The sequence below is a fragment of the Megalops cyprinoides genome, chromosome 22, assembly GCF_013368585.1.
Source record: "Megalops cyprinoides isolate fMegCyp1 chromosome 22, fMegCyp1.pri, whole genome shotgun sequence".
In the NCBI taxonomy this organism is placed as follows: Eukaryota; Metazoa; Chordata; class Actinopteri; order Elopiformes; family Megalopidae; genus Megalops; species Megalops cyprinoides.
In genome coordinates this window covers 13,800,497-13,855,845 of record NC_050604.1, presented here as the reverse complement: position 1 = coordinate 13,855,845, position 55,349 = coordinate 13,800,497, and the positions used below count along the sequence as shown (strand labels likewise).

General features: G+C 43.2%; 1 protein-coding gene across 1 annotated transcript; it reads left to right on the top strand.

Moving 5' to 3' along the window:
• The first annotated feature begins 7,259 nt into the window (after window positions 1-7,259).
• Window positions 7,260-44,658, top strand: pax5 (paired box 5). The gene is made up of 10 exons (XM_036516733.1): window positions 7,260-7,329; window positions 13,346-13,511; window positions 16,453-16,650; window positions 19,397-19,461; window positions 20,690-20,815; window positions 28,451-28,626; window positions 33,571-33,697; window positions 37,213-37,314; window positions 42,492-42,578; window positions 44,579-44,658. The coding sequence occupies exons 1-10, from the start codon at window positions 7,287-7,289 to the stop codon at window positions 44,656-44,658; spliced, it is 1,170 nt and encodes a 389-aa protein (XP_036372626.1). The 5' UTR covers window positions 7,260-7,286.
• The last annotated feature ends 10,691 nt before the right edge of the window (window positions 44,659-55,349 follow it).

Here is a 55,349-nt window from a genome sequence, read left to right as displayed (position 1 = left end):
AGAAGAAAATCAATGGTCGTCATTACTCATGCTACGTGCTGGACAGGACAATCAATAGACAGTATCATATTCTTGGAGGGCAACGTAAGCAATTGCTTTGTAATGCTGTTCTTGCCGTAGTTGTACTATGTATTCTGTCCTACCGTGTTCGACTCCTTGGTTATTTAGATGATACATATACGTATTTGTACCTAAGCTACTGAATTGGATGGGTAAAGTTTCTTCCTGATGTTTCGATTTGGCACTATATGTTCTTAGAGCTGCGCATAGGCTGCTAGAAAATATTTAGAAAAATACGCTCACGGCCATGCGCATTCACGCATTCTCTCTCTCTCTCTCTCTCTCTCTCTCTCTCTCTCTCTCACTCTCTGATACACACCCTACATCCGTTGTGCGACTTTGATTTGAGTTCGATTCATGTCATCCATACTCACTGTGTGTGCTCGAAGAAAGCTTGTAGTCACATTCTTCTTAAATACGCATTCTCTTCGCAGTTGTGCCAAACGCTGTAGACACAAAGTTAAATGAATCTGTTGGCTACGATTTCAGGAAGACCTGATAGTCTCCTTACAGTTACATTTACAAATTTTACCATCTGCAAATTCACCTCGGGCATTAATTTCACCCCCTGAGCTGTCACACTAACATGCTGCGTCTTTAAGGGTGTGTTTTTAGTTACTTTTCATTAGCCATCCATCAAATTAGTGTAATTATGTTGTTGTAGACTAAAAAATGGACTTCACTGCATTTCATTTACTTTGATCTTTATTTCATCTGTCAGGGATACTGTATTATGCGACACCGTTTAGCAATAACCAAAAAATAGTCCGTTTGTTTATTTATAATGTTATGAGCTGTCGCCTTACAATCTATATACTAGTTCCACTGATTTAACATAATGTAGCAATATAATTTATTAGATGTGTTTTTTATGTTAGTATACCACGAATGTGTGGTTTCTGGCAAAAGTTGTACTGTAACCAGACCTGGAGAGTGAATACACTACAGGCCCGCGTTAACCTCTCCGTTCTCGGTGATGTTCTTCTCCGAGTTCAGGGTTTCAAGGTTGGTGTCTTGCCTTCACGCTTTAATGCAGTAGGTTATTCTGCAGGTTTTCCAGATGAGCGGGAATCCTTCCTCTGAAACAGCGGGGCTCATAATTAGAGGATATTAGAACGCGCCATTGAGCTACACAGTGGGTAACAACACAGCTGATTTTTTATTTAGCCCGTAAGGTTGACATTGACGTCGTGCGTTTTTAGCAGAAAGATCCTAAATAACAATTGCATTTATTCATTTGTTTACAGCAAAACGTTTAATTTGTTTGGAAATACTGTAACAATTTACTTGTTTTTCTTAAAAATTATCACGAGATATAGTATACTTTTGTGCAGGTTGATTGAACAGAGTTCATGAATATGGCAATTTCTTGTTGTAATTTTTCAGTATGACCTAAACGCTTCCATTTAAGTGGTTTATTTAGAAATATTTCCATCATGAAGTACATCATAACATTAATATTTAAGCATAAGATGCACATAATCCATGTTTAAGTGTGCAAATTTTGCTTCAGATCTTATTTTGGGACCAACTGATTCATTAACAAGCTGGCGTAAGGCCTGCTAGTAAGTGATTGTATGGTATAGTAATGGAAATATCGCCCATTGCACCTTTTAATAACTCAGGTTATTAAAACAACAACACTCTTACTCAGAACCTTTTGGGTCAGCTATGCTGTGAAACGATAATGTCTTATCACCGCAAATATATTTCAGTATGAAATGTTTTGTCTTTAACAAAAGTCGGAACGTTTTCTTGTGTAATTTACACTTTTACAGGTCATGCAGACAAACTGGGACTCTCATAAATGATGGATGTCTTGTGTGCAAAGCGCGCACCTCTTTAAGCATGTAGGCTACAATTCAGTTTATTATAATATTTGAAAGCGCATCCTCGGCGGTCAGGGTCCATCCTTTGCCTAGTCCCCGCATGGCCTAGACGCGTCAGTGATCGACAGGACCCTTATGCTGGCTGCCTGGTCGCGTTCAGGCCGCCACCCTCCGCTTTCTGTGACCCGTGAAATAATTTATAGAACTGTTTACTTCCAGCCCCCTTTCTGACTGTCAAACTCTATTGTGCAACACACGTGGGCCTCTGTACTCTCCAGCGACAGCGGTGTGAGTCCCCGTCACTGAAGACCCCCAGACGCGAGGGTCAAAGCCCCCATCTCAAGAGAGATGAAACTAGCCTATATAGTCGCGAGTGACTTGTGTAAATAACAAAACAGGAAACAAATGACTTGCCCCCTCAATGGACATTGCAGTCTCCCTTTGTACACGTTGTCTCTTACTTGAGCACAGATATTGGTTAATTTTCGCTTTCGTCTAGCTTTTATTAAATAAAAAAAAATGCTTGCTTCATTGTATAGCCTAGTTTACGTGATAAGGAAGGGACATTATTTAGAGAAAATAAAATGGGCTTTGTATTTAAGTTAAATTTGAGAACCAGGCTTCTGTTTTCAAAGTTTAAACCAGTTCACTTCAAAGTCAGCATATCTCCATTTTAAAAATGTTACTGTATAAAAAAATATGAACTGAAACGATATGAGTTTCTCATTATGTTTACAGTCAGTGAGCGTGTAATACAAACTTACCACGTGCGCCATTAATTCTTAACTGCATTCAGAGCTTGCAAGATGCATGCAAATGGCCGTAGGAGGTTAAAATAGTTTAATTCTATTAAGTTGATTTCCATTAAGACGTTGCGGTGAGGTTTATTTTTTTAATTATTATTATTTTAGAATAACGTCTCTGCAGTGTCTTAAAGGCAATCAAAAACACAATGCTGTGGCAGATGTTGGTTTTGGGGAATTAACTCGGACTTCGGAAGTTTTTTTCTTCCAATTTTCTTGAAAAAAAAATTGAAAACCCTCTCCATGCTGTGGATATGTGACTGGAATGCGTTTCGTTGTTCAAGACACAATTTGCCGTTTGTACCGACATCGTGTAGACCAATATTTCTTTTGCATGTAAGGAAATCATATTTTTTCTAATTTTTAGGCTACAACATGGGCGTATCATTTCAAAGAAATGTTAGAAAATGTTCAGTAATTCCCAACGAAAGTAACAAGGTCTTGAATTCATTATTGAAATTCAGGGCCAAGCCTGTGTGTGTATAGACTGATTCGCCCCCAATGTACGGGGTAGTTTATGATTGTTATTATTTTAATACGTTTATTATTATTTGTTACCTGTTTTAAAAATCTACATTTCAACTCAAACTCAGAACCTGCTTTGTGTATATATCTATTGTTATTTCTACTTCCTAATATTTCTATTCATAAATCCTTAACGTTTATGGGCTATTTACCAATGTGTTTAATAATTCCAATAACATATTTATACCAAACGGTCATGTTATGGTTGTCATTGTGTCTGTGTGCATATGGACCGGAGGTGGAAGTGAAAGAAACCGTTATTGCGGCTCCAGAGGTAAGGTGTTCATTTGTCACTAAATAGTTACTACATTACTTCTTAAAAAATAATAAATAAGTTACAAAGAAAACTGAGAGTAGGTTTGACATTTAAAGGTGAAAATAATACTATGGTTTCTATGTGTCACGGAGCTTGTAGCTTCGATTGCACTGAAAATGAAACAAAATATGAGATTAGATACTACTACTTGTACATCACTTGACCTGCAAACAGGTGCACTCGCGCTTCCGCCATCCCTCTTAGAACAGCGACCAAAAATAGCATGCATTTACTACGCCTAATTTAAATAACATTGACCTCGTTGCATTTTTGAAGCTGGAAGCATACGCCGATTTTTGATGGAGCGACGCATTCTTGTATCGCAGACTTGTTGTGGTGGCATACGAAATTACAGATGTGTTGCGCCACAACGACCCAAATCTTGGAGATTGAGGATTTCAAATCTCCGTTCTTTTTTTCTTGTTCTTATTTTAATTGGGGTTTTTATTAACTGATGGATGGGCGTTCTGATGGCGGGATCCTGTCGTGCTCGCCCCCTCGTGGTACGTGCTGCAGTTCCGTCCTTGGAGTTCAAGAAGCCCCTCGCTCAACTCATAAATCCCCATGTTCCGTGAAGATGAGAGTAAACTAGTATCCATTTCGGCCCACATAGCTTTTTTTCTTAATTATACAGTTACACTTGGCTATATCAAAAGGTCCTTAATGTGGTAGAATTACCTTAGGTTATAACAAAATCGAAGAGTAGCCTACGACTGCGAAGTGTGAAGACAGCTAGAGGGTCAATACTGGAAACACACAATGGCTCCCCAATTTTTGGCCCGATGTTTTGAGATAGAACAAACGGCCCTTGTTTTGCCAGTAGAAATAGACGGATTGTCTGGTTTAAGTGCCAGGAAATCAGTCCACTTCAATAAACAGTAATAATAATAAAATAATCCACGGAGACATGTAAGTACTATTGTATTCTTAATCATGTTACTACTGATATATATATATATATATATATATATATATATATATATATATATATATATTACTGATATATATATTATATATATATATATATATATATATATATATACTACTGATATATATATATATATATATATATATATATATATATATATAGTAAGAGAAATGCAATAGATAATATGAAGAAAAAAAAAAGCTGAAGAATGAAGCATCTCTTGTTACACTGGTGAATGAAAAATGTAGCGAAGCTGTTAAGTCTGAATGTTAACTTGAATGTTAAAAGCTGATCAATCACATACGCAGACGAAACATTGAATTTATGCGTGATCGTCGAATTAAACCACATTGTATTTTAACATCATCTAAGCTATCTGTTCAAGTGAATCACGGTGTGATTTTTCCGTGTCATGGAATCCAAGAGTGGTGCGTTTTACGTTTTTTATACATTATTCACAAATGCCAATAACCACTAAACTCATGATACTAGATAGGAATAAATAAGCAAGCAAGTTACTTTGCCATAGTTGAGGGCAGTGCGTATTGGATTGTGCAGTGAGTGGAAAAATTCCGCTATTTCTTCAATACGTGTTTCTAAAACAGAACTGCGACTATTAATATAGAATAGATTTTTTAAAAAAGCACTGAAATAAATATTTCTTAACATCCAGCCTTTTGACATGGAGTCCAGCTGCAAACCTTGTAGACATAGTTATACGAAAAACAAGCGAGAGTAAAACATACTTTTTTGTAATAAGAAGGCAAAAATTGTGTAGGTATGACAAATATTATGTTGCCTTCAAAGATGAAAGTATAGTACAAAATTACTATTTGCAGTATTAAAATCTCCATTGCTATATGGTCTCTTTATTCCGTTAACAATGTAATAATTACAGAAGTGTTTAAAATTGCTGTCCTGGAGTTCATTGCAACAGCCTTCCACAACCAATTGATTTAATTGAAAACATAATTTGTACTGATGCATTCCATCACTGAAAGTATTCAATCGCTTGCTTTTACAAACGTCATCGGTAATGTTATATGTCCTGTCCAAAGGTAGTTTATTTAGGCCTGTTTTACTTTTTAGATGTTTAGGAATCTAACTTTAACGGAGGACCCCTTCTGCCATTAACGGAAATTTAATTAAAGGTCGATTTTTCTTAAATTTTGACCGAATTATATTAATATACTATCTGTGAACAGTTTAATGTTTCTACTTAATGGGTGGGAAGTAAACGGAACGACAGTCGACCCAGTTTTAAGACCCTTAGAAAATAAGATACTGCAATTTACTCCGAACCCGCTGGAAGACGAGACTTTTCATTGGTCAATGGAAAATTTTGAACTGAACGTAACGAGCCCACGGGATGCGCGCTAACCAATCGCACTTGGCCCGGATTGAGCGCATCTGAATTTGCTTCGCGTTGGTCGGGGCTGAAAAGGGGGCCATTGGTGATTGGCAGAGTGTGTTTGAGTGGCAGAATATCCGAGGCGCGCTGGTAGGCTCCGGGGCTGAGCCAGTGGCGCTGTCCACACGAGCGCAGGTTCTGAAACCCGCTGTGCGCACTATGGTAGTAGCTTTGCCCGGGGGCGCAGCTCTGTTGTACCACGCCGCGGGAATATTTCACACGAGGAACAATAAACCCTGCATTTTTCCAGACTCTACATGGCGACAGAGGAACATTCTTGTAGAAACGAAAGCCACGTAGGTTTATCCCGCGGATTATATTCACGTTAGAAAGCAGCAAACAAATGAAACTTTTACCTGCCCTATTCCTCCACGCTGGATCCTAATTTGCAAGTTCCTCTGTAGTCTCTGAATTCTTCGGCGCTTGCCTTGTGTTTATTTATTATTTTTTTCGAGATTTTAATTTGAGCATTTTTTTTTTTTGCTCTTGATCTGAAGTTTGTACACTGGAAACGGTGCATTTTATCCAACAGGCTATGTTCACATTATGCTTTCGCAGATCGTGGCACAAATCGGTGGAGTTTGTGAATGATGATTCAAACAGGGAAGTCCAAGAGGGAGACATTTTCCAGTAAAACAGAAAATAATATTATTTAACAGTGAGTAGTCTTAAGTCTCAACAACTGGAATGGTGATGAAAACCTAACTATAAACGGACATAGGAGTGTGGATTCTATGAGTATCAGCCACAGAACGCGAGTAAGGGTGCACGGCTTGCGGTGCGTTGACACGGCCGGTTTGTTTCCTCGGCTGTTCGGTCCCAGTTCGGAAGTCCTTTCCCAGAGATCTGCTGGGAGGTGGCGAGGATATCAACGGGGAGCTCCAATTTCAGACCATTTCCCAGCTGGACTTAATCGTATAGGAATTTATTAGCCAGTCAGTCAGCTCTTTTTGAAACGATTTCAGTGTTTTTCCTCGGCCCTATGATCGACCGCAGAGTATCACCCAGCCACAGGGAAATGACGCGTGGGAACTAATGCACAAATAAAATTAAAAAAGGCATCGTAATTTTCCAGTAGTTTATTTTATTCCCTCTCTATTCTGCCTTTTGTTAATTTATCCCAATATACATTTACATGGGCTACATATTTTTACCTTTTGCAGATATAATTGCTTTATAGCTGAGACTTTTTGTAAACACTTATTTTCTTTCGAAATAACATTTTCCTTGCTTGGAGCCTGGCGGATAGGCTACTCACGGAAAACACCCCCGCCTCAACGCTGCAGCTCAACTTATTTTGGCATTTCATTTATTGGGTGGTCAATCTCAAAGCACTGGAAGCGCTTTCGAAGGCTGTTTGAAAACCCTTCTACCACAGGGTTTGGACTGTGGTTGGTCCGCCAAGACTTCTTCGATGGAAATACACTGTAAACACGACCCGTTCGCAGCGATGCACAGTAAGTGAATGGCTCCTTCTTTGGTTGTGTAGAATTCAGAGAGATGACCCGTGACCTTTAAAAGTTCACAAAAAATTGTTCCTAGTGTAGACTTCAAAAATCATAAAGTTGTCACACGAGTTAGGCTATAGCGCACGGTCAAAGATAAACTGGGCATCTCTGACTGCTCACATGTTTGTGTGTGTGTGTGCGGTATTGGTGGAGTGTGTGTGTTTGTGTGTGTATGGGGGGGGGGGGGGGGGGGGTTGACAAGCATGAACAAAAACGAACTTGAACTATATAATGAGCAAGTGCAATAAACATGAGATGTGACTCCAAATGTTATTACGCAACAATACAGTCCTACACTTGGATAATAAATGTGTGTAGTAATTTTATGTAAATACATAGGTGGTGTAGAACTTGTTTCTGTTAGATTTAGGGGAAACTACAAAAATCCCTTTATTTCTTTTTCGTTTTTCACATCCCGTGTCGGCTGCATAGCCGTTCTCTGCTTTAACGCCTTCGCGTTCACTAGTAAATTGGTGAAATATACAGTATTACGGAAATGAATATAATGAGGCCTACTTTTACAATTAAACTTGTTCATAACACCAGCAGCAGCGGTGTCGATTAAAAACAATGCGCATAACTGCCAAAATGCTCTCAACATATAAATTGTGGATTTTTTTTTTTGTGGAACATATGAACAATTGTGGATTTTAGCATTGTTGCCGTTTATCATTGTGCTATTGTATGTCACTGTTTCTATGATTATTAGCTTCAGCAACATAACATAACAATCAGACACCGCGGCTATTGGCGGTCCATTTTTTAGAATCACTTTTTCGTGTGTAAAATAATTTCCCCAGCTTCACCATGCTGGAGAGACTCCGGGAAGATTTGTCATTTCACAGCCGGTTACATGAAATGACACCTCCCCTCACGGCAAGTTAAACGCTGGATTAAGCATACAGATAAAACGCTTGAACGAATCACATTTCCCTTCCCTGTCCAGTTTTTCCTCCAACCGAAGCAATGATTTGAAAATCATAACATGGCTTAAAATGGCAAGCCAACAAACCGACGGTGCAATGGCATAAGAGCGAGGCGGGATTCAGGAAATGATCAGATAAAAATGTCTAAATTAAAAGGGAGGGTTATCATTAATCTAACAGAGATAAATCAAATTAATTACGGTTGCGTAGAAACTGAGGTGTGTGTGCATGTGTAAAGGAGAGAGAACGCGAACCCTTCCGCTTGCCTGTTTGCGCGAGGGTTTCCCTATCAGATAAACAAGTAAACGAAAATGAGAAGTTAGTTTGGTTGGTGAATGAAGCAATGTCAAATATTGTCATGCACAATGCTGAACTTTCAGGCTCGTTGTTCATTCGTATGTTTTCTGGAGGCCTCGTGGTAGATGAAGTGCAAGATGACTGTGGTGTAATTTACAACCAGTTAAGAAGTCGCTGCACCGGGGCTCCTGCGGTTGAGTTTTCTCTCTAATAGCGGCTCCGATCGCAATAAAGCTTTACAGAGCAATCAAATATGGTTATTCCAGCCCAGATTGTTCATATCAACAACCCCGTAAACCTCCATATCATATAGTGTTACTTTTCGAGTAGCTTCAGTCTCGAAGTGTGGAAGTGAAAACGTCTCAGTGGTCTGCTGTTATTTCCATTCACATGTTTGTCTTTGATACAGCATTAGAATTTAGTTTGTGGATGGTCTTTAGCGTTGTATAAAACGAAGCTAAATCCGCATAGATTTGTTACTGTGCCCTCGTGTTTATTTGATTGGTGACATGCAATGCCAGCTTCCGGGAATTACTTAATGTGAAATAAATACAGCACTAAAAAGAGTTTGTCGCTGTTAAAGGGTGTGAAATCACTCACCGTAAGATTTTTTTTGAAGTGGATCTGGGACCAGTAAATCAGGTTATACTTTAGCAAAGGACTAACAATAAATACTTTTTGGCTTCATTGTATTATTATTATTATTATTATTATTATTATTATTATTATTATTATTATTATTTTAATCGTTGTTGTTAATCGTTGCTGTTAAGTCGTATGTGGTTTGTGAGTTGCCGTACATGATTAATTTATTATTAAACGCAAACAGGAAGAAATGAGGTAAATGAAACGAAAATGTTTTCTTCTTCTTCTTCCTCTTATTATTATTATTATTATTATTATTATCGTCACTGTCAGTATCAGCATCAGTATTAACAAGTGTATTAGGTATCTCCATAATACAGTAAAATGACGACAACAACTTTTATGTATATTTATCTATCTTGACTTATGGACTATAACTTTAGGCATGTGGTATAATCAGATTTTTTGGAAAGTTCCGACTGGAGTAGTTTTATTTATTTAGAAAATCTTCTCCACGAGATTCTTCTGTATAAATACTATACAATTGTAATTCAATAAATAAATGCATACTATACAATTGTAAACGATGGTAGCCCATTAAAGTAATGTTGTCGCCCCGTCATGAAAGTAAAAATAGGTTATGGTGACCATTAAACTAAACTGACAGATAAAAAAAATCAGGAAGCAGTTTGAATTTGCCCACGAACTTAGCTTGTGTATCATATCCAATTTACGGGGATAGAAATAACAGCGTAATGTTTCAGTCCCATTGTAAAGCCTAATCTTAACCAGGCCAGCCGCGGTTTGAGAGCGGTGTATTCTTCTTTGGCTCTTTTTTATTTGTCCCCTGTTCCTAAGTTATTAATAAGAAGCTAACCCGTGACCCGTTAACTGCAATAGTGGTCCCTGACAACGGAGATAAAAGATTGAAATGGAAGAGAGTACTCTAATAGAGCTTATTTTCTGGATGGGCGAACATAAATGTATTTTTCTTCAGCGCTGTATTTATTCCGGAAAGATCCACTAAATCAATCAGAGGGATAAGGAACAGCCCGGTACGTACGCTATCTGCAATATAAAAAGGCGAAATATAGTAAAGATCAAAACCCCCTCCCGTCCAGAAATCCGTCCCCCTCCTTAAAGCCGGCTCTACCGGCGATCCTTATTCTGTGGAGTAATGAATTGTGATGATACTGGGCCGCATTGTGCGCTGACTGTTGGGCTGTAATATTTTGTCACAGCTTTTAGTTTGTGTGTCAATGCCCTAAGATGAGTGCCTTATCATACCGTCTTACTCTGAGAGTAATATTTCTGTAGGAGGATATTGAATAGGTTTATACAGTATTGATATTGTGGTATATATAAATATATGTGTTCTGGGACATTTCAAATCAGTTCCAGATTTCCTGCATAATGGTTTATCACTATAACACAATTAAACAACTGCTGCGTAATTTTGTCTTTCGTTAATTGCAGTAGTGACGGCACTCCTGTGTTCTAAACAGACCAATACAAAATCACATTTGTATGAAGGTGTATTTCAAAGTCAATATTCGAGTGAATGAGACCACATACGAAACCTCTGGCACTCCTTCCTCAATAGAAAATACTCCACATCCAGATTGTGCTGCACTGTGACCACGGCTCCTTTCCTCTAGAGATGAGTTGTTGGTGATTATCAACACCACGTTTCCTCTACCTGTTCCTACAAATGGCAGCTTCCAGTGGGAAACCAAATAAAGTGTCAGGAAGATCAGTTATTTATTCCCTCAAGAGAACAGTTACTTCCCTAAAAAAGGTAACAGATACACACTTTTTTCCAAAGGCTGCTTCTATCAAGCTTCTTCGTGTTACTGTGTGACATGGAAGAGTTGCCATATAAAGCTGAAGAGACAGGTTTTCAAGTTAAGGTGCATTTTGGCTTTTCAGAAAAGTGTATTGTCACTCCCAGTGTTTGTACAGGTAGGATCCATCAGTTCTGTCATAGCTATGATAGCGGTTTGCCACATAGTGTTACTGGCATGTTGAAGTAGAGGGGGGTGGCGTACAAGAATGAAAGCACCTACGTCCAGCCGGTGCTGCATGAAGATCATCTTGCAGTAACTAATAAATAGGCTGGTGATGCAGGTGCACAGTGGACTGTTGGACTTCATGGTTGAGGTCAAGGTGTTGGGTGATGTGCATAACTGTGGATATACATCCTGTTCACTGGGCTCACAGAGCAAGACTTGCGTTTGCTGTATGCAGATTTGACTTTCTGTTTGTCATCCTGCATGGCCCTTTGTGAGTGGTCTGCCTCAGTTCTGGTTGCAGACCTTCAGTCCAAATGCTTCTGTCTTCCACTGGAGCCTCCTGGTGTTTGGGATGGTGACAGAAGGCTTTTTACCCCCTGGTATATACTCACTAGCCTTTGGGCCACGATACAATGGCTCGGTCATCAGAAACACTTCCCTGAATTCAAGCTGTCTCTGTTTATTACATGAAGTGGAGCTGTCAGAAACAGCAGTGTGCTGTTGGTCACAGATCTGATAAGGCAATGCTTCCTGCAGGGCAGCATTCCTCCGGCCTGCTGCTACATCTGCTGGCTAAAATGATTCCATTGCATAGCCTTCAAGAGGAACACTGTCTGGTGCACTGCTTTGTCTCCTTAACTTTCAGAAAGGAGTTTAGGCAGGTTGTTTTTTCTTTGTTTCTGACTGTGAAGTTTGACTGCAGTTTGTCCTACCTGCTGAACTTGTAACAAAGCTTATTCAAATGAATAAACGCCTAAAGACAGAGGTGAACAGGAATCTCTCCCAAACTGAAAACCCATCAAAGAAAACACAATGTTTTAAAGGGTTAGTCATATCATTTTTTTTTATTTCTTATTAGGCAAAACAGACCAATGCCATCTAACATTTAAATAATAATAATGCAAATACATATGAATGCAGTTGGTTTTTTATCCAGTTAGGCATATTTAATATTTTTCTTATGATTTTGCTGGTAATCCTTGTTGGGTTGTATTTAAAAGCCATCCACCCCAAAGCTAGGATTATATCTCCCTCTCCTCTTTTTATTACAATATTTCCCCCAAAGAAGCAATCAGTATGTTAATATTGTAAGTTAACTGGATTATGGAGTGTCTGTGTATCTGAGTTCTTTATTTCTACTTGTATGCAGTAGTAGGGATTTTTTCCACATTTGATGTGGTTGGGTTTTGTTACAAGCCAACAGGAGTATGTTGGTATGAATATAGCTGGAACATGTTTCAGTTGATGCCTGATATGTTACACAAAATATGGCCATGAAATCATAGTTGAAACATGCAGCTGTGATATGTAGTGAAATAGGCTCTGTGTGAACTGTGAGTGTCAGGGACAGTGTAACACTGTGAGGAAAATAACTAGTGGCCGCTGGAAGAGAGGCCTGAAGTCAGAGACAGGGAAAACAAACACTGACCTCTGCCTTTTCTGTGTTTGAGCTCTTGTACTGTGTGAGGGACCTTGTACTGTATATGGACCTTTAAGATGTCCCTTGTGGTGCTTTTCATCTTGTGTCGTTTCTGATCATTTTACACATGTGGCAGAGCTATTTGTGGTGTCAATCAATAAATCAGACAGTGCCATTTCATTCTCTACAAGTCAGTTTATATTCTGTCCACAGTGCTGTGGCCTTCTGGCAGCAGTGAAGAACAGAGATGATGTTTTCATTGAAGTATCAGCATATATGGTTTAACCGATTTCTGTATTTCAGTGCTTAATGCAACTGAACATAGAATAAGCTTTGTTTTGTGTTATTCATTCCAGCATCCAGTATGTGTTTGTGTCATTTTGTCATTCACATGCACTGTTTCTAAGTGTGTATATGTACATGTATATGTGTGTGTATGTGAACACAATTTCTTAAGTTTAAAATATTGATTCTCAATATTTTAATGATTCTCATGCATTTTTATATTTTTGTAGCTTATGTAGTAAAAAGAACTACTGGTGTGTTTGATGACTATATCCATTGATTATGGACCACAGCCTTCCTCACATGAATCTTCCTGAACCACGGGGTTCATAAGAGCCACATAAGAGTACTACAGAAAGTGATTGTCAGTGGTGACATGGTACACTCTCTCCCATGGCCCACCTCAGGATCCCCTCCTCTCTCTCTCTCTCTTTCCATAGGGCATGGCGGTGTGAACCAGCTGGGAGGCGTGTTTGTGAATGGGCGCCCCCTGCCAGACGTGGTGAGGCAACGCATTGTGGAGCTAGCGCACCAGGGCGTGCGGCCCTGCGACATCTCCAGACAGCTGCGCGTTAGCCACGGCTGCGTCAGCAAGATCCTGGGAAGGTGAGCGCCTTCCACTCACACGCCTACGCAACCGCTCTGCACACTGTTATATTTACACTTGTCACCTGCATACTTACACTCAACACCTTCACACACCTACACCGTCACGCTGAACACCATTATACTTACGCCTATCCCCTATACGCTTACACTCAACACCTTCACACACCTACACCGTCACTCTGAACACCATTATACTTACGCCTGTCCCCTATATGCTTACACTCAACACCTTCACACACCTACACCGTCACTCTGAACACCATTATACTTACGCCTGTCCCCTATACGCCTACGCTCAACACTTTCACACATCTACACCATCACATTACAGTATGACATTATAGGCATTTAGCAGACTCTCTTAAGTGACTTACATAGGTCACAATTTTTTACATTTTACCCATTTATACAGCTGCCCATTTACTGAGGCATTTCTAGGCAAAGTACCTTGCCCACAAGTACCTTGTACAACAGCAGTTTCTCAGCAGGGAATCGAACTGGCAACCCTTTGGTTATGAGTCCTGCTCCTTAACACCAAGCTACACTGCCGCCCCATCACTTTCAACTACACTGAATGCCTTCACTTTAAGACTCTATACATGTGGTTCACGCTGAACTCCTTCATGTTTATACTATACCCTTACACTGAACCTCAACATATTCACTGATCACCTTAACACTAACACTTCAGAAGCTTCACTGCAGCTCAACACCTACACACTCATGCTTAACATCCTCAGCTGAACTCAGTTCGCATTTACATTCAATTTGTAGTGTGCGCATGTAAATTCAGAGCCAAATCAGAACCAAAGAGCCTTGAGTGTTTGGAGTTGTTTAAGCTGTGTATACATTTGTGGTAACTCAATGCTTAATGGAGAAATGAGTTTATTACGCTCCAGGTAGACATCTGCATTGTGTAGTAACTGTTGATTTCAAGCAGCACAAACTACAGAATGGAAACATTTTATGTATCTTTTCCAACATCCCCTTATTCATGCTCCCTGTCCATTCTATCTCTGCCTCTGTCTCCTTTCAAAAGGAGAAGTCTAAAATTGAAAGCCTCGGCAAATCCGTCCCCTCATTCTCTCCCACAAAGAAAGAGCCCAAGGAAGGAAAAGATTACTCACATTTGAGGCATTTGCATCAAAATGAAATTGGCACCTTATTTTTTGCGCAGAAAGAGAGAGAGAGGGAGACAGAGAGCGGGAGAGAGAGAGAGTGAGAGAGAGGCGATTTGGACGAATGAAGGTGAGGGATTAGGTGGCACGGCCCTGGGCTATATCGAAAAATGTGTTCCCCCATTGTTCTCCCGTGCCATCCTCTCATTCCTCCCCACGCTGTCGTTCCAGTCATTCGAGCGTTACCGTGATTTACTCACAGCTCCACTCTGCTTCCGTGACTGAAAGCCCTCGCGTTTCATTGGGTAAAATAAATGAGCAGATATCGGTAACAGTTCGTGCTTAATCGTAGATCCATATTTTCACTCTGTTAAAAGACTCGGTGCAGCTGTTTATCTCTGTATGGATGCCCCCACTCCCCACACCCCCTCACCCCAGAGGAGTAATCCTTCAGTGCGGACAGGGGCAGACTCTGGGGGCAAGCAGGATGTCTGAATGGCAGCTCGTACTGGAGCCAGATACTGATTCAAATTGCTTTTATTTCATGCCAGTGTTGGCCCTGCGTTACCGGGCTCAGTATCGAGATAAATTGCTAATGCATATTTGGCTGGAGTCTACACTTTAAGTGTGTGTGTTTGCGCGTGTGTGTGTGTTTGGTGCTAATAGAAAGGGATGCCTGTGGAAGTGTGGGAGTTTGGTTGTTACAGATGAAGAATGAAAAATGGATGTCTGTGATGTGTGTGTCAATGTGGAGGGCAGGGGCCAGTAAAGGGTGTAGGTGACAGGGTTTGCAGCCAGGGGGCAGTGTGCTGTGTGACAGTGCAAATACAGAGAGCCCATAAGGGCTGGCACAGTAGCCCTGACCCCACAGGAGACAGCAGTACGACTGAGGAGCTACAGGCCAGAGGGAGGGCTGACACAAAATGCCAGGGCAAGAGCTGGCAGGTTTTCAGGCTCAGTGGGTAGAGTGACACCAGGGCCAGATCTGGCAGGCTTGTGGGCACTGCGGGGTTCAGTTATACCAGGGCAAAAGCTGGCACACTTATGGGCCCTGTGGGATACAGTAATACCAGGGCAAGATCTGGCACATTTCCATGCACTTTGGGGTACTTTAACACCAGTGCAAGAGCTGGCACTCTCTCCGGCTCTGCGGGGTTCTGTAACCCTCGCTCTGTCTTGTGGCTTCTGCATTGTGCAGGATACTCCTGTGTAACAGCCCGCATGTCCAAAGATGGCACATTTCCAGACTGTGTGTGGCATGCTTCTCTCCACCTCCCTCTGTCTGCCTCTCTCTTTGCCGCTCTCTCTGTTTCTAACTCTATTTACACATCTGTTGAGTCAAAATTTAAACTATTCTTTATTACCATGACTCGTGCAGTATACAGTATAATTGTAAAATATACAAGATTGCAAAAGCAGGGGTATAAATGGAAAATACAGATACAAGGACAGTAATATTTTGATATCAGTAGTAAGGTAAAAAGATAAAAGAAATGACTGAGATAAAGAAGAGGAGCAGAAATATAAATAAAGCAAAACATAATAATTTGGAAATAATTAGTTCAAGGGTAAAGTTTCAGTCCCATTAAATACATAAATAGAGCTAGCCATAATTCCTTCATGTGTGTGTCAAGACCCTTAGCCACAGCATCATGCAGAGATCAGAGATCACAAAAATGTCACCAACCACATCATCTGCCTGGTGGAAATGCAGTCAGGCAACATCTCCCTTGGTGCACAGGGACCTGTGGACATTAGTAAGGCAGAAACTGGTCCGGGACCTGTCTCCAAAGCCCACCGCTTTCCCTTTGAATCCACAGGTACTACGAGACGGGCAGCATCAGGCCGGGCGTGATCGGAGGATCCAAACCAAAGGTTGCTACACCCAAAGTTGTCGACAAAATCGCTGACTACAAACGCCAAAACCCCACCATGTTTGCCTGGGAGATCAGGGACAGACTGCTGGCGGAGAGAGTGTGTGACAACGACAGTGTGCCCAGTGTCAGCTCCATCAACAGGTACGAGGCCCGCGGGGTCGTCACGGCAACCATTGGAGAGGATGTACAGACTCTTGCACACGCGTGTGGTTTTATTTGCGTTCATGTGAGACGCATTTGCAGCATATTTATTATCTTGTTTGCAAAGTTTTTTTCCTTTTGTCCGTCCGCTAAATGACAGCTTTAATGACGTTAAAATATTGTGATTAAAGGTACGATTCTGGTATGATAGGGAATGATACAACACAACTGTTGGAATATGGAGCAAAAATTATAATTCAGTAAAGGTTTGGGAAAATGAAAAGTATTTTGTAAGTATGACCTATTGTTATTGTTATACATTATTATTAGGCATTCTGATCATGGTTCCCAAGTGGTTCAGTGGTTAAGGCGTTCGCTTTGAGTGCAGGCAGAACTGTACAGCCTGAGTTTGATCCCACGTGTGTGATCAGCCAATGATAACCGGGAGCCCACAGCGGTGGAACAAATTGACTTTGTCCAATCAGGGATAGGGGTGGAGAGGTCATTCGGGGTTTCCTCATCTCATCACCCATAGGCACCCTGTGATTCTGCGAGTTGCTCGGATGTCGTCAGAGGAGTAGCACCTATCCTCCAATGAGCGCCCACTCTTCTGTGGTGGGCTGGGTGACCTGCACTGCAAAAACAGCCGCTGCCTACATTTGAGTGTATCAGAGGATGGCATTAGTCTCACATCAGTGCTTGTGTGCGGGTGTAGTGATTATTGTGTGAAACATGCTTAGTATACAGTTGTCAATTCCAAAAAATATGGCATTGCTTAAAGGAGTAAAAGCCTAGAAGAATTTTAAAAAAGCATTCTGATCAACTAGTGCACTGTTACCCTTCAGTATCTCAGTGTGGCTTTCGGTTATGGTGGTGTTCACTCTCAGTGGTGTGTGGTTTGTGATTTTATTTTGGTAAAGCATGGAGGAATATTACATGTGGAATAGCAAACTTCTGCAGGCGGGACAGCCAGCTTTAATCTGGACAGTCTTCTGTGCAGTTCCTCAAACCTCACCGTGGGGTGATCTGAGAATGTCATCTGTTCATCTTGTGGCATTAGGGTGTCCCTGGACATAACCTGAGTAAGAAAAAGCATATAGTCTGCTCATATTTGGCCTGTCCCCCAAATGACTTGTTTAGCATAACTCATTGTAACGATTTAAATACAGTTTTTTTCTGTTTTTAGTCTTGTCTTACAACAAATGAATGAGTGAATGAGTTAATTCATTATTATATCATCTTGTAATCAGGATGCCCTGGCTGTATTAACTTACAGAAAAGCAAGCAGAGTCTCATATAGAGAAATCGGAGACTATGCATGAACCGATGAGCTTCACGAGTACGTTTATTGCGCGGGTGCGAAAATGAGAAAAAAGTGAAATCAAATCAAAACAGAGGAAAGCAGAGAGGGGTGTGTGCGGTGCGTACAATGAAATATCCCCTCAGGGTTTTGACGCTCCATATTTATGAACAGGGTGCAGCGCGCTGGTCCGACACGATGTGTACAATGACAACCCCTCCCCCCCCCCCGCCCAGCTCGCTGCACCTGGGAGAGGGGAGAGGAGGCTCGCATGAGCAACCATGCAGTAAGCGAGAGGCCCCACTGCCATGGCAGCGTGCTTCAGCCCACAGCCCCACACCACACACGCTCAAAGACTCTTATGCGCTCGTGTAGTCTCGCACGCTCACGCGCTCAGCACTCAAACACACTCTTATACACTCAAAAATACATTTACATCCTCATACACACTCTTATACACTCAAAAATACATTTACATACTCATACACACTCTTATACACTCAAAAATACATTTACATACTCATACACACTCTTATACACTCAACCACACTCGTATATACTTGTATGCACTCAAACACACTCTTATACACTTTTATACGCTCAAAAATACATTTACATACTCATACACACTCATACACTCAACCACACTCTTATGTACATGTATACGCTCAAACACACTCTTATACACTTGTGTACACTCAAACACACTCAAATACACTCTCATACACTCATACACACTTTTATACACGCACTGTTATACCCATTTCTATATGCTCTAAGACATGCTTGTACACTTGTGCACTCTCTTATGCATTCAAACACACTCTTACACACTCAAACACATTCTTATACAATCTTATACACTCAAGCACACTCTTTTACATACATAGAAATACACACACACAGATATACACTGTCCAATATACTCACATAAACACTTATACACACACCCTCGTATATACTCACAATCTTAAACATTCTTATACACTCTAAGAGTGTTTAATCACACTTAAGCACACTCTTATATACCCACACTCTCATACACTGATACAAACTCCCATACATATACAGGCTCATATGTACTCATACACACCGGTATGCACTCAAACATACTTTCATATACACACAGCCTCTTATACACTTATACACTTGGTAGTCATGGCCTTCAGACTATAATATGGTAATGTCCCACCTCCACAATTTCCTGATTGGTTTGCTACCTCAGTCTCTGTACTTGTTGCAGATGATCATGGACTGTGCTGTACTATGCCCAGGAATGGCAGGTGTGTTATGTTTCCCCTTATAAAAAGAACTACATTCTCTGTCCATGCAGCGCCCAGTATGGACTCACAGTACCATTACTCTCACACTCTTTGTCTGTCAGTCGCATGCGTACGTATGAGTGATGTACAGGAAGCCCTCTGATGGCCCTCTCTCCTCCTACAGGATCATACGGACGAAAGTTCAGCAGCCTCCAGTGCAGCCAGGCTCTGTCTCCTCTCACAGCTTAGGTAAGCATCTCCGCCTCGCCTGTGCCACTGCTACTGATGACCTACTGTTAACACAACTCACAGAGTCCCAGTAACAGCCACTACTGTAACCCCACGATACAGTCCATTTACCCTGCTGATAAAGTCCCTGTAACTCCTACCACTGTAACAGCCACTGGTTAAGTTCCTGTAATGGCTATTACCCCCACTCTTACACGTACAGACCTTGTAACTGCTACAACTGTAATACTTGCTGATAGTCACATTAACTGTGACTACTGAACCCCCCCCCCCCCCCCCCCCCCAATACAATAACTAACTATAAGTGCTACCACTATATTACATTTACATTACATGCATTTAGCAGACAAACTTATCCAGAGCGACTTCCAGCACAATAGAATATAAGTGTATCCATTCAACTTAAATAAGCAACAGCAGCAGACCATGCTAACAACACTCCCAGACCAGTGAGTGTGACCATAACACCACAGTACTAATCCAACAACTATAGGAATGATTTGTTGCCAGCTGGTCACATGCATTGATTTGTGCCTGACCAATGCAGAGAGCTGAACAAAGCATGAAAACAGTCCTCCAGACAGGGGTCAAATTACAACGGATTGTAGCCATAATCTTCCTCATCACAGATCATCTCTGTATAAATGAATTTCACACATGGGGCTCAAAGACCTTTAGACTTTTTTCAGGTTTATAATGAACACTAGCTTTCAAGTTGAGGCGGAAAATTGAAATTTCAAATTCGAAATAAGGCAGTCTCTGTGAGCAGGAGGGGAGGGGAGTTAGCGGTATCTCATTAACAGAGAGTTCCTTCCAAAGATCTGATAACTGAAGCCGTAAACTGCTGTAGAAAAAACGGGGGGATGTGCATGCCTTCATTTTGTGCATCAATAGTCTTTTGCTGCCTTTGTGTTCTGAGGAGAACAGTGATTAATCCTGATATCCTTACCTTTCTGCTCACAGCTACATAGCCACGGCACTGACACTTTGTCCATGAAACACCTGCTGAATGATAACCTGGAGGGGGCAGAGCTTTACAGAGCCCTTAAGCACTGATCTCTGATTGTTTTTTTAGCTTTTATAAACTGTGGTTGGCGTTGGACGAGGTGATCCTGGATCAGTTCTTAGAGATAGGAAAATACTCCAAGCCGTGTGAAATCTCTGTCATAGCTGTTGGACAATATCTGGTCAGGGTGTGAAGTGACCCTCGGTTTCTGTGTCCTTGCAGCTTCCACAACGGCGGTGACTCAGGTGTCCGCGGTAACCAGTGACTCGGCCGGCTCCTCCTACTCGATCAGCGGCATTCTGGGAATCAGCTCAACTGCAGATGCGAGCAAGCGCAAGAGGGAGGAAGGTAAATCTCTGCCCAAAGATTGTGTGTGTGTGTGTGTGTGTGTGTGTGTGTGTGTGTGTGTGTGTGTGAGAGTGTAGTGAAAATAGGGCTACTATTACTACTGCTACTACTAGTAATAATAATAATAATCATTATTTGTATAATAATAATAATAATAATTATTATTATTATTATCATTATAATTTTTATTATTATTTCTTGGCAGATACTGTTTCCTAGACTGACGTACTTACTACATAACTGCCATATTATCCATGTATGGAGCTACATATTTCCCGAAGCCATTCAGGTTATGTACCTTGCTCAAGGGTACAACTGCAGCTGGGGTTTGAAAATGCATCCTTCTGACTGTTGCAGAGTGGATACGCAGGCCCTGTTGAGAGATGACAGCGGTGTAATGTTGTCATCACTCCAGGGCTGTCAGGGCACGCGGGGTATTTACATACAGTGCCCAGCACCCTGCGGTGTTTGTGTACCGCCAGATGTGCCTGTCTCAATCACTCCCACGGCTGCGTTCGTTAGCGAATTCCCCTACATATGCTGACAGACTCGACTCTTTCTGCCGCGCTTCTCTCTGTTCGTTTTTCGGTCCGGCAAATTTCTGTGAACCGCACGCAAGCGCGGTAGTTCAGGGACGACACTGGCGTGGGATTTCCCTTGGGGCTCCTCCTTGTGTCTTGTGCTGAGCCACAGATTTGTGTCTTCGACCAGCGGTTATGAGGTTACGGTTCAGACTCTCTCGCTCACTAAGATGCGTGATGCGTAAATGTCGTTGTAGTCACTGAACATACATTTCTCAAGAGTCAGGATTTCCTCTGTGTCGATTTTTTTCCCAGTCCAGCTCCATAGGCCCCCCATCTAGCTCTGACTCTGACACTCTGAGACAGTCCGCTGGCAGGCACATGGAGAGCGGAAGGGGGGTTGACAGAACAGCCCCCATGGCTCCAGCGCATCTAGAACAAACATCTCCTTCTCAGGAGGGCATTAAAAAGCCATTGCGCTGGCAGACCCCTACAGTAAATGAGTCAGGAGCAGATGTCGAGGCAGCAGAGGGAGGCAGGGTAGCACTGTGTTGGTCCCTGCAGCTCCTCTGCATCCTCTCAGAGTCTGCTGACCTGCCCTGCCGTCGCGGCGAGGGGGTGGTGTTTCCCAGCATGCTTTACAACACGGTTTTAACAACAATCCATCCAACCACCAGTGACCACGAGGGACATTTCTAGGTAAAGTGGAAGTCATTCACTAAAATAAGTCAGAAGATGTTGCACAGCTTTGCGCGATGTGTCTGTGGATATTCACTGCAGTGGGGATCGGTTCATGTGAAATGTTTGGGCAGTGGTACTTCGCTTCGTTAGTAGGATAGAGAGAAAGCTGTGTAGTATGATGTTTAAACTGCTGATCACAGTAGGTTTACCTTATGGTTCATATTTACTCTGATCCCGGATGTTGAGGGCTCAGTATAATAAAAATGATAGCTGTTGCCCTTCCCCTCGAAACATCAGCATCAAAAGAGATGGGTTGTGGCTAATGGCTAATGTATGCTCCAGCCATATAAGCCATTTGGCTTAGCCACTGCTCCAAAAATGACCAGACTCAGAAGCTGGAGGGTGTGGGATGGAATCCCAAGGTATTGTAAGGATCTACATTATCTTGGGATTCAAGCCCACACTGGGCTTACAATGTCGCATATTGGTAAGGAGCAAGAGTTGTAACCAAAAGGTTGCTGGTTTGATTCCCTGCTGGGGCACTACTGTTGTACCCTTGGGCAAGGTTACTTAACCCACAATTGCCTCAGTAAATACCCAGCTATATAAATGGATAATATGCAAGAATTATAACCTATGTAAGTCACTCTGGATAAGAGCATCTGCTAAATGGCAATAATGTAATGTAATCTAACTATGAACATCGGTTACACTTACATGTAGGCACATTTCAGCTAATCATTGGCCAACAGAGTAATAATACCAGTCAACAAAAACAGCCTATTGAAACAAAACCCCAAAAGATATTCTTTCAGTAATGTCTCCTCATAGGTTGACTACAATATGTAATATTAAGTAACTAAAACTTGAAACTTAAAATTATAAAATAGTCATTCACTCAATATGTAACTATAGATTTATAGACTTGCGGTATATAACATAGCCTTATGAAGACCTCCATAGCTTTTTGTGGCATTGTTCTTTCTGAGTGAAGGCTGTTTTGGCTGGAGATTTGAGTGATGAGAAATGAGACCACTTCACTGTTCATTTCATTAACTTCATTGTTAATCACGGTGCAATTAGTATGCGGCTGGCAATTTAATTGATATTACACGCACAGCATGTTGGCAAAAGTGTTGGGGGGGGGGGGGGGGGGGGGGGGACAAAGTGCCCTAACCGGCTTTTAATATTTAATTGACACTGAGTCGCAACACAAGATGGCTCAAAGATTGTCCCAATGGCTCAAACAGAGATGGAGCAGAGCATGGTCCTTGTTTTCTGGTTTCAATAACTCTCTGTGAATCTTTTTCCAGCGTTAAATCAAACTGTCAGGGTTTTTACCCTCCCTGTAAAGAACTGGAGGGCTTCTTAAATGAATCACAAATGCTGCAGAGACCCAGTCTTTAGGATGTCCACACAGAGATGGCTTATTAGTCTGTGCATATCAAGCATATACACTAAATATGTATCAAGAAGGAGGAGTCATTCTTCGGTTCATTGAGCTGTTGGTGTGAATCAAAGAACTTCACAACTTCCAGGTTTAAGACCTCACCAGCAGTTACCCTGGCCGTGTTCGCCTATGGCTCCCATGCTCTGACCACTGCCATACACCGTGCACACAAAGTCATGTTGCGCAAATTTGCAAAGCATCGTGGGTATGAATTTCGGGGTGGGTCCGGCTGGAAGCGGCACCAGTGTAGCGCTGGTGACAGCTGCAAGGTAGGCGGGAGCGGGCAGGCGGGCGTGTGGGGCAAAGCCCTCACTGCAGCCCACGGTGACCCTGCCAAAACAGGGGAAGCGGGGTGAATAGGGTAAGCTTGTCCCATGGAGGCTGAGTGGGAGGGAGGGGGGACATTTTTTCCCCGCTTTTTTCTTTGCTGTGAGGCCTATTTTCAGTAGAAGGGGGAGGAGGAATGGGGTTGGCCCCTCGAAAATGATCGGAATCCCAACCACCACCTCCCGCCTCGCTCTCATTGAGTGAACTTGTTAAGAGGTTGTGGGGCATTTTCAGGTGCACAGAGGAAATAAAGTATGTTTAATCTCTTCTAAGTTTTAGAACCATCTCCCAAACCTCCTCTCCACGTTTATGCTCACTGTCTCAAGGCCCTCTCTACACATGTCACTGTTCTGGGACAGTGGAAAGCTTAGGGGAATGAAAAGAGAAAGAGAGAAAAGGAAGGAGGAGGGGCGTACAGGGGGATGGGGGACATTTCCTCTTTCGGGCCAGTGATCCTCTCAGTGCTCTGGGCTTTGATCTCTCAGGCTGCGGGCAAATGGGTGCTGCAGATTGTAAATGTGAATGTTTAAAATGTGAAGGAGATATGAGTGTATGTGTGTGAGAAGGAACGTGTCCGTCTGCGTGCTTGTGTGTGTGTCTGTGTGTGTGAGTATGCAAGTATATTTGCTTGTGTGTCTGTGTGTGTACATTTGTGTGTGTATGTGTGTGGGGGCTGACGGACAGAGAAGGCCTGGGGTGTCAGAGAGGCCGTCTGCTTCACCCTGATGAACGCTCTGCTCAGTATGGTAATCTGTGTCAAGTGCAAAGAGATTCATGCCAGTTGTTCTTTTTTTCCCCTCTTCTTCCCCCCCGACTCCGGAGCCGACAGACACCCGGTCAGGCCCTGTTTGTCCTCCTTAAAGCCTTTCGTTTTCAGAGCCAGACAAAGGCCGAGCGAGAAAGCCAGAAAAGAAAGAGGAGAAGGAGACAATGCGGACTCATTGTTTTTTTGGGGGGGTTTGGGGGTTTAAAATGAGAAAAGGCAAAGACATCTCTGAGCTTCCTTTTACCGCCCTCTTACCGAGGAGCTGTGTGTGGTTCCATTCCAATGCTTCTCCTCTCCCCCAGGCAGTGGCGATCTTTTATTTATGTCCCCTGCAGAGCTGATACCCTCCACCACAGACTGCCAACATTGTCTTTTGTGAAGTAAAAAAACGATGTGGAGCAACACCTAAACTTGCTGTTTAATGTTTCGGACACTTTTTGATATCCCTGTGCGCTTTTTTTCCCTTTAGTGCTTTTAGATTGTGCATGGAAGATCAGTAGGCTAACTTAGAATGAAGTGCGCGCGCGCGTGTGTGTGTGTGTGTGTGTGTGAGTGTGTGTGTGTGTTTGTGTGTATGTGAGTGCCTGGATTTGTGCATATACCTGCATGCGTGGTATATGTGGGTACTCTATGTGTGTGTTGCATGTGTGTATGTGGGTCCCTGTGAGTGTGTGTGTGTGTGTGTGTGTGGAAGGACCTCAGTGGCTGGATTTTGCGTCTTGTCTTAATTCACCATTAAAGCTGGAGTAAAGGGCACTGTGTGAACAGCTTATCCACACTGCCCCTCCCCAGCTGGGTTTGACATGGCTGACTGGGCAACTAGATCTGTCTCAAATTACATTTCACACACATGCTGGGGCCCTGACACTCTCTCTCTCTCTCTGTCTCTCTCTCTTACTCTTTCTCTCCTTCCCTCACACACACACACCACACACACACACTTGTGTTGCAGCTTTCCTCTGGAGCACAGCCTGGTTCTGATAGCAGTGAAAGTCTGAGGCTCCCCTCTTTGCCTCCGTTCTTGCATCCTGCCTTCATCTCCATGAGTCACGGCTGATGTCAGTACGCGTTGCTGTGACATTTCAATGTTCAGATGGCGCAGCGACGGTGCTTCACCAGAGCTCGTGCCCCGTCGCCGGTCGCAGGGCCGAGGGAGAGAGCGGTCACAGGTGGAGGTGGTGCGGTGAGGGGGTACACACAGTACCAGTCAAAAGTTTGGACACACCTGATTAAGAAAATTCAAAATTCAAAAACAATTTGATCTAAAGACTTATACTTATATGCTTGAAATTTGTGTCTTGGACAAATGTAAATAGTGAAACTGATTCCCGCGTATGAATTTCTTTCGAAGTAATTATTTTTTGAAAAATACTTTTAGCTGCTTTGAAGAATCAAAAATATAGTTTTGATTTGTTTAACACTTTTTTGGTCACTGCATAATTCCATTTGTGTTATATCATAGTTTTGATGTCTTTACTATCATTCTAAAATATGGGAAATAGTAAAAATAAAGAAAAACCCCTTTATAAGTAGGTGTGTTCAGCTTTTGACTTGATACCGTATAATGGGTGGAGCTTTCCTATATTCACCACACACCACCACGGTCTGTTTGTACAGCCTGTTCTTAGGAGGCTGATTCTATGGTATTGCTTGTAAGTATGCAGGCCTCCACCTCAGGGTGTGTGTGTGAGTAGGTGGATTTGTGGCAGGGAGGAGTGAGGCGCTGTGTGGAACAGCCTCGCTCCTATGGGAGCGTCATGGTTTCACTCATCAGCAGGTTGGTTGCAGGCCTGTGGGGAATCCTCCACCCCCCCGGGTCCCACCACAAGGGGGCGCAGCTGAGGGACCCTTCGGGAGTGATTTCAGCATGATTCATTCTCCACCAGTGACAATGCATCTCTGAGGACATGTACAAAGGACTTATACTCACGCGTACATGCTCCCTGTCACTCTCTCTCTCGCTGTTTCTCTCACACGCTCCCCCTCCCTCCATCCTTCACTCCCTTTGGAGTTCATTTTCAGAAACAGTGGTTTTTGCGGTGCTGATGGCTTGGCCTTGACCCTGTGTGTACAGGCTGGGGGGGGGGGATCAGTCACACACTCATCACTCTCACACAGATCAGTCACACGCTCTTCACTCTCACGCAGATCAGTGAAACGCTCATCACTCTCACACAGATCAGTCACACGCTCTTCACTCTCACACAGATCAGTGAAACGCTCTTCACTCTCACACAGATCAGTCACACACTCATCACTCACACACAGATCAGTGACACACAGAGCACATTCCGTAAGATGCACGTGAAGTGAGATGGTGTGCGAGATGAGGCAGCTTTGCTTTATGTTTGCCCGTGCCGGGCCTGGTACAGCTGGATAGGCCAGGCTTTCAGAGGTGGAGAAAGCAATAAGCCGGCTGAAATGGTACCATCAGCAGCCTGTGATTGATCAGCTGAATTCCATCAGCAGCGGTGGACAGTGGGATTAAGTGGGTCGTGATGGGTTCAACCAGTTAACTCCTGCTCTTCATACTGCCTTTATTTCAGGCGGCCGGGCTCCTGAAATTGGTCAATCACTGGAGACTGGAGATCATATACTACCAGAGATGTCTGTGTGTATTTGTGTTGTGTGCACGCAAGTGTGTGTGTGTATTCGCGTTGTGCGTCTACCTGTATTTGAACATGTCTATGGTATGTGTATCTTTGAGTATATATGTGTATGTAAGGTATGTAAGTGTGTGTGTGTGTGTGTGTGTGTGTGCACGTGCACGTGTGTGTGTGTGTGTGTGTGTGTGTGTGTGATTGTGTCTATCCACATATGTGGTATGTGCAATTATCTGTGTCTATGTGGGTATGTATGCACGTGTATATTTTTGCATACAGAGGTGCATACAGAGTCTGTTTGTGTGAATATGGTACCGTCCCTCTCTGACTCTCTCCTGTCGCGATGCAGTCCAAAGCCTGGGTAAAAGCGCCTGTCTCTGTGCTTCTGAAGAAAATGATCTGGGATCATTCTCAGCTTTATCTCCCCTTTCTGCCCCCTCCCTCGCCTGGGAGATGATGCTAGCCGAATGCTCTGAGTCAGAGGACTGCAGTGATCTTCCTGCCGCCTCTCGGAGCAGTGGGCCGATTCTCTTTATGGGAGATTTGTGTTTTCTGTCTCCTTTTTATCTTCCCCAGTTCTCTCTGTTATCTCAGTGCTATGTTCAGAAGAAAATGTTTGTGCTAGTTTCATTTTTTGGTAAACTTTGCCCTAGTGTAATGCTGATTTATTGAACAATTGTGTATGTGAGTTTGTTTAAGCATGAATGGTTTGATTGTGTATGTTCTTTGTGTGTTTGCTGAAGGTAGTTTTTTCTCTTCATTTATGCCTCTTTGTCAAGCCTGTCTCATCTGTCCTTCTATACCATCTTGCTCTCAGGCTCTGTCTCTCCTTCTCTCTGTCCCATTCCGACAGTGACACAACCGGGACATCTCTGTCCCAGCCCTGTGATAACCTCTCATCCTCTGTCCTGTCCCGGCCCTGTTCTCACCCTCTCACCCTGTCTCCTGTCCAGGCCCTGTCCTCACCCTCTCACTCTGTCTCCTGTCCCAGCCCTGTTCTCACCCTCTCACTCTGTCTCCTGTTCCTGCTCTGTCCTCACCCTCTCACTCTGTCTCCTGTCCAGGCCCTGTCCTCACCCTCTCACCCTGTCTCCTGTCCCAGCCGTGTCCTCACCCTCTCACCCTGTCTCCTGTCCTGGCCCTGTCCTCACCCTCTCACCTTGTCTCCTGTTCCGGCCCTGTCCTCACCCTCTCACCCTCTCTCCTGTCCCGGCCCTGTTCTCACTCTGTTACCCTGTCTCCTGTTCCGGCCCTGTTCTCACCCTGTCACCCTGTCTCCTGTTCTAGCCCTGCAGGAGTCCCCGCTGGTGAATGGGCACTCACACCCGGGGCGAGACTTCCTGAGGAAGCAGATGAGAGGGGATCTCTTCTCGCCGCAGCAGTTAGAGGTACTGGACCGAGTGTTTGAGTGGCAGGCCCTCTCTGACCTCTTTCCCACCCCCGAACCCAGCAGGCCCCAGCAGGTAAGGGGACGATCACTCACCTGCTGGCTCCCTCCCCAACCCCCCTAACCCCCCCCACCCTCTGAACGCTCACTCTGCTGGCATGCTATGGCCTCACACACACACACACACACACACACACACACACACACACACGGGCATGCATACATCCCTGCACCTGCAAGAGTGCATTCAAGATCATACAGAAGAACCCATATAAGCACACACTTGCAAGCACGCATTCACAACACACACGCAGGCATGCGTACACACACAGACAAATGGGCATTAGATTTAGAATCTCCACACAGATAACGTGACCAAATTAAACCATGACCTGCCATTAAAATGTGAAACTCAGCCACGATCTTCACCTGTCCAGTAGCACCAGTTTGCTGCTGTTTAACAGATCAACTGCAAGCACAGATCACCTTGCTGCTTGCAGAGATTTGAATAACTCCCCAAACTGCACAGTGAATGACCCCTGTTAAATAGCCATCAGTATTCACTGTGTTGCCCTCTGAGAAGATCTCCCATTATGCCTTTTTTGGTTACATGGCAGAAGCATCACATGACATGTGATGATCTGAGCATGGGTCGTGTTTGCGCAGTGATGGGGAGTTATACGAACTCTCGATGAATGTAATTCCCAGGTCCCGTCTCCCCACGGACCCGCTAGAGCCGAACGGGTCAGGGTCAGGGCACCAGGGTGTCAGGGTGAGCCCCAGAGCATGAAGGGACAGGGCTGTGGTAATCACTGAGATTACACTCCGCTTAGCAGGCATCCGTCCCTCTGGCCCACACCCCATAGACTCAAGGTCGCTTTGCCCAAATCTCTGCCCCCCTTCCTGCCAGGGAGAGCTGAGTCTCCCCTCAGCCCCTGCATGGCCTTAGGGCTCTGTACCTTTCACCCGCATACTCTCACCTGGAGATGAACTAAGATTTTAGTCTTGGTTTTTGTTGTGACTTTTATTTTTTAAATGCCTGTAATAGTGAGAACTTATCATTCTAAAATGATAAATGAACAATTACAATAAATACTACTAATAATAATATCAATAATAAGCATCATCATCGTGCTGTGTAATAACGGTAGTGCTAATATAAGTAGTTGTTCTCAAACCCAGGAACAAAATTTTTACTGTTGTGTCTCAGCACCCTCAAAAATTTAATATGATTTTTCATGTTCAGTATTATTTAAACACGTGATTATTTGAAGGGTAACAACACGTCGAGCAGTACCCATACAGCAGACACAACCTCCCCTCCTCCGTTCTCTCTCTCTGTTTTCCTCTCCTCTCTTCTCTCTGTCCCTGTCTCTTCCCCCCTCTGGTGACCTGCCACAGAGCCGCCTCGCGTTGGGTGAAGACTATTAGCCGACGACAGGCTATCAATTAATCTCGCTGATTTCACAGGAGAGCCCGTAAAACAGTGCTCAGTTGTCGAGTGGAGTTCATCTTAATTTCCCTTTCAATGGCAGTAAATTATGCCGCTGATGAATCGAGTCTCCCGCCTGTAATGGAAGGCCCACTTCCAGGCTAATTACCCGGAGTGCCGCTGTCAGATCAGCGGCCGCAACAGGACTGGGGGGACCAGGAGAGACAGAGAGGTGAACCCGCCCCCAGCCCCTCTCTCTCTCAACCCCTCCCTGACTGGAGTTCAAGGGTCAGAGTGGGTAGTGAAGTGGGGCTTCACGGGGCTCTGTCCTTGACTCTTGTGCAAGGAAAGGCCTCGTTATGAGCTAGGCTGCCATGACAGTGTGTTTAGCCCCCGTTCACAGACATGCGCTGTGTGTGTATGTGTCCTCATTTGTATATATATGTGTGTGCGCATGTGTATGGTGTATGTATGTGTGTGTGTGTGTGTGTGTGTGTGTGTGTTTGTGTTTTTTTACTCTACTGCTGCCCCTAACAGTCAACATGAAGTCACCGGTGCCCTCACTCTGGAAGTGCCACGGCCAGCACTGTGACGTGCGCTGATAAATTCCTTCCCCCGTCGCCAGCGTCCCTCAGAGGCTCCCGCAGCAGCGGTGACAGCGTGATCTATTTGTGTTTATGCCTCTTTGCGCCAGGGCTTTGCAGGAGAAGCCGTTGACTGGGGAGGTTGGGAGGTGGGGAGGTGGGGGGGGGGATGGTGTGGGGAGCGGAAACGCCATTATGTAAATGACGGCGGGCGTCCTTCGCCAAGCCAAAGTCATTTTAGCGCCGCGCGATTAAACCTCATCTGTTCCTGATGTGGGATCGCCGGGCGCTATTAGAGAGGGCTCCGGCAGCCGGGCCGCTATTTAGAGGCGGTCCCTGCTGTCTCTCCCGGCCCGTAAGTGGGGAGAAATTGAATTGGGAATACTTTTGAATACAAAAAGAAGGAAAAAAAGGGGGCAAAATGAAACGCTTTGAATGGAACGCGTGCAGAGCGATTGGCAGACTGTGTGGCGACAGTGTGGCGGTCGCCGAAGAGGCGGGGTGGGCGCGGTGGTGATGTTAGGTGGGGAGGTGTTTCTTTTGATGGTTAAAACAATCCAGATACTTCTTTCATGTGCTGACACAAGCACTTTATAACATCTACCTCTAATTTCCTCTGACACTCACACACTCACACACACATACACACGCACATGCACTCTCTCTTGCTCCCTCTGCCTGTCTCATCTTCCTCTCTCTCTCTCTCTCTCTCTCTCTCTCTCTCTCCTTCCCTCTCCTTCGCTCCAGCTCTCCGCCGCAGCTGTTTTCCACGTTCTGATCAAGCTTGATGGCTTATGAATTCCAAAACTGACAACATTTACAGGGGGAAAAATGAGAATAATCCATCTTCCTTAGCGGGCTGTCAGGGGGGCTGGCGAAAGTTCATAATGTTCAATTACCCCACGCTCTTCTGCCACATTTACATGTTCACATTAGGACAAAGAGAGAGTGGGGGGATCTGCAGCGACTCCCAGGCCCAGAGAGGGGGGGCGACGTCGTGTAGATGACGAGCCGCGAGCGTGGCTTCGGTCACAGTTCGCTGGGCGCGTGGGGTTGATGAGTGGAGGGTGTTTAAGGGGTCAGGTCGGATCGTCACATCGTCACAGATTGTTTTAAAGAAATGACAGCAGTGTTGTCCCCGCTGCCATCGGGGGAAGCAGTAAACTACACCCTCTCACACCCCCGCCCTGTTCTCTCTTTCACACACAGACACACACACACACACACACACACACACACACACACACACACTGAGCTAAACTATCTTTGCCCAATCTCATCTTGCCATTAGAGTTTATAGATCATTAAATCAAATTGGCTTTAAATCAAATTGACTTGCAACCATAGAAATAGAGGGGTTTCTAAGGGATTCACAGAAGAAATTGGCAGCTCTTAAGGTCATTATTGTTATGTGATTGGCTTTATTGCAGAGGATTCCCTAAAAGCAGCTGAGGTGTTTTTCTAAAGTGTCCTCCCCAGTACCTCTTTAAACATCAGGATAATGCCACAAACTTTATTTAATCTATTCATTAACTTCAAACTCTTCCATAAATAAAATGCATCTTCTTATATTTTTAAAACCTTTTCCGATATTGTTCTTAACACATAACTGTTTGTGTCTGAAAAGCTCTCGAATTTTAGTGTAAATTTCACTAAATTCTCGTACTCTACGTCGAGTTAAGAAGAATTTCAGGGAATCTTGCTGCAGTCAATGATATTACCAAGCAATCCCCCGGCTAAAATTCAGAAACGGCTCTTTCTTCCTTCTTGATCGATAGCAAAACTGTTCATTCTTCACAGTAATGCCGTGAAGGCATCAGGTTCTAATGTGCGAAAACTGGAATGAGCTCAGACCCTGTGAGTCCTATGGTCTCCAGCATGGTCTCCATCAATAACGCCATTATGGAGTTTGCTGAAATCTATTTTATTAACACCTGGATATAAACCGAGCTGTCACTCGCTCCTCCGTCAGCCATCCCCTAACATCCTAATGGTGATGAAGGGCTAATAATGAGCAATGGGTCACGATGACTCACACAGCAGCCAGGGGTCATGAGCAGGTGAGGCAGATCCATCACCTGCGTGCACATTGATCCAGTTGCTGCGCATGTGGGCGGGATTTCAGCACACCAGCAACACACAGACACACACCGTTCCCTAGTGACAGAAGAGTGAGGCCTCATGAACCCCAAAATAGGTGAATCTGTCATGTGTCACTGATGACTCACTGTTTTGTACCCATCATACTGTTGCGAAAGGGAGCAGCCTTTTTATTGGTTCATATTGGTCAGTGATTGGCAGCTCATGGGAGCTCCACCCATGAAGGCCTCTGCCAACAAACCTATTGTGCCTCAACCTCTTATCACTGTGGAGTGAGGAAGGCCATCCTGGCTGTCACTGCAGGGGATGGTGCGTAATGTCATAATATCATTTTTTCATCGTGAAACAAACATATTGCTGTGGAATCTGTAGTATTTGAATGAAAATCCAGATGGAGCCCAGCCGTTTCATTCATTACTGCTGTTAAACAGCATTTATCATATGGTGCTTTAGAGTGATTGTTTGACATGGTCGAAGATTCAGCATCTTCTGTTGTTAGAGCTGGAGGATAAAAGTGGACATGAGGGGTAACTCTGAAGTCAAAGAGAGGTCTGATAAGAATTCTGGAGAAATTCAAAAAGAAATCCTGCTCCTTTATTCCTGTATCAAAAGGGGCCATAAATGCCACATAATACCATTACAATAAGCAGCTTTCATCACTCAAGGCTAAACTCACCTGGTAGGCCCTGTCTTTGCGCTGTGCCTGTGCTAAAGTTTGAGACCCCGTAGGACAGCACAGCGGCTGCATTTCAGCTCTGCTTGTGGGACACCCTGTGCATTTCCTTTATACCACCGCTTCTGCCCTTTGTACTAACCACAGCGTTGAAGCGACACTTCAACTAATGTGTCAGGAGTGGACAGGTTTGTGTCTGACGCTCCCTCTCTCTCTCTTTTCCCCTCTCAGACGGACTACTCGGCGATGGTGTCGCTGGCAGGCGGTCTGGAGGAGATGAAGAGCAGCCTCATCACCTCTGGCGGGGCGGAGCTGGGCGCCAGCGTCCCGGGGCCACAGTCCTACCAGCTGGTGTCAGGTATGCTAGCAGGGGAGACACACCCACTCCAGCTCATTCCGGAACAAAATTCGACAGGCAGTAGCGTGGCAGAGTGGTTAAGGAGCAGGACTCATAACTGAAAGGTTGCTGTTTCAATTCCCTGCTGGGGTACTGCTGCTGTACTCTTGGGCAAGGTACTTGACCCACAATTTCCTCAGTAAATATCCAGCTGTATAAATGGGTAAGATGTAAAAAATTGCAACCTATGTAAGTTGCTCTGGACAAGAGTATCTGCTAAACACCAGTAATGTAAATGTTAAAAAAAAAAAACTCCAGAATGGAATTTATGGCTGTAGTGATTCCTTTTTTTTTGAGGCAGACATTATTGAGATGTATGTAGCAGTGTCCGCATTGAGACTCATATGTGACCTCCTGTTCGTTTAAAAGTCTTAAATGTAGATAACAAGGGAAGTGGAAATCTAATTGGCTATCAGATAGGTCAGAGTAGTAGCAGAGCGTGGTTCTGCTCGGCAGAGTCAGACAGGAGCTAATTAAGACCCAGTCAGCAGTGGTTTGACAAATTCAATGGTTTCTAGTCAGTAACGAGAAGACAGGACGGAACACAGCGGGGAAACTAAGAAAGTAGGCTTGTGACCCAAAGTGTGCAAGTTTGACTACAAGTCGGTGCACTGCAGTTATAGCCTGGAGAAGGATACTTAACCTGAACCATGTTCAAATGTATCCAGCTATTGAAATGGATAATGTGAAAATTGTTACCTTACATTGAGTTACCTTAGATAATGTGATCATCTAAACAAATAAAAATACTTTCAATTATTGTTTTTGAAGCATTATATAATATTAATATATTAGTGCATATAGAGGAATACTTTTCTACTTTTTAAATATGCCTGAATTTTTCACTCTAATGAATGAGAGTGGAGAGGAGATAGGAGCTGTTAACAGCCAATCTGAGTTCTGGGCATAAAGGCTGCAGTAGAGTTTGGTGGAGGAAAAGTGCACGTTGCTGAAAACACAGGACGTGCCACAGATGCACTCTTTCACTGGCACGGAGCACCTATGCTGTGGTGACTCAGCAGTGCCCTCTACTGGCAGAGAAAGTCTCCATGCCTGGCTCTTGCACTATCCCACAGTCTGAGGGAATAGATTTCTACGTTCTCACTTCTTGGATTCAAACACACACATACAACCACACACACACACACACACACACTCACAAACACACACGCACACACACACACACACACACACACACACACACACACACACACACACACACGCACAAACACACACACACACAGAGGTTTGTTTGGGTAGTTAATTAACCACGCAGTGGTGTAAGCATTCACCTCTAACTGGGAAACAGACATATACATCAAACCCTCCTCTCCCTCCTCACCCCCCCCCATTTCAGCTCGATGGGTCCCCTGGCAGGTAATAAGACGTCCCCCGCATGTCTCACACTCCTCTGGCGGCTGCCCTGTCTGCTGACCCGCCATGGGTTCTCAGTCTCTCTGCACTAATGCCTCCCTGTCACTGTGCAGCGCAACAGGGAAGTAGAAGAGAACATGACACGTTCACATCTACAGCCTGCGTTCTGTGCAAATCAGACATGTGTGTGACATTGCACGTTGCTCTGATTATAAAAGCCAGACTTTTATACGTGCATTAAACACTCAAACATACTGTTCTAGTTCTCAACACCGCTTTGCCTGCATTCCCATATTGTATGAAATTAATATATTCTCTTAAGTGAAATGATTTCTTTCAGGAAATGAATTAAACTTGGAGGGCCATTTCAGATGTTTGAGTTTTTAAAGTGTGACATTTATAGAATATACCTTAATCAAGTATAATGCGTGAACCCTGGTCAAAAGTACAGACCCGTCCACCCCACCCCACCCCTTCCCCAAATCTCTCCACTTCTGCTCCTACTGTGGTCTGTGTTCCTACTTCAGTCACTGTCTTCAGCCTGTTTCCCATAATTCCCCTCATCCTCTGATAGGTGAAGAATTCATGTTTAATTATGATGGACTGTCATGAGGTCTGTTTCAGATATAAACCAGCTTGGCAGTGTATTATAATGGCAAGGAACAGGAATCATTAATGCTTTGATTCCCTGCTGGGGCACTGCTGTTGTACCCTTGGGCAAGGTATTTAACCCAGAATTGCCTCAATAAATATCCTGCTGTATAAATGGGCAACATGTAAAAAGTTGGAACCTATGTAAGCTGGTTTGGATGGATAAGAACATCTGCTAAATGCCAACAATGTAATGTAGTGTAACTCAACACTGACAGACTGACAGAAAGTCCAACCAGAAAAAGTGGGGAGCAGACAGAGAGGGGGAGATAAAAAGGGAAGGAACATTTTTAAGGAAGCATCATCTGGGCAGATTCTGGAGTGCCAAACTGCAGAAGTTTGACCCAAGTGACCTCACATCACCTCCTACCTGTGGGGGGGGGGGGGGGGGCTAGCATTACAGCCCTCCCCAAATATTTGCTCATCTCAACATAATCTCAACATCATAAGCTCAACATAAATGATCCTCATTGTAAGTCGTGTTTTTTTTATTCCACACAGTGCACTCAAATTTTATATATTATATAATCCCTCCATGTTACCTTTTTGAACCAATCAGAGGCGAGTGTACTGACTACCCAAGAGACAAAAAAGAACATGGCAGCCTCTAATTGGTGTGGAGGAGAGTCAGGGGAGGGCAGGGGTAGGGACGTGTGTGATGTCCGACACACGGTGGAGAAGCCCTGGCCTTGCTGGATCTCTGTCCATGTCACTCTTAGGCGGCCGAACGCTCATGTTTCCACACTGTAATCAAGGGCGGGGAGAATGACTGTGTCCTCTAGTCACTGAGTGGCGGTAGAGGAGATGGTACTACAGCAGCACTAATTGGTTGGTGTAGAATTTGTTTGCCTCTCAATGATATTGATTGGTCAGTTTGTGTTTTTTCTCCTTAAAAAACTCATGTTTTGTCCCTGTTTAACAATAATCCATAAGCGCCTTTTGTACTTTACCAGACCTACAGTACCAGTCAAAAGTCTTGACATGCCTACTCATAGAAAGGTTTTTCTTTATTTTTTACTATTTTCCACATTTTAGAATAATAGTAAAGACATCAAAACTATGAAATAATATAAATGGAATTATGCAGTGACCAAAAAAGTGTTAAACAAGTCAGAACTATTTTAGATTATTCAAAGTAACCAAAAAGTTTTTTATTTTTTGGAAAGAAATCCATACACAGGCATCAACTTCACTATTTATATTTGTCTAAGAAACAAACTTCAAGCATTTAAGCCCAAGTCTTTACATCAAAATGTCTTTGAATGTACGTCTCCCATTATCTTAATCAGATGTGTCCAAAATTTTGACTGGTGCTGTAGGTGCGCATGTGTGTGTATGGGCAAAACATGTGGTTCTGAGCCTGTGTGCGTGCATGTCCGTGCCTTTGCGTGTGCATGTTTGTGTTGTCTTACAGAGCTGCCAGCTGATGTGTGTGAATCCTCTCTCTGCAGGTCGGGACCTTGCAGGAACCACCCTGCCGGGGTACCCCCCTCACGTGCCCCCTGCTGGACAGGGCAGTTACTCCACCCCCACCTTGACTAGCATGGTACCCGGTAAGTCTCCTCCGAAAACAGCCTCTGAAGCAACACTGTCAGACAGATGTGATAGAGTTACAAAATCTATCAGCAGTGATCCCACAAAACGTGCGTGGATAATATGAATTCTGTGTCACTTTTTTGAGAGGTACCTGCTAGAAATACACATTAGACACAGAAATAAACCTTAGACATTGAGCAGTCTCCCTGGGGTACAGATGTACCAGAACAGAATGTTTTTTTCTTCTTAGGTACTGTCTTCCACGCTCTAAGAAAATAAAAACATTCTGTTCCGGAAACCGTGAGCTCCGGGGAGAGTCCTCTGTTCGGAGTGTGCACCTCTGATAATAAGAAAGCGCTGAATCTGTCTCCCTGCACTGCACAGTTCACTTCAGCTCTCATCAGTGGTCAGTTTTTTTGTTGAAAGCAGTTTAAAAGGTCAGCTGAGAAATAGAGTCTGAGGTGCTGGTGTGGGGGGGGGGGAGCGGGAGATGAGGTCGCTCTCGCTGTCTCTCCCCCCCGCTGCCGTTGTCAATCAAGGACAGGCTTATGCCGAGAAAGGATAGCGCAGCGCGCAGTGAGATTAATCCAACGCTACTGTGGCTATACCTGGACTCCCGGCTCCGCTCTGGTTCAACGTAACCCATGAGCTACCGAGCGCTAAGCGCAGTTTGTCAGGTCATGTAGTGAAAATGATATGTCTGGATAGTGATGTATAAAGAAGAGTCCCGCTTTCTTAAACATAGGAGCCTAAAAGTTTTGAAAGATGCAAACGACATGTTAATTGGGTCCGGTGTGCTGTGATGTGAAAGTTTGCTAACTGATCTCGGATGAGGATATGTTCAACCACCGCTGTGTCATTTGAGAGAGAATTTTGGTAAAAAGGTTAAAAATGATGAAGTATCATGCGCTCACAAGTATTATTTAACATTCAGTTAGTGATGCTGGCTGACTTGCTTGCTTACAATCAGGCAGAGCTTTGCTTAAAGACACCGAGCGTTCTGTAGATAAGAATTATGAAAAATTAAATGTGCAGTGTTTGAATAGCACTGATATACAGTTTAGAAGCTGATTGAAAAGCTTGAACAGCTACAACCAAATCAAAATTCCAAAACCTGAGATGACGATCGCAGATCCATTCAGCCGAAGATGACTTGCTGAAAGAACATTGTGTCATTGACTGATGGAGGAGCATCAGGTTCCGGGCACACAGGACATAATTTGGAATGTGTAAAAGGACGGGGAATATAACATAAAAACATATCCAGTTCGAATTTCCTACTGGAGTTCTCTTCAAAATAACTGTTGCCTTTCCTTTGTCCACACCGTTCTCATAATGAACCTTTTTACTTCTCCTGTATTTATATGGATATCCCTTGGGGCAGGGAGAGGAGGGAGGGGGAGGGGGGGGCGCTTGTCTTGGGCACTTCCTCTTTTTCCCTGGCTGTTAGGATGACAGCAGTCCCAGGAGGGCTCGCGATGTGCTGGGAGGCGGGGGGTTTAGGGCCCGGTGCTGTGAGTACAGTCATTAGAGCCCAATCGCGGCAGCCCAGCTGGCCTTCCTTGACATCAGTTAATTTGTTTTTAATGAAAATCACCACTGACCCCTGACTAATTCATTCATACTCACCATCTCCATCTTCTGTTCTTTTTTTAGGTTTTGTGTTTCAATCCTACACACACCGCACACGCACTGAACAGACACGCACATACACACACGCACACACACGCGCGCGCGCGCACACACACACACACACACACACACAGATACACATGCACATATCATAGCCTGTTTTGTCAGAATACTCTTTGTGTAATGTGATCAAAACAGATTTTTTTCTGGTTAGCGTGAAAAAAATAAGCCCACTGTGAAGCACAGGGATAGCCTTTCATAATCACATTTAACATCAAGAAACATATATAGGGAATTCGTTCTTGAAAGAAGTGTTTTTGTCAGTCGTATCTATTTTCAGTTTCTGAATACCTGTCTGCATCCTTTTGATTTTAAATTCATTAATCAAACAATCAGATCATTAGCTGTTCTTTAAGGAATTCATTTGTCTGTAACAAATATTTTTAATCACAAATTGTGATGAATAGTGTGTAAAAGTGTGTTTTTCTGTACATCTGAGTGCAGCTAAAGTATGGAGCACCTTCAATGAATACAGCTTCCAAGCCAAAAAAAAAAAAAAACAGACGTGCTGTATATTCATGTATTGATTTGAAACTAATGCATGATCCCCCTCATACACACCGTAGCCTCTCCATTTCCAACTTGTCAAGTGGAGACAAGAGACAACCGGGAGCTGTCAAGTGTCCATCATGTGAACTTTGATGTATTCCGCTCTCTGTAAATTCATGGTCCATATGCAAACGTCAATCAGGTACACAGACCCCTCCTTTTACCTGAGCATGTGAATATTTCTCGACTGCCCTATTCATCGCTTTTAATTACAAGAACAGCAGCAACAAGAACAGCAATAATAATAGTCATCATCGTCATCATCATGCTCATAATGTGGAATAAAAACTATTTCAAACGAACATATTTTCATTGCTTGCATTATTATTATTATTATTATTGTAATTATGCATCAGTGAGTAGTTTTCCTTTTCCTTTAAAGTAATTTATTTTAAGACTCCCACCAGGGGTTTATATTACATTGAAATAGAATGGGAAATTAACTGAGGTGCATATTTTGAAAAATACGTACAGTGTGAAGAGTGATAGCACTCCCCCTGAACACAGGCAGGGTGTCAGGGGGTCTGTGGGGGTGCAGTTGGGGGTCAGTGAGTGTGAACTGCGTGAACCGAACCGTCCACTCATTACACGGGAAGGAGAGGACACTCTGAAAACTATATGGAAATAAATGTACATCTATTACCATGCTGTATGTTACATGTGAATATAGAATGGGGAGATATCATTCAAGATTTGTCTCTCTCACACACACTCCTTCATGCACACACACACACACACACACACACACACACACACACACACACACGCAAACATACAAGCATGCATTTGTGTATGCACAAAGCAATGGATAAAATGATTACTTTATCATTGGAGCTAGGTTAGTTGATCATAGACCAGTACTTGATGTGACTTGACACTTGGAACAAGGATCCATGAGCACTCAGTGAGAATCACTCAAAGTCACTGTGGATTTATCATCACCTCTTCCTTATTTATTTATCAGTTTATTTCATCCCTTCTTCATTTGTAAATGGGGGTTGATTTGACATAAATATAGTCTGAATGAGTGATGAAATACAGGGCAAGGCAGTTTGTGAATGACAGGGAAAATATGTGATCTATTGATTTATCAACTGATTTACATTTATAATCCTATCCCACGGCCCAGCATATTACTGTTTGGATTAAATACGATGATTAAGACAAATAAAATACCTGCAATTACAAGAGTTGCTTGTTGACTTTGGAAAGTCTGCTCTTTTTTCAGTAGGCTAATTATTTCAAAATAAAAAGCAACCAATTACGTTAGCTTTGTGGTGAGGCAAAGTTTAGGAATACAGACAACAAATTGACAAATATATCTGTTTGCATTTGAGTCGCCTTGGAGATATTTTCTCTTCACCTCTCACAAGTCGGCTTCATTTATTGGTACCGTTAATCCCCGGTCTTTCAGCGTTGGCACCTCTCAAATTTCGCCCCGACCTTCGAGCGCCGCGTCTCCAACGCGGCAACCCCGCCGCGAGGGTCCCAGGGGCGGGCGGCGCAGTACCTGCGCTTGACGGGCGAGCATAACCTTGAGCTCCCCTCCCTCCCCTGCTCCTACCTTCAGGAGAGCCTGACACACGTGGCCGTCCCCGCAGCACTGAAGACTCGGGGCTTCCGCGCGATAGGGGGGGGGGGAATATAACGATTAAGGGGAGCGCGCCGCCTGTCCGCCTCGATTACAGACCGCGTCTCAGGCCTGCCACGCTCAGGCCCGACACATGGCTAGCAAGCGGGGCTAGAGGCCTACTATTCCCCCAGACAGCTGCTAACAGTTGCTAACCAGTGAGCGTTAGTCTCTATGGACACTATGCACTTGTGTGTTCTCCAGGACACGTGTGTTCTCCAGGACACAAGTTATTTGATTCTGCAGTGCCAGTGCTGAAATGTGCAGTGTAGGAAGAGGATGTCAAGAGAGTTCATTATTTTCTTAGCGATGATAGAGTATCTGTGTTGTGCATACTTAGAAGGTCTCACCTGGTGAGGCTTGTTTAAAACAGCATTTGAAGTGATTGTGCTTCTCAGTGCAGAGTTGTGGTAAAGAGGGTTCATAACCCACTGATTGCCGGATCAATTCTGTTCTGCTCAATTCCAAGTGGGACATCACTGTTGCATGATTTGACAAGGCACATAACCAAAATGTTCTCAGTAAATAGCCAGTTGTATAAATGTGTAACATGTAAAAATTGAATGCTGCGTGGGTTGCTATGCTAAGCAAATGTAAGAGGTTTTTGCTCCTTTTGCCTTTTGTTATACTGTAGTTCTAAATTCCGGACTCAATTTCCTCGCCTTCCCTCTCTCCCCTCTGCCTCCCTCTCTCTGCTGTATCCCTCTTTTCTCAGTTCTGTCTCTCCCACTCTCAGCCCCCCCTCTTCCTTTACTGCTGGCTGTGGTGGTGGGGGGGGGGGGGGGTGACACAGGGAGGTTGCCCAGAGCCACTGAGGCAGAACAGAGTGAGGGAAAAGGAGGGAGGGAGTGAAGGAGAGAGGGAGGGAGGGAGAAAAGGAGAGAGGAAGAGAAGGAGTGTCAGCCAGGAGGACAGAAGTCCCTGGGGAGATGGTGCGAGGAAAGGTGGAGAGAAGTGGGTGATCTCTGTTAGTGACAGAGAAAGATGGAAGCGGTTTATGATGGGAGCAAAATGCAAACGAGCGCACATCCCTCCAACAGATCGTGGTGGATGCTGAAGAGAGGAGAGGAAGGGGGGAGTATGCTTTGAACATAGGGAAAATGAGGGAAGGGAATTTCCATACCTTACCCTCTCCTTGAATGTGTTTGGATGGTGGTGGCATAAAAAGAAAGAAAGGGGTGCAAGACAGCAGGAGTGGTGAGCATCTACTTAACACTGCAGAATGCTTTGGCTGCAGAGAGAGATGAAACTTTTTCAAAAATCTGCCAGTTGCAGCGCTCTTTCTTATTTTTCCTCACAGCTTTTGTGTTCTGTCTGTTCCAGGCGGTGACTTTTCGGGCAGTCCGTACTCCCACCCGCAGTACTCCACATACAATGACTCCTGGAGATTCCCCAATCCGAGCCTGTTAGGTAAGAGACATTAAAACACCAGACTTTTTGACCTTCAGTTTTATTCTTTTTTTTTTTTTTGGTCACCGACTGAGCCAGCGTTTATGCTGTCCTTACGGAGATATAAATCACTCAGTATTCTGCCAGGAAATGCCACCGTTTAGTTGAGCTGCCAATGATATTGCTTTTCAGCGGCAGGTTGGTTGTTCTTTAATTTTTAATGCAGGTGCATGACCAGGAGCACAGGGAACTGTGCTTAAAGACCTGAGAGTTTTCCTCAGTGGCAGAGGTTAGTTCCTGAATCTGCACGTGTGATCTGAAGAGTACAGTGCAGCGAATTCCCAACAATTCTGATGGGGGGCAATGCTGCTATCTGTCTTTGGTGCAGAAGTGCAGCTGTACTAGTCACACTTTCATCCAGCTTCTAAAAATCAATGCTTGATTTTATCCTGATGAATGACGAAGCAAGTTAAAGTAGCATGTGAGTCTTATACAGTGCAGCAGGATTGCTGATGGTAGGCGTATCGTAAAAGGATGAACTAAGTACATGGATAGAAGGGTCGCATTATTACTCTGATGAGAGTTAATCTCAATTTAAATGTAAAATTCACCACCTGAATGCAGCACAGTAGTTAGAAATATATCTTATAGCCGAAGACACAGGAAATCTCAGGCAACTTGGGCAAAAATATTTGTCAAAAATAAGGTCCTGACACGTCCTCGTTTGTCATCTCTAGCCGTTGTCTTGGTGTTGCTCATGTGCTAATGAAGAAAAAACAATTCACCACACAGCCAAAGTTGTACATACATGCTTGTTATCACAGTGACCTGTCAGTGCTTTAAGTGAACAAAGCCATCAGAATTTTTCATCAGAGTTTTTTCCCCCCAATAACGATACACTTCAAGAATCACATTCATTCAGGACGATTTTAGAGGTTGATTCTTAAAATCAGAATTCCAAATACAAGGGAAAACTGGTCAATTATGGTTTAACCCATGTTTTTTTTCCTCTTACTTAATTGAGAAACATCCTTAGCATAAGTCTTGAAACATAAAACAGTTATGTGAAGTGTTCAGTATTTTTATACCATCCTTTCACTAAAGAAAATACAATTAACACAACACATTAATTATTTGAATGCCACATGCAAATAGCTGGTGACACAGGAGTTACAATGTGGTTCGTAGCCCATTGAATGTCCTTAACTAAATTAAAGCATGAAATAATGATTTATGCCTCTGCAATAGAGTGGTGCCTTGCCAGTCTGTATTTGTTTCTGTGATGAAGGGAAACTGAATAGAAGCTTGGACAGTACCGGCTGTGGAGAACTCAGCCTCAGTTCCTCAGCCTCATTCTGCATAAAACTATCGTAAGACTCAAGAAAGAGGTGTTTTCTCTGCTGTCGAAAGATGTATTTTACATGCCACAGGTAGGCGCTTCGGTAATTAGCAGGGGAAATACGCTAAATTTAAATCTTAGCAGCTTTTCTCATTATGCACTATTACGCACCATTGAGTTCTGTATTACATATTGTAAGTGAGCCCAAATTGATTCTTATAAGCAGATTGCTGGAATTTTTAAATATCATTAGCATTGGAATGATCCTGTTCCAGTGTTTTTGATGCTATGTGCAGCTGATTCTTAAATATTTCCGGCATTTATTTACTTAAATAAGCGCCGTGTGGAGTAGTGCTTGTTTCCCATGGTCATGGTCAGTAATTCTAAGACAGAGAGGACTCTGAGAGCAGCCGTCTGAGCCATGAAACAACCCCCACTCCTCGGCTTCTATTTTAACATGTCCTTTCATCCTGAAAATTCCCCGATCAGCTCTACAAACCTTACTCTGCAAACAGAGAAGTCCCGAAGTCCGTGTGTTCTGTCAGCTTTCCTGCAGAGCCCATTTGAAACTGAGCCTGAACTGCAGATGTGGGGTCTGCCTTGATCCTCATTGAGCGACTGACATATTAATGAGTGCCCTCTTCTCCTGATGGTGTCTGTGCTGTTCTGTGTGTCCCCCCAGGGTCTCCGTACTACTACAGTACAGCCACGCGCGGCGCAGGGACCGCCAGCGCCACCACCACTGCCTACGATCGCCACTGATGCATGCTGGGAGATGGAGAGAAGGGGGGAGCAGTGGGAAGAAAAAGAGGGAGGACATAAAGACTGAGAGCACCAGTGCTGCCCTGCACATTATACGGGAGAAGGAGGGGAGGGGGGAGGAAGGAGGGTGCCGCACTGCTGGTATGATTCATTTTAGAAGAGCCGGCCCACACATTAGCACTACCTACCCTCGTATTGCTAATCTCTACAGACTCTGCTGTGCCAAGATCAGTGGTGCCCACAAATTCACTCTCGTGCATACATTTGACTGTACCAAGATCAGTTGTGTGCACACATTCTCACACATTCTCTCCTCTCCCCCGCTCTGTAGCCATCCATAGTGATGATTCTAAATTACAGAGCAGGACAGGAAACATGCCCACAGGCAGACAGACACTTACAGACACACAGCCCGGAAACGTAAAGGGAGACGGCGTAATAAGCTACCCCATTCAGCAAACTCATAGGCTCATGGTCCAAATTTCCATTTCAGTTTTGCAGTTTTTAGGTATCAAAAGTAAATAAAAATCAGTTTAGGTCTGGGCTAGTAGTTAAACGACAGAAACGTTGGACAGTATCTCCCATATTTGGTAATTGGCAGTTTGGTAATCCACTAACAGACCAGACTGTGAGCTTTATGATCTGTGACAATTTTGAGCCAAGGGTTTATATGGAACTTTCTCATTTGGTTCATTCTTGATGACTGTAACAAAATTAAGTGGTACGCAGTGAATTGGCCAAAGCAGTATTCTCAACTCCAATGTGGGAGGTGCTTGAAGGTCATGTTCAATTCAGCATGATGTAAAGGAGTACGCACCCTGGAGCAGAGTAAAGTGTAGAGATTGCCCTACTTTTACATTAGCGCATTTTTCAATACATTTTCTGAGTGACATTGCAGCTAATAATTCCACTGTCAGTGCTGATGGATCATTGCTTCTTCCAGCATGGGGTTTACCATGGAGGCATTCATTTTTTTGAAGCAGGGCATATTAGTTTGCCTGAGAGACTTCTCTTTCTGGGATGTGACTATAGGTGATTCTTGGCTTTACAGAGGGCATATCCACTTAGACTCAAATCTTTAAAGAGCGCCATTGAGGCTGATTGCTATCCATGGTGCCTACAATGTATTCATAAATTCTCATGTATTTATTTCCACAAGGAATAAGAGGTAACCCTTGCTGCAACAAAATCATTAAATCAATTCCAACTTTTAAGAACAAGTGAAATACAATAATGGCTTCAGCTTGAAGCATTTAACGGTGTCATTAAAGTTAACACTGTAGTTCAAACATATTACATAAATAGCAGCCCTAATGTTGTTTCTATGGGCATAACATGAAGCCGAGTGCAGACAATCCTGTTCTGACATCATTGGAAGACAAGCGCAATTTAACCTGTGTGTTCCCACTATTTTCATACCACAAGGACAATATTTTTCATATATAATATGTCCCTGACTCCTGTTCACCCATCATCCCTTGCAACCTCTTAACCGATAGCCATGTAAGAGAATTCATAGCAATTTATTTATTATATTTAAGAGCAACAGAACACTGCAATCCAGTCATTCGCTGTCTGCCATTCTGAAACTGAGCTCCCCGACCAATGAAAGCACACCTTAGCATAATCACCCTGTTAAACCAAATATATTAATCTACAAAGCCAGACAACAGCACAGCGAAACACAGTTCTGAGAGACAGTACAGAGAAAAATGGTGGAATCACATTTAGTGCAAAAAAAGGGGGGAACTCCAATTCCCGTTGATGTTGGGCATTTATTTACTTATTTATTTATTTATTTTAAACTCAGGTTAGAATGCTGGCAGTATTCAGATCCTTAAACTAATTAAAGCAAAAGAGCAAAACTTGTGTTTAGAGGTTGCAGACGGCATGTATTTCATAAGATCGTGGTATGGTACTGTGTCTGTCTACAGTCTGAACTTTTAGACGTCTTAGCCATTGCAGATTAGAAACTGGTGGCTACACAAGGGAGATTAAAGCACAATACCCACGCTGAGCAGATCCCAAGCGCTGTTCTGTTTACAACACTGTTCCCTATACCTATTCATATTCATGCAGTCAAAATGTTAGTGTGTGAGACACAGTTCTCCAGATTTTTGCCACAGAATTAGGCGGTGGATTTATATACAGGCTAAGTGTACAGTCTTGTGTTCATATATGTACAGCAGTTATGTATAGATATGTTATGTAATCCCACCACTGTAAATGACGCGCACTTACTGTGACATACTCCTGAAACCCCACGATAAAGCACAGGCTCATGGAAGGTGACAATAAATGGTGTACATATTCACTCCACAGTATATACACACAAACAGTGGACAGTTGTAAAGGAAATCCTATTCATCTTTGTATTTGTCTAGAGAGAAACTGAATCAGAATTATTTATGGAGAAGAGATTAATATATTTAAAGGTTTGCTACAAATAAAGAGTAATGACCACAGCAGCAACAAATACGGTGACGATAATGATGACAGATGTGAAATTAAAGAATTAAGCATGTGTACGCCATGTAGTTTCACTGTCCTAGAATAGATTTTCCCAATGACTCCTAAGCGTAGCCTTGACTGTTGTTTGGTGCTCACTTGACTGGGTCATTGGCTTTCTCTCTCCTCCCCCTCTGTTGCTACATATGGAGCCACAATGTGACATAAGTACACTTAGTGACTTCATTGTGCTTGGAGTAGTTTTTAGTCTCATATTCGTGAAGAACCCTCTAAGCACCCTCTATCATGCGCTGTGACAATGCTTGTGACTATCGTCAAGGCGACACAAAACAGCCTTACCAAAACTGTATGTTATGGCTTCCTATTGTAAGCATATTTGTGCATGCTTACAGTAATTAAGAGGGCATTTTTAATATTGATGTAAAGACTCCTATTTGCTTAGATGTTAGTGGCAGAAGAAAAATAAGACAAAGTTGTGCTTTTTTTACCTGTTGTCCGTGAACATCACGTTTGCCTCACACATTTTGTAAAAGTAGTTCTCACAGACCAAAAGTGCAGTCTCGACACCATGTCCAAAGCTCTAGCACTGCTATACGGAAAAGAGGAAAAATGGAAAGATATCCACCTTCTTCTTTTCTCTTTCTTGTGTCTGTGTTGTAATGTTGTATTATTGATGCTAATGTTTGTTGACTTAAAGTTGCATAGCCAATGCAACTCTAAAAAAGAAAAAAAGAGAAAAAAAAACGAAAAAAAAACCCCTTAAAGTTCACAGCGCTGTTGCAGGTGAACTCGTCCTTAAACCTTTCGTCGGAGGCATTATAAACCTGAGGTACACCAGCTGAAAACAAGGACAGTGCCTTTTTTGTACTATTTTGTCCTGACCACGAGTCGATAAAACAACTGTAGACCCTTACCCTTTGCAGTGTCCTGCGGCCTCTTTGAAGCCAAGGTGCGCTGCACAAGTTTTAACAATCAACCTATTGGTAAACTGCCAAACCTACTGGGAGTTTGGCAGGCTTACTAATCTATCACCAAACACAAAATAGACCAAACAAGATATATACCCTACCACTACCCAGAACTTGGCCAGGCCAATAAATCCATAACTAAACACAAAATGTACCAAACAAGGTAGTCTTTGTCATTGCAGACAAGTTAAACAATCTATCCTTCAACATGTAACAGATCATACCAGAGAAGTAAACTTTGACACTGCCTGGGAGTTGGCCAGGCCAACCAGTCTATCACTGACCACAAAAGGGACCAATCAATGACAAACTGCCATTTTCAACCACTGGTCTTTTTCACCAATGCTCCAGCTAGAAGATGCTTATTTTAAGATGCAACATTTTTGTAAGGTTTTCTTTTGCTTTTTATTACTCCCTTGGAAGCTTCTCTCTTTTGTGGTCACATGCAGGGAGTTGTGGTATATTGAGTTTCACCAAATATAGTGACAGATTTCTCACGTAGCCATTTTGTAAAAACAAAATTGAAATGTGTATCAGTGTTGCTATTTTAATAAGCCCTGCTCACTACTTTGTAGCTGTTTCAGCCACACTGTAGACGTAACAGCTTCCAGCTGAGACATGAGCCTACAAACATGGAGGTCACCACACAGTAAATCCTTTGCTTTCCCTCATGTAACTGTTGCGCATTGACCAACGTTGCAGTGTCCTTATCCACCAGGAATATGTCTACTTGCTACATCTAGGTGTTGAGCTGTAATCAAGCACACTATTTTGCCACAAGGTACAAAGTTTTGTGACTTTCTTTGAAAGTAATGTTTGTTTTTCTGGTTTATGTCATACATAAGGAATGGTGCCCTTTTGCCCACAATTCTGACACACAATCAGTGTGGATTTTGAGAAAATATTTATCTTAATAGAGTCCATTCTCTTGTCAGATCGTTACAGTCAAACCTAGATCAGCATGTTGTCTGAACGATGGACACTTGTAATTACATTTTTGAGGACATTATTCAAATTTGATCAAAGCTTCAAATGACAACAAAACAGCCCTCATAGACACCAGTTAAGATATCTGGGTGAAAGCTTGATCCATCCTAATGTGGATCTCAGATCAGTGTTTTTTTGGTTGATCCAGTGATCATTCTATTTATATAGCTGGATATTTACTGAAGCAATTTAAGTTAAGTAGCTTGCTCCAGAGACTAGAAGTGACCAAACTGAGATTCAAACATGCAACATTCCAGTTTCAAGATGACTTCTCTGATATGTAATGGCTTAGTGTCCTGGTTATAGCCTGGTGGTCCCTAGAGCAATGGGGATTATCTAACAGCGGGGTTCCAAAACTAGCCTGGTTCATCACCTAATAGTGGCCTTTTCTGTCCATTGTAAAGTTGTTTGTCCATGGCCTCTTCTTCTTCTTATCTGAGAATTTGAGAGTATTTTTACTGACAAGGTTTTGGATAAAAAAAATAATAATAATGCGACGAATGCAAGGTGGTTAGTCAATCACTTAACCTGCGCATCAAAAATATTCAACAAAATCATAATTCAAGAAATGCATAAATAAGAATACATATCTATAGCATCCACCAAAGTTTGAGATGCCAGTTTTAACAAAAAAAACTTCACTTGTAAAAAATGTCAAAAGCATACGAAAATAAATAGAAAAGATTTAAAAAAAAAATGCCTTCAAAAGGATGGAGACCATAATGAGCTTCATGAAAGAAATGGTTCTTTAAGAAATGTGTATGTTTTTTATTCAATTTTCTAGTAGTAAAAGACAAGCAAAATTGGTGTTCTTTCTTAGTGTCGTGTGTTGTGTTAATATTGACATGGAATAACAGCAGTGCCAATTTGCCAAAGATATCATGTCTCTTCCTTACTCTCCCTTTTATTTGACATTTTGAAATTGTCCACGCTGGAAATAGTGACTTTAATATTATGATTATTTTTATATTTCTATTGTTATTATCGATATTATCATTATTGCTATTGATATTTTTATTGTTTTCTATTTGTTCATTTCAGGGTTTTCTAATCGAAATGGTGAATTGCAGCTTGCTGAGTGTCACTCACCGCATTCAGTGCCTGCAATGACACGGGGTTGTAGGCTAATCAGTATACGTGCGTCTGGTCACATCGAGTGAGTGTTGTTTGTGAATTATCGATTTATGTACCTGTACTGTGAAACAACAAAAGTAATTATTTGTAAATATTTGCCATAATTTTATTGGTTCTTAAAAAAAAAATAAAGGTAATTTTTTTTTAAGTTCAAAGATTCAATGTCTTTCGATGTCATCTTGCATCCCTTGGTCCTCGCATTGAGTAAAGAGTGTAGTCCGGCGTAACTATATACAGCTTCAGAAATAATAGAATACATACACGGTGAATTGAACTGCCTCATCTACTCCAGGCCACACAGTGAAAAAGTAAAGAGTATAATGGATGCAGATTGGGAAATGGTGGAACTGTAACTATTGAGAGCGTCGTCGGGCAATGAAAGATGAATGCTGGTCTGTGCTTTGCTCCAGAGGTCCTCCGGGAGTACAGCATCAGTGCAGGGCTGTGTCCACTGCTCTTGCGTTGTGCTGCGGGCTATGAGGGTCCTTGTCCAGCAGAACCGTGCATTTGGCTGCTGGCCCAGGCGAGTTGGGGTGGGGGTGTGGGTGTGGGGGGGGGGGGTGTAAGGAGAGTAATGGGGCACATGCAGGACAACACGCAGCACGTGTGGGGAACAGGACAAGCCCAGCTTGAGATCTGGCACGCTTTGGGTACCGCTTGGGTCTGTGCCCAGAATATACCAGTCTGCCTCCAGTCCAGATTTAACGCGTACGTACACACACACACACACACAAACACAGAGACACAGACACACACACACTCCTCATGAAATACTACTGTGATTGCAAGTACATAGCATAGCAAATTATGCCAGGACGTGGAGTTATGTTTTATCTTGGTTCAGTGAATATTCAAATGAATGCATTTGTCTGTTTCTGTGATAAAGGGCAGCTTACGTGATTCCAGACTGCCTCCTGTTACCTGAAAAAAAGTGTGCAATGACTGTGATAAACTACCCACCAGGAGAGCTGACAGAGATTCAATAAACCCTCAGAAGTGTTCAGAAATATTTAAAGAAAGCCATGATCAAGAAAGAATTTAGAAATCAAAGACTTTAAAGGTTTTAGCAGTAAGACTTTGCTTTCCCTATACAAAGATGTACACTGCGTACATTTTAGGAGAAGCTATGGCATGCAGACAGAGGAGGGTATTTGGAGGGTGGAGTTTCAGAAACAGAGCACTCCCATTGGCACGCTTCCTGCCTGCAGGGAGCTGAGAGAGGACCGTCCTAAGGTTACATATCTCTGGTTTGATGATTCGGCCATGGGCTCAGTGGAGTGTATCTGTGTTTGTGTGCATACGCACGTACAGTGCCAGTCATTGGACACACCTCCCCATAGAAGGGTTTTACTTTATTTTCACTATTTTCCACATTTTAAAATAATAGAGAAGACATCAAAACTATGAAATAACACAAATGGAACTATTCAATGACCAGAAAAGTGTTAAACATATCAATTTTTTGATTCTGAGCCAAAAAATATTTTTTAAAATTAAATTTTTTGGAAAGAAATTCATACATCGGCATACATATGATTACCTATGTATCCCTGTTCATATATAGGAAGCTTCACTATTTATATTTGTCTAAGAAACAAATTTCAAGAATTTAAGCAAAAATCTTTAGATCAAATGTATTTGTAACGTTTGTTTCCCATTATCTTGATCAGGTGTGTCCAAGCTTTTGACTGGTACTGTATGGACCCCAGGATCCATCACCGAATAAAAGCATTCTTTCTCTCCAAATTTTAATTTGACTATGACTAGAATATAGCTTCAAAACAAGAGAGAAAAGTGTGAGGGAATTATGATACACTTGTACATTTGATGAAATTTATTACATAGGCAGGTCAATGTTGGAGCTGATGGGAGATTCTGGGAAAAATGCTGTCTGAAAAATTTCAGTACTGTGTAATCACTTTCCTTATAGAAGTAATGACTGTATTAGCATTTCAAAAATTAGGCCTTAAATGTACTGTCATTTTTTTGTCGGTTGTACTTGCCAATATGTTAACACATGGGTAGCAGCTGGGGCGTCTTAACAAGACATTGTGTCATGTTGTTTTTCCTTTCTTCTTCAGTCCCTCTCTCTCTCTCCCTCTCTGTAGCTCTGTAGCTGTAATCTACATGTCAGATGACGACACGTGGATTGTCTCCGTGCAGATAACAGTGATGGCAGTAAAGGCAGCTTGTTGAGCTGATAGTCTTGCTAATGTCCAAATGTGTAAATGCTTTCTTTCGCTATTCCCTCCCTCCTTTCAGCCGGCGACCCCCACCTTCTCCCTCTCTCTGTGAAACTGAAGAAAAGGAAAAGAAAAAGCAGTCTGACAGCTCCCCCCCCGCCCCTTTAGACACACACACACACACACATACACATGCACACCCCCCCCCCCCGCCTCCTGGTTCATGCTCTCCCTGTGGGTTTGTCTCTCAGTGTTGCCCCATGATAAATGGCCCTGTCTAGAGAAACTCATCCAGGGCCCAATTAAAGCAGGCAAGAGCCAACTGGAGCCGTCAACCAATTGAGAAAAACTCTTTCTCTCTCTCTCTCTCTCTCTCGCTCTCTCTCTCCCTCTCTCTCTCGCTCTCTCTCTCTCACTCTCTCTCGCTCTCTCTCCCTCTCTCTCTCACACACACACACACACACACACACACACACACACACACACACACACACACACACACACTTTGTCTCTCATGTTCTCTCTTTCACTCTCTCCCTTCTTCACTTAGTCTTCTGTTTGTACATTTGTAACACGCTACCCATCGCCTGTCTCTAACGCATACGGTTGCTTGTCTTATTTCACATGTGTGCCTAAACTCACATTAAATCCCAAATACACCCTGTCTCTGTCCTTGTGGGGCTGCCCAAATGTTCAACAATACATGCATTCTGCACACAGAAGACCCCCTTGGAAAATCATTTTTGAAGCTGTGCTGGTGCCCCTATGGGGGATGCTGTTTTCCCTCTTGACCTGGTGGAAACAATGTGTAGTGAGATACATACATATATACATATAAGGTTTGATTCCCCACTGGGGCACTGCTGCTGTACCCTTGGGCAAGGTACTTAACCCAGAGTTGCCTCCGCAAATATCCAGATGTATAAACGGATAACATGTAAAATTATAACCCATGTCAGTTTTTTTAAAGATATATATATATGACAGTAAGATCAGAGTTAGTCAGTGTGTGCTACTGAAGCAAAATGTGATTCCCCAGGATGTTGTGATGTCTTTAAAAACCTTTCTCCGGTCTCATTTGTCCCTGCACACCTCTCACAGACAGACTGGAATCACGAGAGCAGGGGGCACTCATCCAGAGAGGAAGGTTGTTTCTCTTTTTCTCTCAATCTCTTCTAAGCTACAAAGAAAGCTTTTTGATTTTGCTTGGCTGCTGCTGCTGCTGCTGCTGTGTGTGTGTGTGTGTGTGTGTGTGTGTGTGTGTGTGTGTGTGTGTGTGTGTGTGTGTGAGTCCGCCGTCTGTCACTCAGCCGAGAGAGGCCCAAGCAAGTGTGCTTGGGTTCTTAACCTCGATGACTGATGCTGGAGATGTCTTGACAGGAAGAAGTGCCACAACAGAAGCAGGTTAGCTGTTAAACGGCACAGATACGTGCCTCGCCGTGCACAGTGAAGAACAGACAGCGAGCTGCTCCAGGCTGAAACATATCACATCGTGCTCCATTTTCTTACCATCAGCATGGCAAATGACCGCGCTAATCACAGATTCCCTGTTTTGACTGGCACTGTCATTGTTGTCTTTGCCAGAGATCTCTGCAGGAGTGAATGCTGACAGTGTAATCTCCTGATTTCACTTTTCAGTGAAAGCCATTCCTGTACGATTTGTGTTACGTGCCTCTGCCATAAGGTGACGTGAAACAGACATGAATGAGGGGATTTGTGTGAGTCGCGTGTGGGAATAAGTGTGAGAATGTTCCCCCCTCTCCATATCTGAGTCTCAGATGGAAAAGTCCACATATTCTATTTTACATTTATATTTTATATTTACATTTTCTCCGACTTCAGCGTAGAAAAGAATTCATATTACAATTGCTGAAAAATCAAAGTCACATCTGCCTTTGACGTGATCTGAGTTGGTCATTTCATCAGAAATTCACTATGGTACATTGCAAAACATTATGGCTGAAGGTGAAGTTGTTTTCATAATTCATATCAGGCTTTACATTTTGATGACGTCTCTCTCAAGTATACTGTAATTGACTGACATTGTGGTTACAGTATTCAGCTCATGGCATGTGGCACATATCATGATAAAAGTGTATGCCACATGCCAATAATACAACTGATGTTATAATAGCAATCTGCAGATTAATCTTCAGCTCCATAATACTCTATCATGGGTTTAAATTTACAGTGATAACGTTCTTGGTTTGAGTTTTTGATTCGGTTCTTTACATTAGCATTTTCCCCGGAAACCAAGCAGCCTAGCACATCGTGATGGAGGAAATACTTCTGCATCTCCATTTCTCTCTCCTGCAGACTTTCAACAGTCATACGATAGGGTTTAGAGAAAATCAGCGAGCAGGATGAGAGAGGGTGACAATATACAGTAATGTGATTTGGGTTTTAATTCTCTGCCTGAGTGGGCAAGTCCAGCCTTCATGGTAATCAGGCTTACGATATAAACCTTTATAAAACACCCTTCCCTTACCTTTTCAACAGAACACAGCTCATCAATTTCCAAAGAATGGTATTCATATACATGGGAAGAACTATAGTCTATCTAATGGAACGCCGATTGGGATGCTCCCAAAAGCAAACAGTAGTCGTGCCTCCATCCGATTTTTCATTTCACCACTATGAAGAAATAAGGCTCAGTTGTCTTCTGGTTTTGATGTAGCCCCAGTGCAAGATGCATTGTAACTAGCTTTTCTGAAGGCTAATTCCCAAAAACAAAACGACAACATCAAAACAAAAACGGTAATTACACCTTGCTCAGAGGAGGCACTAATGTGATTTGAAGCAGCTATCTTAGCCTCCGTTTGAGAAAGGAAACCATAGGAAATGTTTGACGTTTTGTGTGCAGAGAATCATGGGAATGTTTGAAGATCAGGACAGTCGTGAGTGGGAATCTCCTTGTTCGTAGTCGGTACAAGGGTATTTGTAGTTAATA

Excerpts from the sequence above, each read along its gene's own strand:
- pax5 (XM_036516733.1), top strand. The coding sequence starts at position 7,287 with ATGGAAATACACTGTAAACACGACCCGTTCGCAGCGATGCACA. Across the intron at positions 13,512-16,452 it reads GTCAGCAAGATCCTGGGAAG|GTACTACGAGACGGGCAGCA; the intron begins GTGAGCGCCTTC and ends TTGAATCCACAG. Across the intron at positions 16,651-19,396 it reads AGTGTCAGCTCCATCAACAG|GATCATACGGACGAAAGTTC; the intron begins GTACGAGGCCCG and ends CTCCTCCTACAG.